Source organism: Cryptomeria japonica, chromosome 5, assembly GCF_030272615.1.
Source record: "Cryptomeria japonica chromosome 5, Sugi_1.0, whole genome shotgun sequence".
Taxonomy (NCBI): domain Eukaryota; kingdom Viridiplantae; phylum Streptophyta; class Pinopsida; order Cupressales; family Cupressaceae; genus Cryptomeria; species Cryptomeria japonica.
In genome coordinates, this window is record NC_081409.1 from 831,977,440 (window position 1) to 832,049,528 (window position 72,089).

General features: G+C 36.1%; 2 protein-coding genes across 4 annotated transcripts; both read right to left on the reverse strand.

Annotated features, from left to right (window-relative positions):
* Positions 1-12,668: 12,668 nt before the first annotated feature.
* On the reverse strand, positions 12,669-19,088 carry LOC131075496 (uncharacterized). Its single transcript, XM_058012338.2, has 3 exons — positions 18,597-19,088; positions 13,345-13,715; positions 12,669-13,223 (listed from the first exon to the last, which is right to left on the reverse strand). The coding sequence occupies exons 1-3, from the start codon at positions 18,636-18,638 to the stop codon at positions 13,034-13,036; spliced, it is 603 nt and encodes a 200-aa protein (XP_057868321.2). The 5' UTR covers positions 18,639-19,088; the 3' UTR covers positions 12,669-13,033.
* Positions 19,089-22,722: 3,634 nt separating this feature from the next.
* On the reverse strand, positions 22,723-48,379 carry LOC131075507 (putative clathrin assembly protein At5g35200). 3 transcript variants are annotated; one of them, XM_058012353.2, is made up of 16 exons: positions 47,935-48,379; positions 45,312-45,419; positions 45,030-45,099; positions 44,680-44,777; positions 43,819-43,960; positions 43,627-43,727; positions 34,019-34,102; positions 33,793-33,843; positions 33,566-33,631; positions 33,408-33,473; positions 32,976-33,056; positions 32,754-32,831; positions 32,442-32,603; positions 32,133-32,211; positions 31,927-32,048; positions 22,723-23,558 (listed from the first exon to the last, which is right to left on the reverse strand). In XM_058012353.2, the coding sequence occupies exons 2-16, from the start codon at positions 45,408-45,410 to the stop codon at positions 23,199-23,201; spliced, it is 1,659 nt and encodes a 552-aa protein (XP_057868336.1). In that variant the 5' UTR covers positions 45,411-45,419; positions 47,935-48,379; the 3' UTR covers positions 22,723-23,198. The 3 variants fall into 3 exon arrangements, with proteins under 3 accessions (XP_057868336.1, XP_057868335.1, XP_057868334.1); XM_058012352.2 differs by lacking the exon at positions 47,935-48,379 and adding an exon at positions 47,273-47,748 and having other exon boundaries at positions 32,442-32,600; XM_058012351.2 differs by lacking the exon at positions 47,935-48,379 and adding an exon at positions 47,273-47,735.
* Between the last annotated feature and the right edge of the window lie 23,710 nt (positions 48,380-72,089).

The window sequence follows — 72,089 nt, forward strand, 5'->3', positions numbered from 1 at the left end:
ACAGATAGGCACTTCCATGGTCAACAAAAGAAGAGCATATTTTCTTCCTTGCCTTTCTCATGTGGAGGGTTCACATTTGAGAGAAAAGCATTCAATGTGGCACATGATTTTTTGACAGTTTTTAACTTTGGTGATGAGGATCTCTGGCAGTATGATCCAATCGATGTAGTTCAAGCAAGGCTTAAGAAAATGGGAACTCTTCAGCGTTATGTCAACATGAAAGTAAACCATTGCTAGAAAAGCTTAGAAACATGGACTCCTGGGATGAGGTTAAAAAAGAGATGGAGAAAATTGCAGCTGACAATAACATTTCAACAGAAGAAATTCGATCACAAATTATGGCATTGCACACATAGAGGACAACAGAGGAGGGCCAGGGCATCCAAAATAGGAGGTCCTACAATTTCTACCTAAAATATGCTAATCCATCTAAGAAATCTATTCCCAAATCAATTCTGCAAGAATGTAAAGAGATTTTTTGGACTCAAACCAAAATAAATGATTTTTGGACTATGAGGAAGAATCTTGGTGAACCAAAGACAAGTGCAGAATTTGAGATCATCGACGAGGATGAAGAGTTTAGCAAATTGTGGAATATGGAGCATCCCACAATAACACATGACGAGAGTGAAGTGTTGAAATGTGGTGACTAATTAGAAAAGTACTGTACACTTAGCATGTATCCTCGCCGGGGTCAAGGGTCGAGTTGGGTCTCGGGCAGGGGTTCGGGGGCGGTAGCCCCCGAGAAATTTTTTTTTGTCATTTTTCGTTGATGAAAACCATCATTGTTATAAAACCCTAAAAAAGCCGACTTTGTTTGTTGCCCTAAAAATGCTTGTTATAAGCGGCTGGGATGCTTAAGGCATTGTAAGGTTGATGTACTATTTTTGCTGGATAATAAGAAAGATTGGACGGCTGTGTATGGTGGACGCAACCCATTCTGGGTGAACCACGTTAAATCTCTGTGTTATCTGTGTCTTATTTTATTTCTTTATCTTTTTGTATTTAAATCTGCATATAATTGTTAGTTCATATTTGCTTTGGATCTGCTTGAAACCCTAACAATTGGTATCAGAGCGAGGTTTTCTGTAAATTGGCAAGACTTTCAGATTTGAGTGGGAGCAATGGAGGATTCCAAATTCAAGGTCAAAAAGTTTAACGGCCAGTATTATCAGTTATGGAAAATGCAGATGGAGGATTACCTGTATCAAAAGGATTTGTGGCTGCCATTGGAAGGAAAGGCAAAGAAACTGACCACAATATCAGATGAAAAGTGGGACATTTTAGATAGAAAGGCATTGGGATCCATTCGATTGTGCCTTGCGTCGTCTGTAGCATTCAATATAATAGAAGCAAAAACGACTGTAGATTTGATGGCAACATTGGCTAAGTTGTATGAGAAACCCTCGGCTTCGAATAAGGTATTTCTTATGAAGCGTTTGTTTAATTTGAAAATGAGTGAGGGAGGATCTGTAGCGGAGCACTTAAATGAATTTAATACAATTACCAGTCAATTGTCTTCGGTAAAAATTACCTTTGCAGAAGAGGCTAGGGCTCTCTTGATTTTATGTTCTTTGCCAGAAAGCTGGAATAGCTTGGTTATGGCTGTAAGTAACTCTGTCTCTGGTAAAAATACTTTGGTATTTGATGATATTGTTGGTGTTATCCTGAGCGAGGAAATGCGAAGGAAAAGCACAGGTGAGACTTCAACATCATCGGGTAGTGTTTTGAATGTGGAGAACAGAGGAAGATCAAAGGAAAGAGGAAAAGGCCTTGGGAATTCTAAGTCACGAGGGAAGTCAAAGAAAGGACGCTCTCAATCTAGAGGAAAGAAAGATTGCTGGTACTGCGGAAAGCCTGGTCATCTAAAGAAAGACTGTTGGTCTCAGAAAAACAAAGAAGGAGACAAAAATGAAAATGACAGTAAGGAAACTAATATTGCAAGTAATACTTTACAAAATGCTTTAATCTTATGTTTGGATAATGTTAATGATTCCTGGGTAATAGATTCTAGGGCTTCATTTCATGCCACACCCCATAGAAAATATTTTCTAGATTATGTTCAAGGTGATTTTGGACAGGTATATTTGGGTGATGATGAGCCCTGTCAAATTATTGGAAAAGGAAAGATAAAGATCAAGTTGCAGAATGGTAATGACTGGTTTCTGCAGGAGGTAAGACATGTTCCTAATTTAAGAAGAAATTTAATTTCTGCAAGGCAACTAGGTAGTGAAGGTTGCATAGTTACCTTCTCAGACAATATGTGGAAGGTCACTAAAGGATCATTAGTAGTAGCTAAAGGTGCGAAGGTAGGCACATTATATCTGTGTACTGGTAACACTTACTCTACCTTAGTTGCTACAGATAAAGTTACTGTAGGGACAACAACAATAAATGTTGCAAGAACAGATTCGATAATGTCGCACCATAGGCTTGGGCACATGAGTGAGAAAGGGATGAAAATCCTTCACTCCAAAAATCTATTGCCAGGACTAAAGAAGATTGATTTAGAGTTCTGTGAAAACTATGTTTATGGTAAACAGAAAAGAGTCAGATTTCTCAAGGTTGGGAAAGAGAAGAAGAGTGAGAAGTTAGAGCTTGTACATTCAGATGTATGGGGACCGACTCAGGTATCATCTCTTGGTGGCTCTTGTTATTATGTTATTTTTATTGATGACTCAACCAGAAAAACATGGGTATATTTCCTAAAACAAAAATCAGATGTTTTTGAAACTTTTAAGAAATGGAAAGCTTTGGTTGAGAATGAGACAGGAAAAAAGTTGAAGTGTCTCAGATCGGATAATGGAGGTGACTATTGCAGTAAAGCATTTGAAGATACTGTTCCTTAAATGGGATTCGAAAGCAGAAGATAGTTCCAGGAACTCCACAGGAAAATGGTGTGTCAGAGAGAATGAATAGGACCATCATGGAACGTGCGAGGAGCATGAGATTGCATGCTAGATTGCCCTTACATTTTTGGGCAGATGTTGTACATACTATTGTCTATTTGATAAATAGAGGACCTTCAACCCCTTTGGATGGTGGTATTCCAGAGGAGGTATGGACTGGTAAAAAGGTAAATTATTCTTTTCTAAAAACTTTTGGTTGCGAAGTTTTTGTCCATGTTGATAAAGAAAACAGAACCAAGCTTGATGCTAAATCTCAGAAATGTACCTTCATTGGATATGGGATAGATGAATATGACTATCGGTTATGGGATTTTGAAAATAAGAAAATAATTAGAATTAGAGATGTTATATTTAATGAGAAGGTTATGTATAAAGAACAGATGCAGGAAAAGAAGCATGAACAGGACAAACAAGAATATGTGGTGTTGGATGAGATTCCTGAAAATGAAATGTCACAGGTACCTGATGCTCAGCAACAACAGATTGTCCCACAAACTCCTGCAAGTGTTAGACGTTCTACGAGGACAAGTAGACCCCCTGAAAGATTTTCTCCTTCTTTGTATTCTATTTTATTAACGGATTCTAGTGAACCAAAAGAATATGAAGAAGCAATGCAGGTAGATGCCAAACAACAGTGGGAGCTAGGCATGAAAGAGGAGATGGACTCCTTGATGAAAAATAAGACTTGGGACTTAGTCCTTTTACCTGCAAAAAAATGAGCCTTGCCTAACAAATGGGTTTATCGACTGAAGGAGGAGGAAGGAGGTCAGAAAAGATATAAGGCTAGACTTGTGGTAAAAGGTTTTGCACAGAAAAAGGGTATAGATTATGATGAAATATTTTCTCTAGTTGTAAAAATGACTTCAATTAGAATTGTACTTAGTCTTGTGGTTGCAGATGATTTACATCTTGAACAATTAGATGTCAAAACAGCTTTTCTCCATGGAGATTTGGAGGAGGAAATTTACATGTTGCAACCCAGGGATATGAGGTCAAAGGTAAGGAGAACTTGGTGTGCAGGTTGAAGAAAAGTTTGTATGGCCTAAAGCAAGCACCCCGACAATGGTATTTAAAATTTAATAGTTTCATGGTTGAACACGGTTATCATAGATGTCATTCTGATCATTGTGTATATTTTAAGAGATTTGATAATGGCAGTTATATTATCCTGTTGCTTTATGTTGATGGCATGCTTGTTGCTGGGTCTAACATGCAACATATAAATGATCTTAAACAGAAATTAGCCAGGTCATTTGCTATGAAGGATTTGGGTGCAGCTAAGCAAATTCTCGGTATGAGGATTACACGGGACAGGCAAAATAGAACCTTGAATTTGTCCCAAAGTGAGTATATAAAGAAGGTGTTGAAAAGATTTAACATGCAGGATGCAAAAGCAGTTAGTACACCTTTGGCTATTCATTTCAAATTGACTAAGGAGATGTGCCCAAAGGCACAGGAAGAGGTTAATAAAATGTCTAACATCTCGTATTCATCAGTTGTTGGCAGTCTGATGTATGCAATGGTATGCACAAGGCCATATATTGCACATGCAGTGGGAGTTGTGAGCAGGTTTATGAGTAATCCAGGTATGGAACATTGGAATGCTGTGAAATGGATTCTTCGGTATTTGAAAGGAACTACTACGAAGGCATTATGTTTCAAAGGATCTAATGCTGCTCTAAGTGGATTTGTTGACTTTGATCTGGCGGGTGATATTGATTCACGGAGGAGTACTGCAGGGTATGTTTTTACTATAGGGGGAACTGCAGTCAGTTGGATTTCTAGGCTGCAAAAGGTTGTTGCATTTTCAACCACTGAAGCTGAGTATGTTGCTGCTACAGAAGCCAACAAGGAGATGATTTAGTTGCAATGTTTTCTAAAGGAATTGGGTCAGACACAAGAGGATAGCCCATTGTATACTGATAGCCAGAGTGCCATTCATCTTGCGAAGAACTCTACTTTTCATTCAAGGACAAAGCACATTCAGCTCAAGTACCACTTCATCCAGACTGTTTTGGAGGATCGTCAGTTAGGGCTTGAGAAGATTCACACAAGTGAGAATCCTGTCGATATGTTCACGAAGGCAGTTCCACAAGAGAAGTTGATTTCTTCATCAATTTCTGTTGGTCTTCTTGATTGATAATTGTGGAATTTATACCAGTCAAGTCCTAGTGTTTTATCCAGCGAATGTTGCATGTACAGTGGTGTCGTATCAGTCTCCAAGTGGGAGATTGTTCGGTGTGGAGCCTGATCAGTCTCCAAGTGGGAGATTGTTGAAATGTGGTGACTGATCAGCAAAGTACTATACACTCAACACGTATCCTCGCTGGGGTCCAGGGTCGGGCCGGGCCCTGGGCAGGGGTTCGGGGGCGGCAGCCCCCAAGAAAAAAAAATTTGTCGTTTTTCGTTGATGAAAACCGACATTGTTATAAAACCCTAAAAAAGTCGACTTTGTTTGTTGCCCTAAAAATGCATGTTATAAGCGGCTGGGATGCTTAAGGCATTGTAAGGTTGATGTACTATTTTTGCTGGATAATAAGAAAGATTAGACGGTTGTGTATGGTGGACGTAACCCATTTTGGGTGAACCACGTTAAATCTCTGTGTTATCTGTGTCTTGTTTTATTTCTTTATCTTTTTGTATTTAAATCTGCATATAATTGTTAGTTCATATTTGCTTCGGATCTGCTTGAAACCCTAACATGAAGATGATGATGAGTATGAGGTTGAGCCCACTCCAACAACTACTATAGTCCCTAAAATATTAGGTGCAGTCCCTGAGTCCATGAAAGAAAAATATAGCAAAGGGGCAAGCATTGTAGAAAAAATGGGTTTTGAAGGTGGTGGTCTAGGTGTCAGAGGAGAGGGCATTTGGTATCCACTTTAGGTACAACTTCCATCAAGGTCAAAATCAAAATCTCTTGTTAAACCAGTCATTGGACTTGATTCTCCATATTCATCACAGATAGATACTACTCATTACCCTCAGGGTCCACCTACATTTGTTCCATGTTCAAATCCACAACCACCACCACATCATGGTATTCCCATTGGTGGTGAATCAATTTCCACTACCACAAGTGGGGAATCTGGGGATAGTATTCCTATTATTGTTCAGTCAAGTGACGTTGTGATCGGTGGCCATGGTGGGGTTGGCATGGGTACTACTAGTACTACTGATACTAGTTGTCTAGTTGTTGGACAAGGGCTACAACAAAATATCTCTCACAAGAGGCCACTAGTGGTAGATACTAATACTATTTGGAATCCTATATCAAGTGCCACTGACACTACAAAACAATCATTTGCAGCTTCATATCACACGCCTAAAAAGATTATGAAAACTACACATGAAAGTGTCATCGGGAGTGGGACAGTATCAGAAATTGTTGTTGGTAATCCTAGTCAAGCATTAGTTAAAACCACAGGAATAAGTGGAATTGGAGCCTCTGGTATTCCTATGTCACCTTTCAAACATTCAATTCCTTCAACAAGCCCAGATTTTCAATATCGTGATTACTATGAAAAATATGAACACAACAAAAGCAAATAAAGAAAAAAAGAAAGCATTTCATAGGGTTTCCCTAACTGAAGTTTTAAACGAAGAGCCTGCAAGGAACGGGGTATTTCCAACATATGACCCACAGAAAGATATGATGGAGTTCGTGGTTGTTATGCCCCCGGCCCCAACTAAAGATAAAAATCCACCACACAGTCAGATAGATCCCTCTGAATTTCAAGTTAGCACCCTCCAAATGGATTTTTCCAAAGTACATAATGTGGACAAAATTAGTGTGTCAAAAGGACTAACGAAGTGGTCTACACTTCACTACTAAAGGTGGAGAGAGAAAAAAATAAACTGGAGAAACAAATAGAAAAGTTACAGGCAAACCTGGCAAACAAAAAATCAAGGAGGAAAGCAGCAGATAGCAAGTGCAATGATTTGCAGAAAAGGATAAAAAATTCGGGCTCTGCAATAGAAATTGCAGAGCAGGAGAAGATGGATGCAGGATTGAAGGACCTAACAAAAAAACTGGCTAAAAGCAGTAAAAAAATTGATGAGGAAAAAACTAGTTTTCAAAAAACATACAAAAGTTATGAGTTTGCTGCTGCCGAAATGAGAAAATTACAGGACCTCTTGGATCATGGGAAGGAAAAAGAAAAATGTTTGCAAGAGGAAGTAGAGGAAGAAAGAAAAAAATGTGCACAATTGAAAGAAGACCTGCACAATGCAAATGATAAAATAAAAACTTTGGAGGGTAGATTGAAAGATAATATGAAAAATACAACGAAGTATATACAAGAAAACATTTGGCAGAAAATAATGTAGAGGAGTGACAAGTTGTGAGAATGGTTTGAATTGAATGAAATTATGAGAGTAATTTATATGAAAATCAAAGGGCACTTTGAGAAGAGCACATATGTTTATTCAAAAGAGGATATGGCAAAAAAGATTTTGTAAGTAGTCTACAGTTCCAGTGACAGCTACTTGGCATCCAAGGGAATTAAGAGTCACATTGATGTCACAATTAAGACATCATCTATCATTCAAAAATACCAAAAACTAAGGGAAACATCAGAAGTTATGGAAAATTGTGGAAAAAAGATATTGAAGCTGCAAGAAAAGAAAAATAATTTGATTAATCTTGGTTTGCCTAAGACCGTTGACCCATCAAATAAATTCATTGGAAAAGAAGCTTACAAAAAAAACATGGAGATAAAAATGAAGTCTGATTTAGACTTGCTTCTTAAGGACACAACTCCCCAAAGCTTTCTGGAATTCATCCAACCATTTACAACTCTAAATTTGGTATTGGATGAAATAGTGATGTCAAGTCAATCTTTTAAATATGGAATGTTGATGAAGTTGCAATTGACTTTCCATAGTTTACAGAATATTGACCTTCCATCAGATGAAGAGTGGAGCACCCTACAAAAACTGGCACAGAAATCTTAAGAATCATAGTATGTATTGCACAATTTTCTTCATTTACTCTTAATTTCAAGGTTTTATGTTTTTCTGTTTGGAATTTGGCATCCCTTGAAATAACTCTATTTTGTGAATAGGAAAAAACCAACACTCGCACAACTATGATGCACAGTGCAAAACTTCAGCCAATAAATTTGTATTCTCAAATTCTCCCTTGCTTCAACATTTATGCATTTCTCTATTTCTGATTACAAGGTTTTAGGCACTGCTATTATCTATATTTAATTTGTCATGGTGTGAATTAATATTTAATTTTGAACTCTATTTTTTGAACAAGAGACATCAGACATGTAGCAGATGTTAAATTGCTAATACGGCCTATGATGGCTACAAATCTATGTTGAGTTTGTGATTTTGATGTTGAGTCTTCACATGTTGCAAACTTGCAATTCGACCTGAAGCTGTTGTTGCTCCCTTGTTTCTATAAAAGGGAATCCAGGGTCATTTGCAAAGGGTTCTGAAACTTTGTATTCACTTTTGCATGGACATTGGAGAATCACACAGGAGCTGTTGTTTCTCTCTTGTTTCTATAAAAGGGAATTCAGGGTCATTTGCAAAGGGTTCTGAAACTTTGTATTCACTTTTGCAATTTGCATGGAGAATCGCACAGATTGGTGTATTACTATTGAATGAATTGTATCATATGGCTAAATTTTGAAAGAATTAATAAAAATCTAAGTTCTCGGCATGTGTATTACTATTGAATGAATTGTATCATATGGTTCTGAAATGTATCACATAGATTTGAGACTCAAACATGTCTAAATAAACAATAAACATCTCTGTATCAATAAACACATTATGGTCTTTTTTATGTTATTTTAAATCTATAAAATTGGAAATAGAAAGTTGAAAAATACAATTACAAATCAATATTAAATTCTAATTGCAAAAAGTAATATGTTTTTGTAATATGAATGATGAGATATAGTAATAAGATTAATAAATACCAATCTCTTACAGTTTCCATTCATCCTCATCAAATTCAGAGCTTTCTTGATTCTTGTCTGTGGTTTCTTCACTCTGAGTCTGCATACCTTTACTGAACTGCATCACAATGCTACCAGTAGGTTCATTACATGAGTCAGGAGTGTCTCTAAATTACTTAACCTCTGAAGGTTAGGAAATTTTGGTTGATCTGATTCATCACGAGCTGTGTGAAATAGTCCAATCAAGGATGGATATTCTGAAAAACACTTGATGCATTGGACCATCCAAAGATATCCATTTGGTATCATTATCCTTGAGAAGCTTGTTCCCATCAGTTATTCCATCAGCAAAGTGTTGAAATTCCATAAATCACTTGGGACTTCGACAGAAGTGTGAGTAGAGCTCTCTGATTAAAATTTCAATTTTTTTAACCGAAGGAAACTTGCTCACAATTCCAAAAGCTAGATTCATTCTGTGAGCCATGCAGTGAATTGCAGTAATGTACGGTGCAAATGAAGTTTCAATCTTTGTACAAAGATCGTTCTTGTGACCTTGCATTACTGAAGCTCCATCTGCTCCAACACAAACCAATTTTTTGGCTATCGTCATGTCATCCATACCTCCATATTCAATTAAACTTCTCTTTACTAGTTGAAATAAATTTTCCATTATCGCACTCTCCTTCATTTTAGCAAAAGATAGTAGATGAGGTTGGCGGGTATGATTCTCTACAGTATAAACATGCATGCATAACCATGAAGTATTGTCTACTGTCGTAACTTCATCTAAAGAAAATGCAATAAAGTTTGACTCTCTTATTTTTTCCTTTACATCTTCTTTTTCAACCTCAGCAAGACAACTTGCCCATTCCCATCCACTATTTACTAACCAGTGTCTATTAGGATAGTTAGGAACTTTCAAAAAGTGTAATAAACCACTAATTGATGGGAAATCTGTCATAGAACGCCCTCTACTCAAAATATAAAAAACAACGTTTAACTAAACAACTTTTCCCAATTGTTCTATTTGCATTGCTTTTCCAAAAGTAGCTTCAATAGAACCTTTAACTTCAATAGGCTTCGTCTGTATTTTCTCATGAAAATTATACTCTTCGGCATTCCTCACATGCTTACATTCCTCCTTTGTTTTCCATCTTATCACTAATTTTTCAACCCCGTTAATCATTTGTTTTTCATAAACTTTACCCATATGCTTTTCTATGGTGTCAAATTTTAGTTGCAACCTAATTTCCTTGTTATGTTTCCAAGTGCAAATCTTACACTTGCATTCTATTGGAGGCTCACCTTCAATTGGATTCTCTACTAGTTCAATGAATGGATACTTTGATGCCCAATTAATTTGAAAATTCCTCACTGACATATCCCACTCCTGATCCTTTTTCGATTGTGGTTCACCCTTTTTTGATCTGGCCTTTCTTTTCCCCTTCTGTGCATTATCATCAATGGCATTATCACCCAAGTCAATTATATCATTCCGGCTAACTTAGGCATCTACCAGATAATCTTCTTCAAGATCACCCTGATCTGAGATATTAGGTTCGCTGTCGTCTTCAACATGCGGTGTAGGTGGCGAATTTTGTACTAGTACTTGTGATGATGTATCTTCCTGATTTTCACCACAATCTTTTCCAATGCCAAAGTACGAAGACAACGTTTTGCTTTTTGTTGGCCTCTCATGGCCTTCCCCACATTCATGTTTCCTACCCCTCTTCCTGTTCGACATCTCCAATGAAATAAAGGCTGGCAAAAAAATATCAATTTGTTGAAGAAGCAATAATAGAGTATAATGTATAATATATGTTTCATTGTCCCTACGACCTACAATCTAGATGTCTGAGGTCTGAATGTCCCCCCTGAGTCTTGACTACTTGGCACTGACAGGTCGCCACTGAATAAAAATGGACTCAACAATGCAAACAAATATAGATAAATTTAGAATAATATTATAACACTTCAAAAATATGATCGCTCACCTTTAGGTCACTAGTAGTCGCCAATGCAGTCAACAACAATGATTTTTCTTGGTCTGAAACTTCGCTATTGATTAGAATTCAGAGCCTAGAACCCACCAGATTGTGTTGAGATAGATCTGATCTTTGCATGTATTTATACCAATCCTTATATGGTGAATTCCGCAGGTATTTTATATAGTATACAAATATTTGGCAAATCTCGCATAACTATAACATGACTTCTATAATTTTTGAGGCGGTTATAGGTCGTCCAAATATGACTTATGTAATTTTCGAGGCGATTATAGGTTGTCCAAATAATTGGCAAATACAATATAGTTGGTGAAAGTTGGGGTGAATGGAGACACGCGTTGACAAAATGTCGGGCGAATTGGGTCCTCCTGGCTAACAAATCTTCACATGCCTATAGGCGAATTATGGTTGTCTATTAAGGCAACCTCGAAGAGTGTAGGCAAAAAAATTAAATTTACCATGTGTCCACCATATATTGTATTGGCGAAATCATCGCATAGAAACATTTAATTGCTTAAAACATATGGCGATCGAGCCATGACTTTGACGAAATTGATAATGTTCTGGTGACATGGCCATTCCCAGTTGATACAAAATATTCGCCATTTCCTAGGTTGCTGACGTGAAAAAATCGTCATTGGTGAATATTTGCCACTAAAGTAATCTCTGTTGTTTATGTTCGGAACAAATCCTATGGGAAAACGTATTTTTCATATGACCTCTTTTATAGCATTGCTTTGTTGCTCTGTTAATAACCAAGAAAGGGTACTTATTTTAATTCGGTCTCCATCATTCTTTAATTGAATGACATTTTTTATTGCATGATTGGATTCCTAAATATCACTACAAATTTTGACAATTTTTTTCTTTGCCACACCTTCCATCCAATATTTTCTATAACATTTCTGTTATATTCTTTCCAATATGCATATTATCAAAAAAATGCACAATTTATAGCTCCTCATAATAGGGCGACCTACTAAATTATCTAGGATAAATTTTTAGTCTCTTTGGAAGGTGGTAATTAATGCCTTGACGACCTTCATGAAGCATATAAGTTAAAAAAGTTAACAACAACAATCATCGTCAATTACAACATGAGTAAATAAAACACTATAAAAATCTAAATTCTAAACATATCATATATGATAGATAAACAATTAGATTGAATGATATTACCTTGACGATTAATTCTATTATATTTCAACTTCCATAAGCGAGGTGGCATTCTTCGTGGTTTTAATGTAGTCTCTACTTTCCCATTGAAAATATGTTTTTCAGTAGTTCGATGCTTATGATTTTTGTGGAGGAAGTACCTATACTCATCAAACACCTACTTTCCTAAACTTGTTGAATGACGAGATTTCATCTTTGAACCACAAAATAGACATGCAAATTTTCCCTTTGTTTGAAGACCCGCAAGATCATGTATAATTGGATTAAATATGTTAATTTTAATAATTATATATATTGAATGAATTTTTTTTTAAAAAGACATGATTTACTTTAAAGAATTAAACATTATTAAAGTGCGCAAGTTGAACATTATAACATACCACAAAAATGTGTTAGCCCTAGGGCACCATGAATTGTCCATACAAGCATTGCATGGAATTGAAATTGTCTTTGTCCTATTGGTCTAGAGACGTCATACATAGTGACACTATTCCATAACTCCAACAACTCGTCGAAAAGAGGCTCAATATATATATTCATATCTTTAACTTGGTACTTACCTAGTTGAATGAACAAAAACATTACATAATTATTATAACCATTTTACTGCAATATATATAATTTAATGTACATGACTATAAAATGAAAAAATACCTGGAACAATTATTGCCAACATTATGTGCTCCCTCTTTATTGACATCCATGGAGGAATGTTATTGTTGATAACAAAAACAAGCCACACCGAGTAAATAGATCTCATCTCTCCAAATGGATTGACACTATCCACTGCCAATGAAAGCCTGAGATTACAAGGTTCTTCTTTATAGTGTAGTCATTTTTCCTCTATGTCCATAAATACAGAACCATCCACAGGCATTCAAAGAATGTCATCTCGACTTATATTATGTGCATGGTAATCCATAAATTGTGCCAAGCTTTCGCACCTAAATAATCGTTGCAAACGTGGAAAAAAGGGAATATAACGAAGAACCTTGCAAGGCACCTTTTTTGTTAGTTGATCTGTTCAATATCTACTGATATGACATTCAGGGCATTCTGTTGCAAATTCATGTTGTTTATGATATATAATATGATTATTGGGACATGCATCTATTGCTTGATACTCCATTCCAATATCTTTCATAATGGCAGATAATTCTCGATATGAACGAGGTAGAATATTTGATGGTGGTAACAAAAAATCACCTATCAATCTAGAACAAAAATAATAATTTGTTAATATAAATAATATTAATGGTACATATTTCACCTTTTATTTACTAGTGATGAAATAACAACAAAAATAGATGAAAAAAGGTGACATATATGACATACCTTAACATATGTGAGATTGCTATGTTGGATAAACCATTCATAACCTTCAAGTTCACCATCAACAACACAACAAAGAGAAGAGTTGTTTGGGAGCCTTTGTAAAGAGGCTCATATGCCTTCTCAAGTACAAGTAAATCATGAACAACATCAAAGTCATCTTGATCATCATGATCAGTTGCACCAGTACTAAATGTGTCATGAATCAATGTATTTGTACCATCATCTTCAACTGTGTTTTCTGGCGCATGATCATCTTCTTCCAGAGGATCATTATCTTCAACTTCGATATTCACAGCTCGATGTTTTTCCACTTGGAAACCCATATTCTCTGGGTCATGGTAGTCCATATCATGTGCCCTAGGGAACCCCACCTGTATAAAAATGATCAACATAAATAAACCATGATCATGATCTCATTAACAAGTGATTTTTTATGTATATAAATTGTTAAAATGATATAAACATTTACAAATGCAATCAATATAAACACATGTAATGAACAACTTACCAATGGACGATAATCATGCCCCCCTTCAATGTGACCATGTTGCCTACAATGTTTCTCAACTATTGTGATTGAAAGTCTTCTAGCCTTTAAGCCCTTACAATTTTTGTAGGGACAATAACATTTCCCATCACCTTTTATTTTCAAGCTAGACCACAATCTAGCAATTGTCTCCTTATTTTGTTCTTCGCTGATATTATCTGACATGATTTTTCTTCACAGGCAAAAAAAATGAGCTATGGAAAATTCAGTCTATAACCTTCACAAACCAAGCAAAACGATGTCGCAAGTACGGAGAACACTGTCCGCGCAATTTTTTATATTATTTACTTGACTAACCCTAAGGGTTTTTTTTTTTTACTTTTTCACTTTTCTATTTTTTCGTCAGAATTCCGACAAACTTTGGGCAACATTTTGACGATAATTAATTTCGTCGAAATTCCAACGAACATCAGGCAAGATTAAAAAAAACAAATTTGACACAAATGGCCTCTTAAGATCTGACAAAACGAAAGAAATCCCATAGTTCATCAAAAAATGCACCGAAATGAGTTAGTGTCTAGACTTGTGACACTGGAGAAATCCTTCCATTTCCAACTAAAACTGATTGAGACTCATCCAACTCCACATAGTTTCTAATATTTTTTCCCCTCATCTAAATGGAGTCCTTAAAAGGTGCTAGTATCCATTAGCTTGTCTATGTGAAGAGTGCCCATCAAATATGTCCCATAAAAGGTGCCTGAGTAGAAGGTTTCTACTATTCAAAATAAAATTCCAAATTCTAGGGCCTCTTGGAGGATTTGGGGATCTGAATATTTCTTCTCTGTCGTTTGGATAAAGATACTTTGATTGTAAGACCTTAACCCACTTTAGATGAGGGTGAGTGATTAGTTTCCATGTTAGCTTCACTCCAAGAGCCCGATTCGGCCAAAGCAAGTTCCTGATCCTTGCACCTCCATCTTGCCTATCTCTGCAGATCTTGTCCCAAGATATCATTGTTATTTTCTTCTTGTCTGCCACTCATTTCCAATAAAAATTCCTTATAATCTAATTAATTTTCTTGTTGGCCCCGACATACAGGGATAGACATGAAAGTAGATAGATTGACATGGTCGATAACATTGTCTGGATCATAACCAATCTTCCTGCCCAGGATAACCATTTACCCTTCCACGAAGATCGCCTCTTTTCCATTTTTCTCTCAGAGGGTCCCATAATTTTGATTTCTTAATTCCTCTATCAATAGGTATATCCAGGTAAGTGCAGGGGAGCTTGCCAAGTTTGAAACGCAACCTATTTTCTATATAATTCTCCTTTCCAAGTTCCATATTAAAGAAGATCTCAGATTTTTCATTGCTCACAACCTGCCCTGAAGCTTTCTCATACAACTTTAAGATACTCCTGAACTCCACCACCTCTTTCTTCCTACTATTGCCTAACAACAGGGTATCATCTGCAAACTATTGGTGAGTGCTAGCCTCTACTCTATTGGTTATCTAGATCCCCTCTATTTTGCCCAACCTTGTGGCAACACTAATGCCCCTCCCTAAAGCCTCTGTCATAATTATGAATAAGAAGGGGGACATAAGATCCCCTTGTCTCAACCCTCGAGATACTTCAAAGAAGCCTTTCGGGGAGCCATTCACCAAAACCGATAACCGAGGGCTAGAGATGCAAAATTACATTCAATTGATCCACTTCTTGTTGCAACCAAAGTCTTCCAAGAACTTACATAAGAAGTGCCAGTCTGCTCTATCATATGCTTTCTTAATATCCAATTTGATGCTCATGTTGGCTGATTTCTAGCTCTAGATAGAATGTATAGCATCTTGGGCAATGATGACACCATCAAGAATTGATCGGTTTGGGACAAAGCCAATTTGTTCATCTCAAATAAGGAGGGATAGGAGTAATTTGAGTTTGTTTGCCATGATTTTGGCTAGTAACTTATACAACACATTATAGAGGGAGATGGGCAGAAATCTTCCCACTTTGTAGCCTTTTCTTTCTTTGGGATCAAAGCTATATAAGTTTTGTTTATCTATCTGAGGAATCTTCTAGCTTGTTGTGTCAACACCAAGGCTTCTGTCACATTATCTCCAACAATATCCCAACATTTCCGAAGAAAAAAAAACTTGTTGGATATCCATCTGGTCTAGGAGCCTTATCAGGCTAGAATTGGGCTAGGGAACCTTCCACTTCTGATCTTGTTATTTTAGCTTTGATCATTTGATTGTGCTCATCATTGACCAACTCAGGGATATTTTGTAGAAGGCTATTCTGACTGAACAAATTTGACCCTTCCAAGTTATTCAACACCCCTTTGAAATACTCCACAGCATTTTTCAACGATTGCACCTGGTTCTTCTAAGACAGAGCCATCCTCTCTGCAGATTCTATTTATTTTGTTTATTACCCTACGTTGATTGAATTGTGGAAGAATTTGGAGGTTTTGTCCCCTTCATCTAGTCAGGTTTCCTTGGACTTCTGCCTCTAGAAGACTTCTTCCTTAGCTAATATGTCAGCATATACTTGAAGAAGCTTTTATCCAAGATGAAACTATCCTTATCCATCCCCTGTCCGAGAACCTGCTCATTCAAGGTTGTCATCTTTGCTTCAATCCTGATTTTTTCTGCAAAGATATCTTTGAACTGTTCCTTGTTGCAATCTAGCAGTTTTTTTTCCGTTGCTTTTAAATTGGAGACCAAACAAAAAAACTTGGACTCGGAGAAATTCTCTTCTCTACACCAATGTTGGAGTAGGGGAAAGATATCTTTGTGCTTCATCCACATAAATTCAAATTTTAAAGGGCTTCTCCAGGGTTTCTTTTCATCAAAAATCTCTAGGAAAATGGGATAATGATCTGAGCCCGACCAAGGTTGAATTGAAGCTTTGAGATCAAAGGAAAGAGATGCCAAATCTCCTTTGATGAAAAATCTATCAAGTTTTTCTGCAATATAGTTGAAGCCTAGTCTTTTGTTGTTCCAAGTGAAAAAACCTCTGCCTATTTCAATCTCCAACAAGTTGTTCCTGCTTACCCAATCTTTGAAGTCAAGTTGTGATTGACTAACAAGTTGTGAACCCCCTCTTTTCTCTGATGTATGAAGAATGGCATTAAAGTCACCACCTAGGATGATGTGTGATTTCAAATTATTTGCCATTAGTTGATCAATTTCTGTCCAGGCCTCTCTCTTCCTTGGATTGGGAGTGGGGTCATAAACATTGATGAGAATAAACTGGAGGTTACTGCTCAAGGATTTCACCAAGCCCCCTTGCCAGTTTCTTCTAACAATCAAAGAATCAAAGCTTACCACACTCTTTTTTCACAATATGGCAAGACCCTCTGAAGCTCCTTCTGCCTAGACCACTTTTGCTTACCAATATCCAAGCTTCTTTGCAAAAAACACCATTTCATCTGTGGTCAATTTGGTTTCTTCCAATAAGAGGATGTCAGCCTAAATAGAAATACACCTACACTTGACCAAGTGTAGCTTATTAGGGGCACCTAGTCCCCTAACATTCCAAGAGAATTTTTAGTGCTCCTAAGGAAGGGGGTTCCCCTTCCCCTATGAGAGCATGGATGTGATCTTCATTTGACCCTCTGCTTCCCCGTCCTTCGCCCGAAGTTCTTAAAAAGACTTCCTCTCTTGTTTGTTGAGCTCTTTCCACAATCCAGAGTCTTCTTGGATGACCCATCTTGATGAATACCTAGTTCAGAATCATAGCCATCATCATCATCCTCTGACACTTCATTCCCAGCATGGGCACCAGCCCAATCTTTGCTCATACAAACCAATTCCTCGATCTTTCTGATTAAAAACTGACTTTTTGCCTCCTCTGCCTCAATGATGTTGCTTGAAACCTTGTCCCCAGACAAAGGGTGGTTGCCAACATCTTCTAATAAGGGTGTGTCTTTGCAAATATTGTCAATGTATGGCATAAGGGAAATGGACTACTCTTCCCTATAGATGGTGTTCTCCAATCCAATTATGTTGCCCATCGGGTGCTCTTTTGTTCCCTCGCCTTGATTCTAAAGGCCTGAACCCTCAAATTCTCGTAGATTTCATCTTGTAGTTTGTTTGTTTTGGCTTCCAGTTGATTGAGATGCTTTTGTAGATCGGACTTGTCATCTATATTGTCTCGGCCCTTAAGGAAGTCATTGTTAATTTCCATGCCTAGGGTGTAGGAGAGTGGAGGCAGATTGTCGCCAAAGTCACTCTCAATATTGATATTAGGGTTCATATTTATCTCTGGGCTGAAGGGGAGATCTATCCCTTTCCCCTTGCATAGTGGGTTATGTGAAGCAAATCTTTGACCAATGATGCATCTTCCTCCTCTATTACTCAAATCAACCATTACTTTTTGTTTGCAAAGTCCATTTCCGTTTATGATATCTAGATTATCTAGGGTTTGGAAATCCAAATCTAAATCAATTAAGACCCTAGGGGTTTCAGATCTTCCAAAGAAAATTTCTTCTTTGATACCAATGAGCGAACCTGAAGTCTCTCTAATATATTCCAAAAACTCTTTGTTCCAGTATTCAGATGGGAGTTCAACAAATTCTAGCCAGTATGGATATCTTTTTGGTTTGTGTAGCCTAGGGTTAAAGTTTGGTTACCAATCTATTCTATAAAAGAAAAAACCTTCAAAGAAAATGGGTTCTCCAAATTAACAGAATGGACTGCTTTGTATTTATATCTACACAATCCAAAAGGAAGAAATTATTGGGAAGACCTCTGATACTTACTCGGCCATGATAATTGTTCATCCACCATTGAATAATCTTCATTTTGTTAGCTTATTTACTCGTCCATTTGACGAAAAGACCACAATCTTTATATTGACTGAAGATCGAAACTGTGATGTTCAATTAAATGACCATCGATCTCCTTCTTTGATCAGGAGGGCAATAGGATTTTCCATTTGTTTCATAGTTGGCCTTTCGCCATGTTTGATCCCTTTGATCTTTTTGTTGGGGATCTAGTCTGTCTCTTGATAGGGTAGGGCCACGTGCTTTGAGTTGCGCCTCAAATCGATCCTTCTGTCGATTTCGTTCCTCTCTGTCAACCTCTTTCTGGAAGATGTCCAGTTGGCGGATTGGCCTTGACTCCGTATTGCTCCTTCAAACCTGTAGTGTTGACTCCTCCCACTAGGATAGCATTTACTCTCGAAGGGATGACTTTCCTGTTCCTCAAATTGAAATTCTTCCTTTGGGCCTGCCTTCTGCTGCCAAGTTTGCCATGTCTAAATCCCACCTTCTGCTAGCCAGCCACAGTGTTCTTACCAACGAAGGCCTTTCGCTCCATCTCAAAAATTTGCAGATTTAATTATAAGTTGAAATTTATTTTATTATCTAAATAAAAATAGATTATTCTGCAGTAAATAAAAATTTAATAAGACAAAATTATAAATTTAATTAATTCTAATATCTTTTACTTATTATATGTAATTTCATAAGAAGACAAATAATTAAAATAGAATTCTCATTTTTCTTAAAATAATAAGAAAAAGATTACATCAAATCAAAAAACAATATATAATATCCAATAAAAGAGGATAACATTAAACGATATTCTAATCAAAAGAAGATAGTAATAAAAGATAAATTTTTAACTTAAAATATAATTATTGTACACTAATTAAAATTTTAATAAAAGAAATAATTCTAATTTAACTTTTAATTATTAATTGTAATTTCATATAAAGACTTAAATAATTAAAATAAATTTTAAATTTAATAAAAATTGATCTTAAAAATAAAGCTAAATCTTTCTTTTTTAATTATTTTTCATTTTTGAAACTTTAAAAAATAGAATTAAGAAGATAATAGAAAAAGATATATATATATATATTTCTAAGTAATAATATTTAAAACATAAAAAACTTTTTAAATTAATGTAAATGTAAACATAGGGTTGAGATTAATTTCGTTGCCTTCTCAATTCTAAATCATTGACTTCAAAATGTAGGTATTTCATTTAGGAATGACTTTGCGCAATAATCATTAGTGTGAAAATGGGCACTTCTTTTAATGACTAAATGAAAAATATTTAAATTTATCATAAAAAGATTTTTATTTTTTTTGGTATATATAAAAAAAATTATGATTTTTATAAAATATCAAAACATGGAATGATTTTAAAAACTATACAAAACTATAATTATAAAGAATATATACAATAAATAAGTTTTTTTAACATAAATATTTAGTGTATGTAGAGGTGGGAATTTGTTACCTCTAAGATGATGAATCTCAAAGAACAAACTATCCACCGCTACCTCACTTAAATTGACGCTAAGGGTGAGCCAGAGGATACAAACAACAAAACTAAATGATCATGCCATAGAGAAGACCTTTGAACGATATTGTGAAGCCTTTGTCTTCGGGACGAACGCACAGAGCTGGGACACCAACGCAACGCGCTATCGTCTTGTACGGACATAGTGCAAATACCATACAACGGACGCAAGTGCAATAATATAACTAAATTAACAATGCTCTGATAAATAAAATAAAAGGGATAGAATGTTAACAATTGAGAGAAGGTAAAGGGGAAGTTAGAGGAAGCTTACAACTAGTCCTTGATTGAAGCCTCCAGCCAGATAAATCTTCTCTAATGCAACCTGCGCACAAGCCAAAAAAGAAATATGTTTGGGGCTACTTGGGGACTTGCCTCAATCAAATCCCTGTTTTGATGTTTCCACCTCCACAGACAGTCAAATAGATTGATAGAATAAAAGATAAATGCAAGATAAGATAAATGATAAGTGATAGAAGAGGGATGTGATAAATCCCAAGATGCTCAAAGACAAAATAGATAGACTAACAAAAAGCTATTACCAAAGGGGCTTGAGAAAGCCAAGAGAGTTGCAAAAGATTATTGTGAAAGCTTGAGTGTTGTAGCAAACTAAAGATTGTTGTAGCAAGAGCGAGAGAGTCGGAGAAAGTTGTGAGAGCCCAAAGAATAAGAGAGATTGTGTCCCGAATCTAGAGGGCTTGAAAGAAGAAAAAGATGGATTTAAAATGAGAGAAGAGGAGGGAAATAGAGGGTTGCGAGCCGTTTCAGAAGATTCCAAGTTGTTTCCACCAACTAAGATAGGTGACAAGTGTCGAAATGCACAGAACCAACATTTGAACATCAAGATATCGTGGGACGAATGTGCGGCACGCAGACGTCTACGTAGCGCGCTAGTCTCCAGACAAATCATGCTTAGAAAGACAAGTGATGAGAAACACGCGACTAACAAGAAACAGGAAACAGGAAACAAAAGATAAAGGATAACTATTGAAAAGTGAGCCTAATGCAAGGGCTAAAATGAGCCTCCTCAAGTGCTAGGTGAATGGACACCAAAGTGGTTACAAAAGATGTAGTTCGAATTACAAAAAAGTACGCAATTTTCGACACTACAATGTAATGTAAATTTTAATTTAATTTAATGTAATGTAAATTTTAATTTAATTTAATGTAATTTAATTTAAATAGAGTGAATCAACTCTCTAATTGATTTTATTATCCATATTTTGACAAATTAAAAAATTATTAAAATTTATATATCCATATTAAAAAACACTTTACACACAATATTGTAATTAAAAAATGAAAACAAATTATTTAAAATAAATAAAAAAATCCAAAAATACCTTAAATATTTATTATTCCTAAAAATGTGTTCTTTTTATGACCACATTTTGTAAACAAATCATAATATACAATATATTAAACTTAAAAATATAAATCTCAACTTTATAAAAATCAAGTTTATTTTGAAAACAAATATAATAATCAGCATTAAAAAAATTGATTAATGGACTAATATAATAATATTTTGAACGATATTTTTTTTCCGCGTACCTTACTATGCGTATATGGATCACAGTTTCAATTTCTGTGGTAGTGTTCCTTGCAATAGATAGCTGTTATGGGATCTTGTTCGGTAAAATTTGTACAAAATCCTTTGGAGAATAGAACTGAGCACATTAACGAAAAACAGAAATCGGATGAATTTTGAGAAGCGTGCATACAATAATTACAACCATCGGGTAATTACAATACCTCGAGTTTACCATACCAATACACGATCTGTAAGTAAAAAATGCTACTTCGTGCAGAAAAAGTTGCATAAATAACATGTAACGGTTCCATTATGTTGTGTCGTCGTCAATAATTATTTGCCCTACTTTGATTTTCTATACCCCGCACTGTAAGGGCAACAGAGCTAGGAGCTCCCCACTAAAACTACACTATCAATACAAACAGTTGCAGCATGGAATAATAATAATAACATTTCATACCAGGGATAATTATGTCGGAATGTAAAGATTGATGTTTTATTTCAAATGCAGCGTTCAATTACACAATAAATAGTAGAGGGAGAGCCTCAAACCATTTGAAACAGGCATGCATTTATTCAATGCTCTGTCATTTTCTCTTGCATTTGACACAACTTGACAAGTTGGATGCATATTTCGCAGAATATCAAATTATATCGTTTTATCAAGGATTCACCTGTATAGGTTTTTCAGTCAAACTCATTGACACAAAAACTTGTTTATTATTTATGTTTAATGTTGTTCATCTTTAAAATGAATGTATGTGCATTTCAATATCTGTAATAGTGTTCATTGCATTGATGCCTGAGTTGGGATCATTTTTGTAAAATTTGTACCTCTAACGAATATAATTTAGTCCACACCAATGAAATACATAAATCATCCCTTATCAAGGTGAATTTAGGTAAGAGTTTATACAATAAATACAACCATCTGGAAATTACAATATCTGGACTACACTATACCCACGTGCGATCTGTAATTACAAAATAGTACAGAAAAAGTGATATAAATGATATGTACCGGAAACAAAGAAAAAAAATTGAGACAAAGCATTGAATTTGCTTCAGCTAATATTACCCCAAAAGGAGGAATTCGTACAAAGGCTTGAGTTCTGATTGTCTCTAATATGATGAACCGTTACAGAAGACATTTAATACAGATCTCAAGTTCTAAATCTCTCGATAGCAATCTCATATTTTACTATAAAAGCATACTACACTAACTGGAATATGATACATTTCTTAAATAAATTCAGCAGTAATCACTGCACAATGACTCACTAGTCACAAAACAAATCTTACTTCTCCCAAACTCATTCCCTCTCCAACCATGACTAAAAATTATGAAGGATGCTGAATGAAACAATGACAGACTACAAATTGACATATGCTTACATAATCAAGGTCGATATACGACAAAGCGAAAAAAAACTGTCCAATGATCCAAATGGCAACAATATGTAACATTTGTGATCCAACAGTCTTTATTCTTCAAAGAATCAAGTTACTAATACACCTACATCATGTAACCTGCATTCCCATATGGATTTTGGGCCTGATACGGAGGACCAGCAGCATAAGGATGTGTAGTTTGATATGGATTGCCAAAAGGGTTGGGAGCAACTTGTTGCCCCATCATTTGCTGCTGTGCCAAAAAAGCTTGTTGTTGATATGCCATAGAGGCCATTTGTACGGCTGATGGAGGAGCTATTTTATTTGAAGCATAGAAGGGATCTTGACCTGGTTGCAACATTGGAGTAGCCTCAAAGGGATTTGGTGCCACTTGACCCATATGGTAGTTACTAGATGGATTTGTTTGTCTTCTCATTGCATCATCGTATAGACTATCCAGTGTAAGCTTATCAAGTCCACCAGCCTGACACCAAAGGCATGCCAAATAAGTTATATATTTATCCACTACTTAATGCAATTTCATAAAAGCAGTTGTATAGGAAACACCAAGCCAAACACTACAAAACATTTCCCTGGATAAAAATGTAAAACCCGTTACACCAATTGGGCAATTGAATTCTTCACAAAATATAATTGCACCTCTTGATATAGCTGTGATACGAATGAAACTATTAATAGCCTGGTTCTTGCTTGTAATATGAAAATAGAAGAAATTACCATATGATAATAATTAAAAAGAAAAACTATAATTTAACTAACCTAAAGTACCAGTCAACAACATTTCTCTGAATTAAAAAATTACTTCTACCTCAACATAGGACATCTAATGCAAAAGAGAGAAGCACCAATTACACTTGACACACTAAAATATAGTAAACATTGTTGGAAGATAAGGTATAAAGGCTACAATAAGTTGTTGAATCTGCACCATGGCATCATGTTCCTAAGGAATATAAACTACAGTAAACTCAAATGACGTGTAGATTGTATCCACAAATACCTTTTATTAAAATGGTTGTGGTTCCAAGAAAAAGTAAACTATGTTCAAGGATATTCAATTCAATCAACATACAGAACTGTTTCAAGTAAATATTCTGAACATTTAGTCCAAATAACACTATGGCATCCATGTTCCTAAGGAATACAAGCTACAGTAAACTGTTACATGTGTAGTTTGTATCATAGCATCCACGTTCCTTTTAGAAAAATAGTTGTGGTTCCAACAAAAAGTAAACTATGTTGAAACATATTCAATCAACATATAGAACTGTTTTCAAGGATATTTTCTGGACATATAGTCCAAATAACTCTATTCATACAAAATGAGTATACCATATGACAAATTGTACTCAAGAATGCAAGGTCAATTTGGTTCTCAGAACTTGCGAAGAAGCTGGCCTTCTGAATCAAGGTCCAACATCTTGCATTCGTACAGAGGAGAAGCTGGAGGAGTACGAAAAAATTTGTGTTTGAAAAATTTAAATTTTTGGCAATATAAGTCAAAGAATGTCATATAAGGTCAAACAATGAATAAGTCAAAGTTGACCAACATATTTACAGAGAATTGCTGCCTACTGACCTGAAAGCCAAAATTAAAAATTAAAAAAACATTTTGTTTTTACTTTGATATTAATAAGTTCCTATTTATATGTCATGTTTAAAGGAGACAAAGACAAATGACTCCACCTTTAGAACAGAATTCCCTACTCTAATATCCAAATTGCTGTATCAAAAATAATTTATTTAAAGTTAATATGCATCTGAAAGCAAAGGTTAAACATTGACCATGGCTCAGGCGTTCAGCACCAAGCAACCTTGGGCTTAGAAACAAAACTTCAAAGCCAAACTAGAAAGCCGTATACTTTTTGAGGAAAACTATCTCCTAATCCACAATGTCCATCTTAAGATTAACATCGTCATTCTCTTATGCCCCTCCATTTGCTGTTTATTTTGCATTGATCTCTTTTGTTCCATTTCTCCATCTGCAGCATCACTGTTTCCCTACTCCAATATTTCAATTTTCTACTATACTACACTCCACATCTCTATTGCCTGTGTAATTTTTCTTGTCAAATTGCCTGCCCATGCTGTAAACTGCATCCCTCTCTATGTTTTACTTCACTAACCTTAGATTTCTGTTGTCAATTGCTCTCTTACAATTCTCTATTCATCCTTGCATTTCTCTAGTGACCCACAGTCTGAAGACATCTTTCTTGCTCCACTTCCAAAACATTCAATTATCATCACCATACATTTCCACACCACTTGCAACATTCTGTTAAGGCATTGTGCTCTATTTACCCACAGCCTCAATCATCTTCCATATTCCATTGCCAAAACTTCCAATTACCATCATGGTCTACATTTCCACATAACTGTGATCCTCCTAATGGCTCATGCAGTTGATCTCTTTCTATAGACAAGTATACATACACACATGCACACTGTCACATTCTGTTTGCCTAATTTTTCTTCCACTTCACTCGTGTTCCTTCTAGATTGTGTCTATAAACTTCTATGCAGTTGTCGTCTCTGTTTATATTTCCACCTACCTGCAATTCTATTAAAGCTTCATACAGTTAATTATTTTCTACAGATAAGTTTACATACATACATGCACACTGCTGCATTTCCTTACATCATCTTTCACATCTATACTGCCTAGTGTAATTTGTCTTGCAGAACTGTCTGCCATACTGTAAAATTTAAATTGCATCAAATGCTATATTTTCCTTCACTAACCTAAGATTTCTGTGTAAATTACTCCAGAACAATACTCTATCCTTCCTTGCACTTCTCTAGTCACCCAGAGCCTGCAATCATCTTTCATGCTCCACTGCCAAAACTTCCAATTTTCATCACTGGTAAAATTTCTGCCTGTCCGCAATACCCTTAACTTTAAGGTCTCCCCACTCTAATTGCCCACAGTTAGCTATCATCTTTTTCTACAGCCAAAACTTCCAATTATCAAAACCATTTATATTTCCACCCTCCTGCAATCCTCTTAAAGGCCTCACAGTCTGTTTCCTTCTATAGAAAAGTATGCATACACACATGCACACCAGCATTCTATTGGTCTACTCCACCTGCATTGCGCACTTTTCTTCGACTGCACTCATTTTTCTTTGACATTGTGCCCTTTATATCTATGCTACTGTAATCACCATTTTTATTTCCACCTGCCTGCAATCCTCTTAACGCTTTACACAGTTGATTCCTTTCTAGAGATAGTAAACATGCACACTGTTCCACTCTATTTCTCTACTCCATCCACCTATCATCCAGTTGGAGAGATGGGGAGAGTGATATGTGATGGATAATGTGTATAGTAAAAATGCACACTGTTCCACTCTGTTTCTCTACTCCATCCACCTACCATCCAGTCAGATAGAAGGGGAGAGTGATGTGTGATGGATAATGTGTAGCTTGACCGACTACCAACTACATTGCCCACTTTTTCTTAAACTGCACCCATTTTTCTTCTATGTATTGCCTCTTTTCTTCTATGCAGCATAAACATCAACAGTCACGTGAATTTCCCAGAACTAGCATAGCACCTACAAATGCACTATGCTGACTGGGATTGTAGAAAGACATGTAAGAATAATTAAATTATAAAAAATATAAGGGAAAGCTCCACTGATTGCTTTTATAAAGGCCATTAACATTATATAAAGTCTAAAGACAAAGAGAAAACTCCACTGTATACTATTTTTAGGTTGCAATGCCACAAATAAAGTTGAAATCCTCTATAACTGAAATGGAAAGGAAAATAGCCTAGTTCTATTCACTACTTCTAATCACAGTATTTTGATCTCAAGCAGATTCAAATATACACCAAATTTATAGATCGCTAGTGAATCTTCTCTCTCTCCTCCATAACCACAATAAAGAACGCAGGCAGAATACAAATGCTAATAAAAGATACTAACTAAATATGAATTTCCAAAATAAGCCAATTTTATTCATTTAAAAGGTAATTTCCTTAGGTGAAATCCATTCCCTGCATACATACAAGAAAATATTAATCCTTTGGGCTGATGTGGAATAGGAAAAGTTTATTTCTGTTCACTACATTTTAAGTGCATATTTTGATCTCAACAACAGAAGCAGAATATGCACCAATTCTATAAATGACTTCTACAAATCTCAAACAAACATTAAACTAATGACCAGCTAGCTTTCCCACCCTCCATAAGCATGGACAAAAACACTTGCTGAACAAAAATGCTAATAAAAAATACTGAACTTGCATTGCCAAATAAATGCAACCATTATTTGTTTAACATGCAGCTTCACTTAAGCAAAAGCCACACATACAAGTTGAAGTCAGCTACATGCATGCAAGTTGAATTAAACTAGATGCGTGCAAAAGCTGAAGAGGAATTGAACAAACATAAAAAAGCTATGGAAAGCATTCCAAAGAAGTCAATTTAGTGGCAAACAATATTTTGACATCTAATTAGCTTACTTTGAAATTGGCAAATTCTATTGCACTGGTGGTCACAAAATTACTGTTTTTGTTTTTATTTATACTGGTAGATTTCTAGGTGTAAACTACTGAATCCATTAATATAGTGTCTATAGAAGTAACTAAAATTAACTCTCTCTTTCAAAATAGTTTTAATGTAATAGTAGAAAGGAATAATTTCCTGAAAGGATTGGAACCACTGCCCTCTATCCATTAAGAAACACAGTTGGTTAATGTTCATTTGGAGAACCTTCAACTGGATGGGTCAAGTAGTTCTAGCAACAAGGAGTTTGCCGCGGTATTTGGAAAGGATTTGGATGATTAGACCATTGAGGCATTGTCATGACCCCAATCTGACATCAGATAAACAGCAAAACCATAATATGAAATTGTCTTACAAACATAAGACTTCACGATTTCAGTGATCGTGAATCTTGCAAAAGGCCAAATTATACAGCAGGGCATATGCAAGGGAAATTACTAAGTATTAAACAAACATATATTATATTGGATCATCCCTAAAAAGCAGCGATCCCACCTAATAATTGGTTAGCAAAGCAAAATAACTTGTTAAGTAAACTAATTAATCCAAGATAAGAAAGGGTGTGGTTATGAAGAGACATCACTAAGCAAACAAAGAGACGCCTCTACTTCTAACAGTTGTGTCCATAGAAATAGATCATAACCATCCACCACCAAAGGAGAGATATAAAAGGCAAATCCAGCAGACCAAGGATAGGCAATGAACAAGAAGAGATCTGATACAAGGCAACCAGATTTAGGCATACAATCATTAAGAGTATCACACTCGTGATTTGGTGGTAGGCAATATGATCTGATTCTATATATATCTATTCACATATGAATAATATGGATGCAATACTGTGATTCTATATATTATTATATGATTCCTTATATATGGAATGTAGACAATAATGTGTAATTCTTCATATGTCTGTTTCAATGCTGGAGCAACCTGTCATGCCCCCCGATCTGACATTATATAAACAGTGACCCAGTCGTATGAAATTGTATTACAGCATGTAAGACTTCACAATTTCTACAATCGAAAATCTGCTGAAGCAATATCACTAAGGGATGTCCCCTATAAGACACCTGTATGATAACATTAAGGGCAACAATCTCACATAATAATCCCAACAATTTACATACCGATTTATGTTCCAGACAAATAGATTAATTAACACCAAAGGAGTGTGGTTCCTCACAAGGTTCCCGCGGTTATGAAAAGTCAACATTAGGGCTGTAACTTTATGAATAGACAAGACTCCTCACCCACGGTTGAGGAAAGGACATTACCCCTCATCCCAATAGAGAGATATTTATACAACAAACTGACCACTCCAAGAAGGATTGAAGAGATTGAGATTGGATATTAATAACAGACTCAGGCATACAGCAGTTTGATAATATATCTGTGATTTGGTATGGATTCTTATGATATGTATAGTGTAATAAATCTGTTTATGTTTGCTCACTGCTGATTAATGTGCATACAGTTTAGAAATATGATATTTGTTTATGATTGCTTATATATATAATATATATAGAATACATGCCATTATGTAGGATTCTTTATTTGTTTTGCTTAAATGTTATAATCAGACATGATAGGGGTTTTAAGGGCTTACAAGGAGGGGAAACAGCATTGGGATCCTCTTCTATGTACGCCACCTCATGGTGGTGACCAGGGGTCTCATGAGGTCAAGGGGGTACAAGGAGTGCTGCCCTTGGGCTTAAAAGGGAAGGATTTCCGGGACACCCTATTGTAAGTGCACCCCAACCCTCTATCATGGTGGATCACTACGCTAAGGAATCCCAATTCCTTGCGTAGTGATCCTATGATTAAGTTGATGTTCCTAACCCTAGTAGGATTTTAAGGCAAAAACTAGGGCATTTAAAAAGGAGGCATTACACAACCATGATAGAGATAATGAGGGAATACAAGGAGGGGAAACGGTTATGAGGTCCTCTTTTAGGCACACCACCTCATGGTGGTGATTGATAGTCACATGAGGCCATGAGGGTGCAAGGAGTGCCCCACCCTTGGGCTTAGAAGGGAAGGATGTTCTAGACACCCTATTGTAGTTTCGCCTCAAAACCTCTATCATGGTTGACCATTGGATTAAGGAGCCCAATCATAAGGAGGAGAATAAGGATGGTATGATGAAGGGGAATGGTTATAGGATTCCTCACCAGGTACACCACCTCATATGAGATGACGGAAGGCCACATGAGGCCAAGAGGATTGGTATATCCTCTCTTGGGCCTAGGGTAGATGATCTCTTGGGCATGCACCCTATCACGTCTCCTTATCCATACTCCATTATGGTTGAACCCTAATAACAAATTAGATATATTATACGACTTAAATTATTTACTCTTAAACCCTAGTAATGATTGATCTTATGAATTGCATCTTCAATATTTGTCTAACATGATTGCAGGATCTCAGCAAGGAGTTATTTTGTTTTACATCTTTTTGGATAAAGTTATATCTCTAACTATATTATGTTCCATGTTTATTTGGATTTGTGAATCTAGGGTAAATATTAGGGAGGTAATCCCAAAAGGGGACATTACAGACATTGACCCATTATACTTCAATGTAATCATCATTATTGTAATTTTGAATATGTATTATAGATTGATATTCTGTGTTTAGTAGTTTATAGTTTGCTATTTCAGTTTCTTATACATTTTTTTAAACAAAATTTTCAAGTACTATAATATATTTGCACTGCCCCCCTCCCCCTCTTTCCAAAACTCTATGGAACATTGAGGAGAATTGTCTTCTTTAGGAATTTCCGTCGAAAAAGATGTTTTGGAATGTCAGGGTGGGGCATTGCTTCTATGGGGAAGGTGTTGGTTATGAACAAATCAAAGAAGTGTAGGGGATAAAGTTAGAAGTTGAAAAACTTCAGATGGAACCTCAGGAACTATTGATCAAAGCTCTCAATGTATAACGTGAGGAACTTCAAATGCAAAATTCGAGAGTGATTGATAGTACTCTTTGGACAATCAAGAGACTCCTTTCCCAAAGGAGTGAAATGGTTTCTGCGAATGCTTGAGGTTGTTTCTTAAAGGTGGTTTTGAGGTTTTTAGCATTAGCTTTTTTAGGTGTTCTGCTTTGTTGGATCTGTTTATGTGTTATTTAATGTTATCTTTGAAAGTGTAGCTTTTCTAGTGTTGGTTGTATTTCCGTTTTTATCTTATTTGAGTTATTTGCGATTTTGTGACCAGTGGTACCTGTAGTTGGTTTGTCTGTTTGCTCTCTGTTATGAGCAAGGGCCTTATAGATCCCTCTAAATTGATAAATAAGCATCCTAAGCCAATGAGCAATCTTGCTTCAACGTAAACTATTTGCTTTATGTTTGTTTATCTTTTGCAGATTTTTTGTGTGTTGTCATCAGGATTTTGCCACAATCACATTCTCTTACTGCAATTCTATAGTAAAATAGTAACCTAGGCGTACTTTACTGCAGTTACAACCAATCATCATGGCAACTTCACCATAGAAACCTTACATGAGTCATAAAAGTGTCCACATGTCTAATTTTGTATTTAATGCATTATTGCAAATTGTAGTTAGTTACACATTGTTAAAGAAGGCCTAAAGTATTGTGTGACATATATTTGAACTTCACACCAAAGTACAAGGTCACCAATTTAATTAGAGAGATTTGTGTATGGAATAGCATCAAATTTTGAGGTCCAAATCTCACAATACATCCAGACGAGGTCATTTACACATTTCATGAAGGTGCATCCAATCATTGAATAATGAATCCATGATCCTTCTCTTATTTGCCAAGAGGATTGTACTATGGTTTTGGTTGGTGCTACCTTAATACATTAACCTCCATCATATAAAGGTGGCCAATCAATTGAGAAGCCAGTGGAGAGTTAGCCTAAATGTGAGAATGGTTAGCCATGGTGGTAGAGGAATTATTGCAGAAGTTTGCTTCAGTTAGAAGTACAAGATCTGAATTGTAATCCTTGAGAGCATTGTAAGTCAAAGGCTTATGACTGATTTATGTTGAAAGTTTCTAAGGCCGTAAATGTAACTTTGTTTTACAGAATAAAGATTAGTTTTCACTTTTCATTAAGCCATCTCTTGTTTTCCACTGTATGAATTTGCTGAGCATTGATTAGCTGCATAGATAGATGGTTCTTCATTGACATCATTAGTTATCCAAAAAAAACATAGGCTTCTTGTTTTGCAAAAACAAGACAAAAGCAATCAGATCAAAAGTGCATATAGTAGTTAACTGTTAGAATAATTCCTATCTCCATCCAAGAAATTAACAAAACCAGTAATAAGGAAAACTGACATTACCAGTTTACTTTCTACTTGGACACTCGAACTAGAAGTTGAAGTGGTAACCAGAGCTAATTCCCAACCAGTGGCCCCATTTGACAAATCTAAAGCATTATTTAAATTTCCATTCGAAGCAGTGTCTGCAATTTAAAGAAGCTCAAATGTCAAAATACCCTAATAGAAATACCTTGGTATGTTTAATATGAACAATATGAACAGCTTACCTGTAGCAGGAACGATAGCAAGGGCTAGTGCATTCCTTTCCTCAAGTGCTGAAGGATCAGGACTAATATCATCCAAGCCCTAGTATGCCAGACATTAAGGGTTATATGACAGTTAGTTAAGCATTGGTCAGACCTACAGATAACATAAAAGTATAAAACCATTATATGCAATCTCACTAAGTTAAAATATAGAGTGCAAGTTGCCTTCCAGTATACCATCCTCTTCCTATATAAGTTCTTTGTTGTAATGAAATCTATTACAAGGAAAAAAATATTGTAGTGCCCAATGCTGTAGTTCCAAAGATTTACCAAAAGGTCAGGTGTTGCATGCTGTACAGGTGCAGCCTCCTCCTTAACAGGTTCAGATGGAGGGGGGGGAGGTGGTGATGGTGATGGTGATATGTCATCCTCAGGTTCTGACTTTTTCTTGTACTCCAGAGCTAAAACCTTTGGAATGGATTCAGTTTTCTGCTGAAAGAAACATAACATATAAAAAAAAATTGTCAGAAATTTAATCATGTATTTAATACTATCATTTGAAAGTAAATACCAAATTAAAGCATAAGTTAACAGTATCTGCAATAAACTATGTATTTTCTTTCACACATGATCACTACATACCAGCTCCCTACGAGCTGAAGAAGCTCTTGGTGCATCTCTAACATACTCTTCCATTGCATTAATGAATGATGCCGGAGGCTGATCAGCAATTTGATTGACAGCAAACCATAAGAGTGAGGAACCTTGCACTTGCCTTTAATCTAGTATCTTATAATATGTTGATTAGATCGAAAATTACATTGAAAATTAAAACAAACAAGATAGAAAACATGCCATAATTACCTGTTCAAGGGGAGGAAATTTTGGCCCACGTCCAAGGTCAACGCCTTTGCAAACTTCATAAAATTCTGACAGTCTCTCAGTCTACATTGCCAGTTGAAAAAATTGTTAAACTATATCTCAATTAAAAGCTTGAATTCAACATGTTAAAAGCAACTTTTGGAAAACGGAGAGCTCAACTTGGATTTATTGGAAACTATTTTGTATCTCAAGACAATCCATTAGAGAGACATTGCTTGAATCTTCTTTTTCAGAAAGAATAACTCCTCAGGAAAAGAAAACAAAATAGAAGCTATAGGTCTATACAGCATCTGATAAAACAAATGATGCTAAACAATTTAACACATACAGTGGAAGAATCATTTTAGTATCTTTCTTATAGGAAGCTAAAGACAACCGTGAACATACAAGACATATGAAGTGATGAAGTTAAACCTGTTTTCCAGCTCGCCTGTATATCTCCAGAGCTTTAAGAGCATCATTACGTTGCATTTCAAAGAACTGCAAACACATGAAATATTAGCATGGATCATTAAAATAGCATAAAAAAATAAATCAAAATAATATATATATAAAACCACAAGACTTCTGACCTTGTCGACAAGGTTGATCGTCCCATCATTAATTGCATTGTAAAGCTTAATACTTTCTCTTGAAACCTGCAATATTAATCAACTTAAAAAAGACGATCCTAAACTCCTAATGTCCAAATACAAAAGAATTGCCAACATTAGGCATTGAGTAGACAAAATAATACCAATTGTGTCAAATGAAAGCAGAAAAAACTTTGCTGGAAAAAGAATGAAAAGTTGCTACAAACCAATGACACAGCATACTGGATCACATAATTGGAAATAGCTGCCCCTTCTGGCTGCACATATTTATGTTATCAAATGAGGTTAATTGTACCCAAATCATTCTTTAGTATTTTAATACCAGAAAGCCCTTGGAAATTTTGTATAACCAAAACAACCTATCAATACAAGTGACCAAAAAAATGTGGTAGTTAATAAATGAAATTTGATAAGTGAACTTTGATATAATACTTGGCATCCTATTAGGCGGAAAAGAAATTGCTGCAACGCTGGCAACTGTTCTAGTAAATCAACAGTGTCAAGCTCCCGGGTTCTCTGCAACAGAGATAAGCAAAATTCTATTTAAAAAAAAGTTTGAATAGCTAATCTAAATAGTGTGACTAGCAAGGAACGGGTTAAAAATAAGTTTCAATATAATCAAAGAAGAAAAAATGATGCTAGTCAACAGCTAAGGACAAAACATAGTAGTCAAACATCTGAAATTATGCAAGATATGATTACTTATGAAAAGGAATTATTTCCATTTCAAACCTATACATTGTTCTGTTAAGTTACTAAAAGCACTTCCAATGTGTTAGTGCCTATTTACAGTGCATAAATGCAGACTAAAAAGTTAAATCTTTGAGCTTGAAATGAGATTTTAACCTGGTATGATTTCCAAATACAAATAAGCATCGCATACCAAAAAAATTCCCATAGTCTCCATTATCAATAGTATCCTTTTATGAATGTAAGGGGGGATTTGTGCAGATTGCTTCTAGGAAAAGAAAAGGCACTCATAGCTGTTGAGAATAAAATAACCAAAATATAGTTCAGCATTGTCATTCTTGCAGCAATATTTCAAGATAAAAAAGATCAGAACAAAAAATCAAACTTGAAATAATAAAAGGTGAAAAATAAAAATCAACTCGGGCAGAAATAACTGACACTATCATTTCTTCTGAGATTGCTTAAAAGTTAATCATTAAACATTTAAATCCTACTCATAGCAAAATACAAGGAATATACTAGAATAGATATTTTAAATACATCTATCTAAAAGACACCAAGAGATATCAGTTCTAGGCACCTATATTTAAATTTTTACTGAGAAAGATTAGGGCCTTGTTGACGTGTATTTTGTACACAATCATACACAGAATAAAATACCCAAAGGCATCTTATCCTCTCTTGAATAAAGTCGCTAACTGCTGAAGATTTCGCAAGAAGGATCAGTTAGGATGACTCCAATGTTCTTTTTAGTAGGGTCTCTACGTGTGGATAAGCACCAGTGGTCGTTGTGATTGCTGTGTCATCAAGGGGCCTTACGTTGCCGAAGATTTTGCTAAACTGAACAAGCTTTTCAAAAAATATCAAAAGGATAGGGTTTGCAAGAGGTCTAATCTAGTCTAACCCTAAGAATGACTTGATGTGGACTAGACTTGGTGAGATTCTACCAACTTCAATATTGCCATAAATTAACAACTCAATTGAAATTGATGCGATCTTCTAAGGTAACAAATGATTTTTCAATACATCAAAGACCAAGGACACTACCACGAAGGTACATATCCAAGATACAACAATGATTGAAGGTTTAAACGATTCAAATATCTCCAGTCGACCACGCAAGGCGTTCCTACAATCAGCAAGAAGCTAGTGGTTTGGAAAACGAATCCTACCAAAGATCAAGTCCAACACTTTGTCCTTTGAATTAACACACTACTTCGATTGAGAATGATTCGAGGAAAATGAACAACCATGAAGATAACCGAAAGAATTGCAACAAAACACCATAACTTCAATATTTCATTGATCTCAAAGCCATCATGTACAACAATTGCTTGAATTCCTTTCTCAAAGCTCAATCTTGCTACAAAAGTAAATTGCTTCTAAACTCTAATCTCTCTAATACATCAATAATTTCTAACTCTCTCTAATTTTCTCATTATGCAAAATGAAAATAAATGAGGGTATATATAGCATCCTCAATTACAATGTACAGTCCAGATCGAAAAGAAGATCAATGGTCAAGATCATGACACCTAAACCCTAATTAGGGTTTTATTACAAAAGTTCCCCTTTTATTGCACAACATTAAATGCATAGCCAATTATTAAAATTTGGCACGAAAATCTAGGAGACATAAACCAATGACAATTAAGGTGCCATGTCATCTATAACAATCTCTCATCTAGAATCTTATTCCCTTTCCAATGCTCCTTTTTAGCATATGCAATGAATCTAGACACGATTCCTTCGATTTCAGCAATTGGAATCTCGAGAAGATTCTTCATTCTTTCTTCCAAGTGGATGACCTGATCAAATGCCTCAAGAAGAGTAGCGTCCCCTTCAGGTTCAAGTTCCTTAGTTTTCTCAATCAGGAGCATGGTAGCAAACATCTGGTCCCGTTGCTCATCTGTGATAACATTTGCATCTTTGCAAAAGATGACCTTGATTCTATCCTCCAATTCCTGCAAATCCACATCTGTTTCAACTTCGATCCTCCTGCCAAGAATGGTACGTAGTACCTCAAATACTCTGTCCCGGATCGGGTTGATAACCTCCTCAACATGGCTACATCTAGTACTGATGTCCTCGAAGAGAACTTCCTTCATCTGGAGTAAGGTTGACCACTGAAGTAAACTGTGAGGTCCTCCATCCATAATCTTTTCCTGCACTAAGACCTTCTTCGATGTTTGTCTGATTACTCGCAGGACAGGAATGATAACCTCTTTGGTATGAGCAAAAGCAGCTACTGTTATCATCAAGTTGTGGATAATCTCAAGAACCTGGATAGCCCTATGAATAGTCTTCATCATCCTTGTTGTAAATTCTACGGCAACTGTATGAGATTTGTCCATCCAAGTACTCATACGCTGGACCATACTCCTGAATCTCTCTGCTTCGCCAATTGATTGAAGGGGAAGTGCCTGTATGGGTGATCTTGTTGGATCCTGACGTCCTAAAGGCTGATTGAGATGGCTGAAATATGTTCTCCATGCACCGACCTCTCTCTCAAGCTTCCTATTCTTCTCCATTTCTTCCCTAAGCTTGTCTTTCAAGGCCTCAAATGAATCAGTGGCATCATCTAGTGTCTACTCGGCTGTGGATGGACCTAGCTCAAATGTCTCTATATCATATTCCTCTGCTAGGATCTCACCTTCATACTTGTCCACTGCCGGTGTAGCTATCTGCAACTTTCTGGATCCAGTCTCATCTCTAATCATCTTGGACATCTTGGTAGCCTTCCTCTTTTCTGTCACTTCCTGGGAATGTCCGACAAGGCTCTCCAAATCAATTACATTGTCTTCGTCCTCAATCACGATCACCCTAGTTAATCTTTCCTTCAACCAATCTGGGATAGCAGATCTTGTCTCTTTAACCTGTATTTCCTTGAGCAATTCTTCTTCTCTGGGAGGAGATGTTACTTCATTATCTTCCCCATCTTCATGCAACTCATTGTCTTGAAGAGATCCACCTGGTGCCTGTCCTTCTTTATCATTCTATACCATTGACTCCATAGAATCCTCTACTTCAAGTGTCCTCTTCTCTTGTCGAGAAGATGTGCCGGATGAGCGATCTCGGTTGGCCCCTTGCTTCTTCTTGGAAGATTCTTTCTTCTCAGGTCTCTCTTTTCTCTTCGAGCCTCTTGGATGGAGATCGCCTTCACTTGCACTTCGAAGGTTGCCTTCACTTGCATTTCTGGGATTAGGATTACCTTCGCTTACACTAGCTCCACCTTCGGCTGGTTTCTCTTCCAAAGTGAAAGTCATAGCTATGCCTTGCTCTCTCAACTTCTGATGCTGCACATCAATCCATCTGCGAGTACAAGACAAGACTGGAGCCATCAAAGCATCTAGATCCACGACCTCGGGCTCATTCCAATCTAACCTTACTGATTTGCTTTCTCGGTCATAGGATGACTGGAGATGTCTGCCACTGTCCTGAGCTTGGTCGGCCACTCTGTAAATCTTGCATTTCCTGATGAAATCCAAAGGCAATCTAGAATGCATCTTTCTTTTCACTTCAAGATCGTCTAGGAGATTCATCATAAAATCTTCTATCTGAAATTCATGCTTAAACTTCCTACCGACTGTCTCCTCTATATATCCATGTGGATCAAAGCTTTCCCTCAAAGCAAAGAATGAAAAAGAATACAAAGCTAACTCCTTCTCTGCGTCATCCATGGCTAAAGCATTAGGACATACCTCAACTGAATTGCGTAAGATGATAGGTACAGGAACTCCATTTCCATGTCTGTGTCTGAACGCCTTCGCATAAGCTGCCAACTGTCTTGTTACCTCAAGTAACACTATTCTGTCTGTCGGATATCTCGGCAACATGTATGGAGGTGAAGGACATCCATGAACCCTGATATAAGTAAATTTCGGAAATTGGATAAACCAAGCACCGTACCTCTTTACTAGTTCCTGTGCATCCTGTGATAGCCTATTGTGAATCCCACCTTGCAACGTCCTGGTGATGTTCATCGTGAAGGTATCATTAACTAACTTGTAGTTACTTCCTGGCGGATGATGCAAGTGGACATAGGAATCACAAACCCTGACCTCGCCGGGTCCTCTTCCAATCACTCCTCTGTGAGGTAGTCCTGCGTACTCAAAGCTCCTGATTAAGGCATATATGACGTATGAACTCATGTGGAAGGACTTGGTAGCCTTGAGTCTCCTCAACTGTACGTCCAAGCAATGGCTAATTATTCTAGCCCAATGAATTGTTCCTTTTCCCTGAACTATCACCTGGATAAAGTAGAACATCCACCTCTCAAAGTAGAAGGCTTGAGGAGCTCCTGTGACTCGGTTGAGCATTGTAATCAAATCTCTGTACTCCTCCTGGAAATCGATCCTATGTGGTGTGTTCGGGATCTTGCTCAGGCGAGGACGACTCTTTAGTAACCAGTTCTTGTTGATGATGCTTAGGCAAGCATCTGGATCATCTTCGTACATGGACCTGGCTCCTTCTATGCTCTTGTAGACCATATCTCTGTGCTCTGGAAGATGGAAAGCCTCACTTATAGCTTCCTCTGAAAGATAAGCTAAAGTGTTTCCTTCCTTGGACACGATCGTTCTGGACTGAGGATCATAATGACGAGCACACTCGATCATCAACTCATGGCACTATACTGCTGGAGGGAAGCCGACCGCCTTAATGATGCCACTTTCAATTATCCTCCTGGCGACAGGTGATGGCTTGCCAATGTAAGGGACCTCTCGAAACTTCTTCGTACTGAAGTTGCCCAAGTTGGTATCTCCAATGTTGCTCCACTTAGACACGATCTTGGTCTCCAGTTCTTCGTTCTTTTGATCTTCCTTCATGAGAGCTGGACGACTGGTGGATGCTCCCGCCTTCGGGGTCGCCATACCTACACAACATTTCATAATAAGAAACTAGATTTTGCAATGTATAACATAGATTAGATATTAATTTTAGGAAACTTCATGATAAGTCCTTGAGTTATCATTTCCTAAAAAACGATTGAGCCACTGAAATTCAAAATTTCAAAATTCAAAATTTAAGGCAAAGACAATCAAAATTCAAAACAAGAGAAGACTTCGCCATACCTCACTTGAGAGCTAACTCTAAAAAGCAAAACAAGGAAATTCGCCTAGGCAAAATCAAAATTTGAAGCTTTCCCACGTGATCTCTCTTCAAATGAACGTCCACCTTAACAACTTCGCCACCTTTGGAGTCTTTGAAGTAGTCTTTGACAAGTTCGCTTAACTCAAACTTGCACCACTTCCTTTGCTAAATTCGCTCCTTGCTTGGAATGGAAATCCACTCCACTTTGAACACAATTCGCACCTCTCCAAATCGCATGTGAAGGATGTTTGAATAATGATTTGAAAATGAAATAAACACCCCCCTTTATAGGCGCTTACCTCATGCATTACCTTAGGCCGACTTGGTAATTAAAAGATAATTAAAAACAATTTTAATAAAAAACCAATGGCCGACTTTGTAAGAATACTTTGTAAGAATTTAAATCCAAGCGCTTAATTTGATTTTTTACTTGAATTAATAATTAATTAATTAATGCCTTCGTTTTTTATTAATTCGATTTTTTTTTTAGGCAAAAAAATTAATTAATAAATATCATGCGTTATTTTTAAATGCTATTGAATTTTTTAAATTTATCGATTTTTAGCATTTAATAAAATCCCAAAAATGTTTTAGCGCCAAAATTTGAAGTTGAGAAATACGAACCATATCGCTCTGATCCCTGGGAGAGGGACAAGAGCGAATTGTCATTTTAACCTGGATTCTCACCTTCGACGTTCAAAATCACCATCTCCACGTTGAAACTGGCATTTTCGCTAGGAACCTCAAGCTTGATCGACTTGATTTTGTGGATGAGTGCCTCCTAAAGCTGATATCGCCCTGGTCCCTTGGTGAGGGACAGGGGCGAACCTTATATTTTCTCCTTGACCTTAGCTTCTTCGATCACCAATCTTTATCATGAGGCAAGCAACAACGCCATTCCTCAATTCCACGTTTGCTTCATTCGTCCTTAACAAGGCATTTTGATGTTTAAATGGTTTTCGCCCTAGTCCCTTGGTGAGGGACAGGAGCGAACCTGGTGCTCTAGTCTAAATTTGCTGTCTTTCAACCTTTGCTTCATGTTCATTGCCTTCCAAATGATATCTTCGACCTAATACAATCTTGCTTTGACATGATCCTCGAAGGAAAATGAGTGTTTTAATGAAAATCGCCCTGGTCCTTGCCTGAAGGACAGGAGCGATTTAGCTTCTTGGCTCAATTTGATCACCTTTTGACGTTTAACTTCCTCGCATATCATCTTCTTAAGAACACTTTGACCCTGTGCAACCTTGTACGTCCTTGACTTAGCGTGATTTTTGAAAGAACTGGCCAATATGGTGAATATCGCCTTGGTCCTTCACTGAAGGACAGGAGCGAACTTTGGTGTCTTGGGCGCATCCTTGTTCTTATCAACTTGCAATTGCCTTCACAATGTAAAACGAGGTCCTTTGATCCTTATTGGATACTTGAAACGTGATCAATATTCAAAATTTAAGCCTTTATGAAGATTTCGCTCTGGTCCCTGACTGAGGGACAGGAGCGAACTTAAGCATATAGTGCAATTCCTTCATCTTTGGCGGTCTTTGATACTTCGTTCTTCGTCGAGACACCTCAAAATGTCCTTGCCACCTTATACTTTGACTTGGAATGACTTGAATTTGGGTGGAAGGCAAGATAGCTACCATTTCGCCCTGGTCCCTGGCTGAGGGACAGGAGCGAATTTTCACTTATAGGCTCCATCACACTTTGCTAACTTCCAAAATTATCTTCAATGGTCTTGTAGTACCCCCTTTCATTCATCTTTGCCTTGGAGTTCATTCTAACTTGGTGAGAAATTGACCTAAGGCAAAAATCGCTCTGGTCCCTTACTGAGGGACAGGAGCGCCTAGGCCAATATGGAGTTCACTTTGGTGTCTTGCATTCTTCAATTTGTCTTCAACAGGTTCGTTACGCCTTCTTTGTTTGCCTCAAACTCAAAACTTGCTTGATCTTTGCCCAAAACATGCCTCATGAGGAAATTCGCTCTAGTCCCTGGGAGAGGGACGAGAGCTACTACTGAATTTCGCCCTGGTCCCTGGCTGAGGGACAGGAGCGATTTAGCTTCAAAGTCATGTTTTCCTCATGTTTGTGCTTTCAAATTATATTCAACTGATAAAATGCACCTCCTTGGATCTTCTCAAATCGTCAAATTGCTCAAATCCTGCAAGGACAAGGCAATGTTTGATTTTGAGCTCCGGTCCTCCACTGAGGGACAGGAGCGATTTTTGCTCCTAGCACATTTCCATGCTTGTGAAATTCTTCAAATTATATTCAACGGAAAGATCATGCCTCCCTTTATCATTTCCAGTCAAAAATTTGTCTTGATCCTGCAGAGACAATAAAATCTTGAGAAACAAGCTCCGGTCCTTCACTAAGGGACAGGAGCGATTTTGCTCCTACAGGCCAAAATATCAAGATTACGGGAGTTTAATCACTTCACAAGGCAAAAACAAGTCATTTCCAATGCCCGGGATCAATTATCAAAATTTTCAAAATTTGGTCAAAACTACTCAATTGGACGAAAATCAAAATCTCATCATCAACACTTAGACAAATTTTCAGAGTTGCACTCAAAATTCCAATTGAAACTAGACCAACTTACTTAGCCTCTGGCGAATTCACTTTATTTCCAAAATTGCATCCCTCGGGAGGAAGCTCTCAAATTCAAAATTGGACTGGACTCTGGCCTGAAAACGTCAAAATGGAAACCCTAAGGCTTGACCCTGGTCCAGACAACTAACAAACTAAACCAAAACCCTAAAAAGCAAAGCGAAAGGTGAGCAAAAACGAGCAAAAAGAGGGGGTCCCCATTTTAATGGGGCGATGTGTGAAATGGTCACAACAGGCCTCTAGACTGACATCTCTTGGCATCTTTTCGATAGATGTATTTAAGATATCTATGCTAGTATTTATTTAGATACATATTATATATCTATTCTTAGTGTATTTAATATCTTCATATATTTAATAGTATGGATAATAAAATATTATTAAGTTATTCAAATTTATTAAATAGTCAAAAAATTAAATTATCAAAAATACGTTTAACCTAAAGCAATAAAATGAAGACCATATTTATAATAAAATTTCGAAAGTGAAAATTGATTTTTTTTAAGTGGGTGAAAACTTGTTCACCTATCATGCATAAAGTAGTAATAAATTTCACCTTTATTTGTTATAATTTACGCTCGACTGAAAATGAAAACATTTGTTAAGAGATGATCAATTTAATTTTTTTGCTACTATATAAGTTTTTAATATTAATGTTGTATTTGTCAAGTAACTTTTTTTTATGATTATTATTTTTTATGCATAGAGAACAACTCCTCATTTTTTATCTTTTGATTATTTCTTCTTAATTTTTTCTATGGCTTGTTTTTTGTTTGAAATTTATGTGTCTTTTAATTATTAGTATTTACTATTTCAGTTATATATTTTTATATATTACTTTGTCAGCTATTTAATATTTTTTTAGATTGTTTTTCTTACCAATTAACATGCTCACACCATTACACTCCACCTCATGCTGCCACTATAGTTACAACTCTTGGCATAATGATAGTCTTCATTGCTATAGTAAAGAAAACTGTAAATACATTAATTTATAGGCAAAACAGGAATATCAGGAATCTAGGACAGAATTTGTTGTAGGTAATTCAAATTTCATCTTCACGTGTCCTTTAGGCAATCATATGCATATTGCCCACAGACTAATTGTCAAATTCTCTAACCTTGTTGCATCCCTTCCTGTGTTCCCAATCCAACCACCTCACTTGAGCTTGTGCTTTCACTCAGATAGTACATCAGTGAAATGCTTATATTAAAGCTCAACCAAATATCCTAACTTCTAATGGTAAATGGACACTTTTAATATTTTTCTAAAATCTGAAATTGTTTCAAGATGTCCATGTTGTTCGAACACTTCTGGTTAAAACTGCGTATAATAACTTTTTGCATTCAATGTTTTAACCAGAAGCATTCAAACAATCTCATGGACTGAAAATTTGATGTCTTTAATAGATGTCCATTTTGTTGAAACTGGCCAAACTAGAACCTGCTACTCAATTTGAAGCATCCCCACTTTTGTGTCCCTTCTATTAAATCTGAGCACCCAGTTCCATACATATAAAACTCAATGAGTAAAGCAGAAAATACAAGATCTATTATGGTGGTGAAAACTTCACACAGTTCCTTGCTACAACACTGTTCATGAGATCGAACTTTTAATAGATGCAAAATCCAAGCTGCTAAGGGCTACTCACCAAGCGCTCTGTTTCAATATCATATTTGAGTACACGATAGCATTCCAATCGCTCTTCAAGAAACAATGCATAAGCACGCACCCAAGCCGAATAGTCCCAAGCTGAACAAAATACAACAAATTTGTTTCAAGTTGTTGCCAATCCTATACAAAAATTGATTAAAATATTGGGCCAAGGAACAACAAAAATTACCATTTGGACTAGAATCATCCTTGAAGTGGGATAAATTAAGCATGTGACCCCTGGACCTGCTATAATTGATCAGTTCCTCCCGAAATGTGGGATCAACCTCTCTCAAAGCACGATGAATAACAATTAAGGTTTTCAATGCAACCTGAGACATGAAACCAACATGGCAATAGAAATTAGTAAGATAGACCAAAAGTTTACTCAGGCAAGCATGAAAGGTGTTTTTCAATAAAAACCCAGTATATATGGCAAGGACTATAACAAACTACCACTCAGAATCACAATATTCCTTACAGAATATTAGAGTTCAAACAGAGAGAAAACTAGAACAAAACCAAATAATCTTACCTATTTTGCTGAAATTGAAAGAAAAGGAGTAAAAGACAAGAACGCAACTGCCTAAGTAGCATAAGGCCTCTAAAACAAACCATTTGATTTGAGTTTAATCAGCTGCTTGCTGCATACTCTTGTGAATGTAAAAATGAAATGAATGGTCAAGACTTCAAATCATGTTCACTCAATAATAATTGAAGCTCCTACTAGAAAGACCAAACCCAATTTGCTTGGCAATTGTCATTCAATAACAGGCGAAATAGCCAAATATATATGTAGAAGATTGTAGAACAACTTCAGCACAAAGAAACTCAATCTAGAAACAAACCAAGCCACCATAAAATTGCCAAACCTAAAGGATGAACCATCCATTTGAATTCATGGAAGATACAAAATTTATATTTATTTATATCTATCTGTTCAATACCAGGAAAGAAGGAGATGAAATGCCATCACTGAAATGTGTGTATCCTTCTATTCTAATGGATAAACTCACTATTCTTCAATGCTATAGTAAAGATTACACATTACCGCCCAGTTGTGTGTCTTGGCAAGACGTCTTGCAAGAGCATGAATGCAATAAGCTACATCTGCCCGAGGTCTTGCAGCTGAGGTTGCAGCAAAAATAACTGACAGGAAAAAAAGATTGTAAGATTATATACCCATGGATTTTGCTCAGAGACCTATTCTATATTTGCTCCAATTCACTTACAATCAAACCAATGTGCAGATTGGATATTTCTGTTCAAGATAAGACAACTAAATCACCTACTGATGTATCCATTTGTGCCACAACCTAGTGAACTTGATGTATTTAGAAAATTAAAAGTGCACGAAAAAAGCAATAAGATTCAAATGTAAAATAGAATGCATTCACCCACTTTGGATATGTTTTTCTTTTGCTGGCCGCTCCACATGATTTGTAGCCTTAACAATAGCAATATCCAGATCCTGCCAGCTTGTAAATGAAAGAATTAGAATTGTGAAAAGGTTAAACAAATAAGAGTGGATCTCAGGAAATCCGATGACTTGCATCTGGAGATGCCATAGTTCATTAGAATTTTAAACAATACATTTAGTCTTTTAGACTATGGAAATGAGTGTCATTGATGCTCAACACTCCATGCAGTAGCATCATATGTTGTGGGTATTGAAAGAAATACCTTGTACTCACTGTTCACTTTGGCAAGTCCAACCTTGGTTGTGTCTTTCAATGCACCCAAAGCCTTCCTCAAGCTCTGTTGTGTACCACCCCCTGACATTTTACTGCACTGAAATGGCAAACCAAGATCACTTTCAACAAATGGTCAAGATTAAAATAGGTAAGTAACCAATCATAAATTAATTTAAATTTTGAAATGGCATATGTGCAATGTCAACGTTTGCTCCATTTCCAATAAAACTCACCACAATGTCAACAATTCTCATCATAAAATGGAAGCTAATGCCCTCAAATTGGCTGAATTTTTTGACATTCTAAGGATTTTCTAGTTTCTCCCCAAACGAGTAAATGAAACTAAATCTATTTGACTCAGCTCAAATACAAATTTAGCAAATTACACATTTATTCTTCATTAAAGCATACACATAAAAATTACAAATGTCCTACAGCATCCCATCTTAGCCTGTAAAAGATTTGGCTTTGATCTATTATTTTCTCTCGTATAATTTATTAACCAAAACAATTCTAAATTTATTCATAATACCAAGCTTTGCTTTTGACCATAATACAAGCCCCATATTTATAATCACAAACTTCCAGATTTGCTATTGAATGTAAAGGCTCGAGAGCAGCGTGAATAAAATTTGCACAAAAGGGGGCAACAACCTTGAAAAACATGTCACTTGAGAAAGACCTTTTTTTATTTCCTTGGTATTAACTTTTTGACAATCATTTCATATCCAACAAACTTTATAGACAAACACCTAAGTGCCCATTTTGGCTAAAAGTGCTTCATTTCTTGTAAACAAGACGCTAATTTGTTTACATTATCACTTAGCAGAACTAATTTTAGTTTGCCACATTGTTAATTTTTGTTAATTTTGTATATTCTATCAAATATCTAACTCAGTCGATTTTGTAGAAGATGACCCAAACTTTGCTATATCCTGCAACCCAACTCTATCTTTATCAACCGCATACCAAATAAAAAACTTTGTTGACATTCTTCAAAATAGTCCCCAAATGCTATGCAATTCCTCTATACTGAATCTGATTTTGCTTTGTCTGCCAACCAATATCATATTGTTTGGTCCATTCAAAGAGGACCTAATTTCGAATGAAGTTGGTTATATGTTCTTGCTTCTCTTCATGTTAATCCATACTGCATCAAACTTTGATAAATTTACTTATTACCATAACCAATTTAATGGAGTATTGATTAAATCAAACTTGTTTTCCTTGCAAGTTTGATACAAGTCAAAAATTCCTAATTGTATGCAAAACAAACATGAATTTTCCAGCTTTCTTGACTGGTCTCATAATTTGAATGGTCTCTGTAAACTTTGATAGATATAAATTAGAGCCCAATTATGTCTTTCTAGTGAGTTTTCTCTGAATTCTGTATTGATACTTAACTTTGTACCACATAAATCATGTACCTACACAATTTGCATACCCCATAGTCTCCACATTGTCCTAGTCCTTTTTCTTCATAGATCTAGCACTGGCATTCCTGATTCCACCTCATAGTAAGTAGTCAAGGGCTTCACACATCCATCCTTGTTACCGTACACCAACACATCTCTGACTGCTCATTACTTGTAAATTGCCCCTCTGCCTTAAATTTAAACGGATGATTTACTTAATGACACAATATCTCCGGCTTCCTTTTTTCATAGGAGATTTTCAACAAGATGAAGATCTCATATTACAAGTGGATGTGATCTTTTTATGTTTTAAACGAAAATCTAGATTTTGGCACTTTTCTCAAAATGCAAAACAACATACACACAATGATTTCTGATCCAATCAACAATTACTTTTGACAGCTTGTCCACAATTGACCACAAAAGTCCTCATCCTTTTAGAGATAGCGCCTGATTATGTAAACTAGATCCTAAATGCATAACTTCTTAGCAAAACATGGTTAGTCAATCTAGGCAAATTACACCTTAAATTTACCATATTCAATCTGCGGTTTGCTGACCATAGAAACAGATCCTAAACATAATCTGAGAAACAAAATGGAATAGAATCTTCTCGCTTTAAGAGTGGTTTGTTCACAACAAATAACATTAGTAGGAGCTTCTGAATCTGCCTCTATGTAGAGGTTGAAATCTAGCGTTGCTGCCTATGCACTGGACCCTGAATACAGAGTTTGAAATCCAACGTTTAAAGCCTCCCTGCTGGACCCATAATATAAAGTTTGAATATATTCTTGTTGATCTTATGCACATACAGCTTATTTCTATAGTACCGCTGCAGATTAGTTTCAAACACCTCCATTCCAACCACAGTCTAACAGATTCTTATCAAAATTCACCTCATGTCTGCCAATTTGGTATTAAAAGCAGCCAATTTGGTATGCAAATCACAAGCTTAAATTTCACAATATACCGACAAATTACACCTAGCTACACCGTAGTTTCCCGAATTTCTGCCCTATTCTACCAAAATCTCGTCCATGTCACCAAAATTTTGCCTATCTTGCTAAAAACTCTACCTATTTTATCCAACCCCCTACAAAACCCGATTTCATTTCACAAATGTGCATAAAACACTAAATTGTTCGGAACAAAAAGCAAAAAAGAAGAAGATAAAAAGTAGGGCTTCTCGCTGCTCACCTTCGTACTCCAAAGAAAAGAAAAAGCCTGACTGCTCTGCTCAGGCGAATATCAGATCCGCACAAAGGAACGTCAGGACCCCGGAATATATATACCACAGGTATATTCCCTGTTTAGAGAGTGCGAGTTTATGTAGTACGGTATACAATGTAAATATCCCCTGCTTAAAGATCGCGAGGTTGTCTAATACGAGATCGTCCAGGCCACAATAATGCAGCAAAACGGGGGTTTTCAGGGTATTACAGAAAAAAGAAAAACAAAAATGTATGATAATAAAAATAATAATTAAATATTTGGCCCAAAAAGTCGTACTAGAAAGCAGAAAGCAAAGAGAGAAAGATCAATGGACAACATTAAAAACTCATGCCAGCTTTTGTCCAACCCAAGCTGTGTTCAACACGAACCTAACTGAACTAGTCAAATACATCAAAAGAATATTAAAAATCTCATTTGATTATTACTAATCATGTTTTCATATTATAATCTGGTATACAAAACAGATGTACATATAATTTAATTATTTCATAAAAAAAAAATATATATATATATATATAAAAACATTATAATTATTAAAGATTGTGGGCCCTAAGAGCATGTTAAAAGTCTTATATATATGTATGTGTTGTATGACAATATTATATGTGGGCCTTAGGATTTGAATTTGAGATATCAAGGCTAGCGAGGTGGAAATCATTGTCCTTTAAACGTGGTGATGATAAGATTTGAATTGAATATTTCCAATGGCATTTAAATAATGTTGTTTGAATCATGTGGGAAAACATAGGTGCCCTTGTAAAACCCATTACAAGATCTATGTATATGTGCATTGAATCAATGCATACAATGACAAATGCCCATCATTTTCTTTTTGGTCAAAAAGAGTGTGTTTGAAAGAGAATTTTGTTTAGATTAATTTTCAAATTGATGAATGGAATAATTTGACCAAAATAAATGGAATAAAATTGTTATTATATTTAATGAGAATATAAAATAGATTAGTTGGAAAAAATAATATATTATGAATAGTAATCATAAGAGAGGTACGTTTTCAAATTTTCTTCCATCTTTCTAGATTAATCATTATATAATTTTTAGTTATAAATCATTTAAATATCAAAAATAATAAATTAGGATTTTTAGCGAGAATTAAACAGATCATATTTAATAGTAATTTGTCTTTCTTGGAAGTGTAAATGAGTGGTTGAATAAGGAAACTTGTTAGAAAACTATAAATGTTTGTTGGAGCTATTTATTTTGAGACCTTCATTTATCAAGATTGTAACATGTCTCAAGCTATCATTGACATGGTTCAAGATGTTCTCTAGATCATTTAACCCTCCTTTAGAATAGTTTTGCACTAGATGAGGGAATTGTATTGATTTGATTCCTAGTGAACCGCATGCCTAAGTGATGTAAAAACTACCTTACATACACCTCTCGATATAGTGGGATGTATTGATTCTTTAAATCTTTTGAACAATTTATTAATGATGTGATCGACAAGAACTAGAATAGTGGTGCTAGCAATTAATTTTATGCTTTTCAATTGCTCGATGACATCTAATGTGTTCCTAGTGAACCACATGCCTTGATGTGAAGACTACCCTACCTACACCTCTCTATATAGTGGGATGTATTGATTCTTTAAATCTTTGAACAATTTATTAATGATGTGATCGACAAGAACTAGAATAGCGGTGTTAGCAATTAATTTTATGCTTTTCAATTGCTCAATGACATCTAATGTGTTCCTAGTGAACCACACACCTTGATGTGAAAACTACCCTACCTACACCTCTCGATATAGTGGGATGTATTGATTCTTTAAATCTTTGAACAATTTATTAAAAATGTGATCGACAAGAACTAGAATAGTGGTGTTAACAATTAATTTTATGCTTTTCAATTGCTCAATGACATCTAATGTGTCTAACTATGGTAAAGAATATAGTTAAGCGATTCCACATTAAATCACAAGTTGGTGATTTGTTCAAGGTTCAATATTTCTAAGAAGTTTATTAAAGAACTCACTCAAAACCTTCAAGATTTATCATTGAGTTCAAAAGAAATGTTGGAGAAATGGAAGAATGCATAGAAATAGGTACTTAACCAACATTACCAAATATCTTCTAAAAGTGAGATGCAACAAACATAATTGTTATAGTATCAAAATATAATGAATACAACATGATAAAATAATTAAAAAATAATAAGATGACATTGTTATAGAGGTAAGAATTAAATCCCATATGAAACCCGAAGTCAAAAGTTAAGATCATGATTATTGTCTTAAGCCTATGATATGAGACACAAAACATAAATGACCAAAGTAAGCATAAGTAATAAGGTGTGAATAAGTCCTAAAGTGGAACTAGTTAGATAATATACCCTATTCACACCAACAACACCACCACCCCACCCCCCCCTTCCCTCACTTAAGTGTGACATTAAAGATGTTAAAATGGGTCCTACCTGCTTAGGTACCCATGTCCAAATAATACCTCACAAATAAATTATTTACCCACCAAGGATTGCTTCCACCATAAAGATAGAATAGGTGTCCTTCCCTAAGAGAAAAAACATGTGAAGGGCTAAGAAGCATCTAAAATTTGTTCCAATGAGAGTAAGAATATGAATAAGAACATAAAAATCTTCATTAAAATATGGAGAAGGTACAAAAAATTGTATTGGGGGAAATTTGGAATTAGGGTTTCAATTAAGATAATAAAACCACTAACAAGCCAAATTAGCCAACACATTGAAAGAGGGGTGAGCCTAATAGATCTGGCCACAATCCAAATATGGAAAGGGCTAAAATTATAATAAAAACACTAACAAGCCAAATTAGCCAACACATTGAAAGATGGGTGAACCTAATAGATCTAGCCACAATCCAAATATGGAAAGAGCTAAAATTCTAATTAGATTCATTGGCTATTTGTTTGTTACCCTCTTTATTAGTTTAATTTGGAAGGTAATTGTGAAATTAGGGTAGAACAATGAATAATTGAAGTAAACGGTCGAAAACGGGCTATCACAAATATCCTATGGAGCTACAAACTAAGATCTAGGTAAAAGAAGATGTTAAGAACCAGTTCCCAAAAGTTCATCTTGATTTTTGGGCCCGAGTAGTACAGATTCGACTTGTTTCACTCCGTTGAAAGTTGGACATTCATTGTTGTCGACTTTGTCGAAACCCTTGAGTGCAACTCCTAAACTTATTTCCTGTACACACACAGAGAGATGATGTGGATAGGGGCTTGCCTTAGGTTAAACCCCAATTTAAGAATTGTGAAGGGGAAAAATGATTCCACAGGGTTTCCACCCAAATAATGAAAACCACTAGAGAATATTTTTCACTTGGGGCCTTTACATTCAAAAGAGGATGGGGAATTCACTAGATCTAGTCATGAATCAGATCAAGACTAAATGATAGGTGAATTTGGATTGAAGGGAATTTCCTCTTTTATGAGTTGAAGTGCTAAAATTAGGTGATATGTTGAAAAATGAAGGTAAAAGCATGAAAACGGTGAGCTACAAATGTAGGAATTTTGTGTTGGCAATTGACACTCATTGGATTCATTTTTTTGTCATTGATGGCAACAAGACTTGATGGAATCATTTATCGGTATTATGAGTCATTCACCGGTAGACACCGGCTTTGGATTATTCAGGGCTACACCGGTAATGGCACCAGCACCGACATCAAACACTTCAAGAAGCCGACATCAAGGAAGATTTATTTAGAAAATCATTTTGTAATTATTGTATAAAGTCGACATTGTATATCTTTTGTAATGCATTGTAAGCTGACATAAGGCATATTGTTTGTAATGGGTATATAGGTCAGTGTGTTAGGATATTATGACATGGAATATGACTGTGAAATAGGAAATCATTAAGGTTTATGCGAGGATAGAACTTGTGGATAAGGATAGTGAATGCAAAGATCATTTGTATATGAATGATGTATCATGCAATGATCTGTAAATGTTTTGTAAGACATTCTTGGAGGGAAGGTGATACCAGTAGTAGTGTTCAGGGTTTATAAACGGGTATAGAGCATAGCTAAAATCGGAACTCTATTTGGCATAGCAGATGCATTTTATGAGTTTACTTTCATTGTTTTTCTTCAGCAAAAGCTTATAGTCAGTGAGGCTCTTTAGTGATGAGCAGTGTGCTCTAGACAATGTGCCTTCCTACATGTGTAGGCCCCATTATATGTAATATCTTTCATATGGCTAGTGAATTGATATTGTGGGTCAGAAATCCCACCGTGGTTTTTCCTCATTGAGGTTTTCCACATATAAATTTTGTTTATTATGGTGTTCATTCATGTGGATGGTTCATTTGCTTCTAGTTATATGTTTATTCATTTACCAGTTTATATGTGTTTGGTATAAAAACATAAAATCTTATGTTACCAACAAAACACTGATTCACCCCCCCTCTCAATGTTCTTGGATCCCAACATTTTGCACACACCTGGATCTGAGTAATGTAAGCTGAATCGGACCTGCTCCTCGAAACTACTCAAAAATTGTCAGGATCATGGTGCATCACAATGGTCCTCCAAACTTTTCACACACCAAAGGGAGATGATTTGTCATTGTGAATGAAGCCTAGTCTGAGGAGTACAACTTTGTACCTATTTCCTGCACATAGAAAGAAAGGGAAATGTGTTGTGAATAGGGGTTTGCCTTAGGTCAAACCCTGGTTTTGGACTTAACCATGAAATTGAAATAAATGTAATTGCAATGACAGAAAGGAATGGATCTCTTTTTGAGGGAGATGTTGAATTAAGACTGAAAATTAAATTATGATACCCCCTTGTGAATTTTGCTTGCCTCCACATGGAATTAGGGTTTAGGAAGTCTTCGACAAATAGGATGAATAATGTCTCCTTCAATGTTTGAGACTTTACTGTTGCTCCTAAGTTGAAAGAAGACTAATTGTTTCTCAAATGCTTGAATGCTTGATCTCATGTATGCTCTTGATGCTCATGTGTTTGATAGATGTTCAAATGAGAGGGGAAATCCTCTTTATATACTTGCCCATCGATGAAATTGACTAATTTTCTAACATGAGCTGACGGAGAGAAGGAAATCCCACTCAATTTTGAAATGGGATCAAATTGGGCCCAAACTAGGGAGGGCCATGGCGTGGCGCCATGGTCCCAGTGAGGATCATGGCATGGCGACATGATCCTACCCTATTTTGGGGCAGGCATAAGGTGCTATGTGAGGTGTCAGTTGAGTTAGGATGACATTTGTGATGTGCAAGAGCATAATTAGGTCTTCAATCAGGCAGAGGGGCGCAAACACTAAGGTGAAGAAGTAAATTTGGTTGAAATTGCAAAGGGTGCAATTTTAGGACATTACAATAATTAAACTTGAAATTGAAATAGGAATGGAATTGGAAATTACTACAAAATGATTTCCTTTTAAGGGAAAGGCCAGATCTTAAGTAAAAACGCTTGTAATTTAAATATACCTTGATGAAGTTTTGTTTGATCCTCATGCAAGGGTTTTAGGATGTCTTGTAGAATGCATTCAAATAAAGTTGATCATGGATGCCATCTTGAATGCATAAACTTCACTTCACTTCTTCTCCAATGCTTGATGAATGCCTAATTGCTTACTCACTTTAATTGAATTAGGATCTAGATTTTGCCTCTTGGAAAATTTAGATCTTTAAATGAGAGGGGTAGACCTCCTTTTATACTTGACTGCCAGAAATTGATTAAATTTCTAGAGTAGACTGACACGGGATCAGATTTCTTGCTCATTTCAAATGACTGTTGTGAGGACCAAAAATGGATCCTAATTGAGAGGACTAGGGTGTTGGGTGCCCTGGTCCTAAGCTAGAATCAAGGCACCCCGCTAGGACTAGGGTTCTCAGCGCCTTGGTCTTGTCAATCAGGACTCGAACTTGGAGGAAAGGCAAAGAAGGAGATAAAAATGCAAGATTGTGGATGGTGTGAGAAGAAGAATAAGCATCAGGCATCGAAATCTGAAGCACCAAGGTGAGGTCTAAGTGAGGAAAAATTGTATTTAGATATAATTTATGACGCTACATTTAGCCCCCACTTTAGTGTGAGTACGAGACTAAACATACGGTAAAGTACAAAGTTGCATTACAAATATTTCACCAAGATATCAAAAAGACAAGACACACAAATCCCCCAGAGACTTTAGGATCTTGCTACTCTAATATCAAGATAAAAGGGACAACACATGAAAGAGAAAGAGAACATGACTGCATTGGCCTAGTAAGATTTAGTTCTTACTATGAGTCATGAAAAAATAAAAATACCAAATTATAAAGTAAAAGGCTCAGTTTGCAAAGTAACTTGAGTATCAAAAACATGTCATGGTGGGTGCATAAAGTGTAAAATTGAGCATAGTGTATGCCCCCATGTTAAAGTGATTGCATATGCCTCATCAAGAGCAATTGCTTTAGGGTAGCATGCATCCAAAAAGACAAGCACGTTAGCACAATGAGGTGCTCCCAAAAAAGGACAAATCAAAGGATAATGGTCACAAAACATATAAAAAAAGCACATAAGAGATCCACTAACTCTAGGGTCGGTATGCTCTTATGATAAATAATGTATATCAAGAACATTTATATTTAATTGACCTCATCTACCAAAGGTCGTAGAACTACGAACACAATGGAACAAGAGCACAAGAGATAACAAATGTTTTTTTGAGTCAACATGGAAGAGACCAAAAAGAGATCTCAATGCTTTGCATCGTCCCCAAGTAGACAACACAAGGCACACAGTTGCAACATATAAAAGAATTAAGATACAAATAGAAGAATGCCATAATAGATTCAACCTCTTTAATACCTTGCACCAACGGAGTAACAAGGGTCATCCAAAGAGAACCTAACATAACACAAAAATATATCAAGCAACACATCACGGGCGGAGCACATTACAAACAAGTAAACACACAAAATAGAATCTATAACATGAATGAAGGTATTCAAGCAAATCAGTGGTCTCCCAATCTTGATTAACATCATCTAGGGATGGTGGAAAAGATGCAAGAGGACCCACTTTGAGCATAGTAGATGGATCCACTACAAGTTCCAAACAAGAACCACGCTCTTATGATGAGTCACTTTGTCTGTCACTAGGAGCTAGGGTTAATGCTTTTGAAAAATGTGAAGATAATTAATGATTAATCTCAACAAGCTCATGTACTTGTTATTGGAACCGTTAGAATAAACATTGTTAGCATGCACAACAGTATTATAATTCATATCATCATCTAGATTAATAAAAATAGGTTCTCTAACATGAAATGAAGTTGGACCGTCATTTTTCTAAAAGCATTTTTAATTTAGGTGATTTGATTTGAACTTCCTCCTTAGGGTCAAGCGAAGGTTGGACAAATGGGACCAAGTCAACATTTGGTGTCATTAGGGAGGAAATGGTTTGGGAAGCAAGCTCACAAACCTTAGCACAATGTCTTCATCAGTGTTCTGTCGCACAAAGATTCCTTTTAGTTTTAGTTGAGACTTGCGAAGGTTGAGGATCAATGGACATAGGATTCTTTTCTTCCCTTATAGGAGGAGAAACATAAGAAACCCCAATAATTTGATGGAGACTTGATGCCAAGCACTTTCCTTTATAAGAAGGAGGAGGTGGAACTAAAGCATATATAGGAGGAATAGGAGTAGGAAGATGTAAAGTAGAAAATTGGATCCTAGTGGTAACACCACCTAGGAGAGAGAAAGGAAACCACTAGGATGATTTTCACTTGGGAGGAACTTTACATTCAAATGAGGGGCTTGAATCCACTAGATCCAAATCCAAGGAGAATAAGGACATGAATACCAAGTGGATTGCAAGGGTTGGAATGTGATTTACCCTCTTTTGCAAATAGATGTGTTGACTTGTTGACTATGTAGAAAAGGGAGACAAAATGGATGAAATAAGGAGCTACCAATTTAGGATCACGTTGTAATTTCGGATCTAAGATATTTAGACTGATACGGATCTACCCTACAAATTTAGAGAAAAGTCATTGGGACCAAGTTGAAAGTGTACTTGGTCCTTCAAAAAATTCGCGCGTCGAAAAGGGTTTTTTTGTCTTTGCAAATAAAGTCCAAACCTACAATTACAACTACACACATGCAACCTACACACAAAAAAGAAGGGAAGAAGGGTTGTGGATAGGGGTTTGCCTCAGTCAAACCCTGATTGAGGAATCAACCTTGAAAGAAAGGAATTGCAAATGCTTAAATGTAAATAATAGAAATGTATACCTTGTAGATCTGTAATTGATTGATGATTGTTTCTTTTCTTCTTGAATGTAATCATAAATGTTGTATGAATGGCACGTAACATGAAAAAACCCTAACACACACATGCTTACAAATGAGTGTTGTAATGTTACTCCAATAGATGAATGAAGAAGACACATGAAGAAGAGAACTTGAATGCTTGATGACAATAATGGAGACCTTCCACTCGAATTTGGCTTATTCTCTTGTATGCTTGTATATTTTCACTTTTGCAAATGAGAGAACTAGATCCCCTTTTATACTAGCCTAGGAAAATTATTTTCATCTTACTGAAGATCGCCATTGGAGGATTTAAGTCCCCAAGAAGCAAATTAGGTTCAAGGGTTGGATGGACTCATCTTAGGGCCACCTCAAGAGGGAGGACAGGGGTGCCATACCCCTGTCCTGCCCTATCTTGGGGCTTGGACAGGGTCCTGAGGTGTCATCAGGGCTGAGATGGGAGAAGACTCAGGATGAAGGTGCAGAGAGGAGTCTCAAATGAGTAGAGAGATGCAATCGCATAGGTGAGGGCCTAAGATGTGGTCGAAATTGCGAGAGTTGCAATTTTATGATGCTACAGAAGAATATCAGGTGCATTATGAGGAGTAGGTATATCCATGGGTGTAGGGTCTCTAGGTGTACTCAGATACATGATCATATCATTTTTCTATTTTCGATAAGATAAGAAAAGGATGTCATTTCAATGCTTAAGAGGCTTAGGTTATTTAGGCCAAAAGTAATCAAGAGTGAAATTTCTAGGCTTTATCATGGGTTGGTAAAGGATATGATTAATTGTTATAATTGTGCCATTATGAGGGAATTTCAAGCATTTATGAATGGTAGAAGGGATAGCTTTCATGGAAGAGAGTCAAGGGTGTCCCAACTTCATACGAAATTGATCTGATGTAGAAATAATGGCAAAGGTGACATCTAAGCACTTAGTACCAACCTTAACGGGAAGAGTAATAGAACATTTATGCTTGGAAGTGTAGTAGACCTGCAAGAGAGACACAAACCACTCAAACACACTAATGAAACATTATGTTATAGGTTAGAACAATAAACAAGGAAATGAAATCAAAACCCTTAAGCACGTCTCATTGTCCTCTATCTCCAAGGATCCCTTTTTATTCAAGGTGGCTCTCAGCTTGGAAGAGAACTTGATCTTGGGATGACTACTCAAAGAATGAGAGATAGTGTATGTTTCTAAGATCTAAATGAATGCAACTAAGATCCTAGTGATGAGATGATGATATGGATATGAAACTATGATATGGTGCAAAATGATAAGATTAGTGTGAGATTAAGCTAGCATGAACATGATATGAAGTTGATATTAAGATGATATGTATCTAACATGATATGAGATTAACATGATATTGTAGACACCTAAATCTGGCACAACTAATTAAATGGATTTTATTCATTTAATCATCATTAATTCTTCCTATTAATTAAATTAAGATTTAATTAATATCCCTATTCCTCTAATCACCTATTAATTAAATTAAGATTTAATTAATATACCCTTCTTCTATCTAAGGCATTTAATTAAATTCACATTTAATTAAATACCCCCCCACCCTTTAGCCATTTTAATTAAATTCGCATTTAATTAAAAATATCAATTTATTCCCTTTCCCATCTTAATTAAATCTACATTTAATTAAAATCTCCTTTGCATCTAAATAAATCAAAATTTATTGTAAATCCCCCCCCCCCCCACACTTACAAAATCCATCAAATGCAAGTTGCATCCTCTTTTGGCTAAATTAAATCTTTTTAAATTACTAAAAATCCTATTTTCCCTCACCCACTTGCCAAATCCTACATTTCCCACTTCCCTCCTAATTTCTTCTAGAATCCCTCTAATCCTTCATTAATTATCCTAATTATCCTCATCATGTCCAATCCCTAAATTTGGGGATTCACTTCCCCAAATTTGGAGAAACTCTTCAAAATGCATTTAAGACCACCTCCTTTCAACAAGGTAACTTGTTGAATACCCCGAATTTGCAAGGCTCTTACAAAGTTGTCCCCTAGACCACTAGTGGTTTTCCTCTTGAAGCAAGTTAGCCTCCAAAGTTCAAAAGGTATTTAATGCCTCTTACAAGCCCACACCCCTAACCCATGATGGTTGTCCACTTGACCATCCTTTATCCTTGCACAAGAGTTTACCTCTTGGACAATAGCTCGCTTCCTTGGATAAAAGCATTATCCAATGATGTCACCCCTTGAAGCCTTCCCTAATGCTCAATTAGCATCTAAATGCTTGCTTAGCATCTCTCAAGCCCTCTCAAGGTGACATTTGTCAACTTGGGATTGGATTGAATCCCTCACATGGATTGATAACTTTCAATCCTACCCCTTGTTGAGATTACTCAATATCAACCATCCATTTCTCTATTTTCTCTATAAATAGAGCCCATTTCTTCAATCTAAGGATCAAGTTTTCTATTGCATCCAATCTATAGTCTAATTGTGTTGTGGAGGTTATCAAGGAGCTCAATCCCCATCACCAAGTATTTAGGCCATTTTAATTGCATTATAGCTTAGTTTTTACATGTTTAGAATATCTTGCTAGCTTAATCTCTATCATTTCCATAGCATTCTCATATCTCATACTCATATTAGCTTAATTAGTTTATTTAATCTTTCAATTTGGAACTCATTTCATATCTCCATCTTGCATCTTGAATCATTATCTATCATCTTATCTTAGCTAGGATCTTGGTTGTAGTCATTTGGATCCTAGAATCATCATTCATAACTCTTTCTCTAGGTTTTCATCTTGAGGATAAAGTGCTCTTCCAAGTGAGGGCCACCTTGAATCTTAGAGATCTTTAGAGATAGAGGAGCATGGGATGGGCTTAGCAATCTTGAGATTGCTTGGGCTAACAATTAGATTAGTTTGCATTTTCAATCTCTTGATTTCAGTAACATAATGTCTCATGTCTGTGTGTGATTTGTGTTTTCTTGCAGGTGCAGGAATCCCCCACATTTTAACCACACATTAATTGGCACCCATTGTGGAGATAGACCCCTAAAATCCATATTTTTCTAACAATTTTTTCCACAGGATTCACGCAAGCTCGTACGAGTGTTTATGTTCTATCATATGGGAACCTACTATGTGTCGTTTGGGCCTGTGAAGAAACTCGTATGAGTTTATGGTGAAGACAAAGAGTTGTTTTATGTGTTATTTTATCCTTTGTCTCTTTTCTAAGCTATGTCTCCTTTCAACAACTCCATTTTGTTGTGGGATTCTAGGAGCAGATAACTGTCTTCTAATTCCATGCTTCTCATAGAATGAGTCAAACTCACGAGAACAAAATTCTCCTCCTCTATTTGATCTCTGTCATTTCATCTTTAGTCCTATCTCAATCTCAACCTTTGCTTTGAATATATTGAATTTTTCCAATGCTTCTGATTTCTCCCTCAGAAAGGCAATCCACATCTTCCTAGAATAATCATCAATCAGTAACATGAAATATATGTCAACTTGCACACTTCTTATTGTAGTAGGTCCACATAGGTCAGTATGCACAAGATCTAGCAATCCATCAGATGTATACTACTTACTTTTGAAAAAAAAAATTGTTTGCTTTCCCATTTGACATTCCTTACATACTGGATTAGCATGCTTAACAATTTTAGTCAAATCTCTAACAACTTGAGTAGAATTGATCTTAATCATTGAGTCAAAATTAACATGACACATTCTCCTATGTCATAACCAACTTTCATCAATCTGAGCAATCAAACAACTTTTCTCACCAGCATTCAAATGAAAAATATTACCTTCAGTCTTAATTCTTGATGCAATCTCTATACCAGGGGCATTTAGGATCTTGCATTTTCCATTCTTGAATTGGAAATCACAACCTTTGTCAACCATCTGTCCAACACTCAAAAGATTATGCTTCAAACCTTCAACATACAAGACATCATCAATGTTATGCTTACCATCAAAGGAAATAGAACCTCTACCATAGATCACATGGGCTTTGTCATCTCCGAATCTTACTATTCCACCATCCTACTTTTCCATACTCACAAATCTGCTTTTATCATTGGTCATATGATGTGAACAACCACTGTCAATCACCCATTCATATTTATCTTCAACTTTAGTAGCTAAAGCTTTATCCTCAATAGTGTAGCTTGTGGAATCAATATGTACTGGTCCATCTTTTTTAATAGCAATAAACAATATTTCATTTCCTTCAGACTCTTCATCTGCAACACCTTCATCAGTAGCATAATAACAATTCTTCTGATGTTTAAACTTTTGGTTGGGCTTGTAAGGCTTATCATGATTTTTATGCTTCTCATATCTATCATTCCTATCATGCTTATCATATTTATCATGCCTATCATATTTAGACATTCTCTCTGGACACTAGAAGAAAAATGTCCTATCTTATTGCAAGAGAAACATTTTAGAGGCAAATTTCCATCATACTTACTAGCTCCTTTAGGCAATCTCTAGGCAATCAATGCTTCAAGCTCATCCAATTCTCTTTCTTGCTCTTCTCTCTCTCTCTCTCTCTCTCTCTCTCTCTCTCTCTCTCTCTCTCTCTCTCTCTCTCTCTCTCTCTCATATCTCAGTACTTTGCTTTCTTCTAGATCATACTTCTACTTTCTGGATACAGATTCTCTAAATGTTGTTTCAAACTTTCCATGTAATTCACCAAATTTGCTTAGTTCAAATGCAGCAATCTTCCCAACCAACGTATCTCTTGTCACTATAGTCACACTCTAGATCTCATTAAAAGTAGCTACCTTATGTTTGTAAGCAGGAGGCAATGATCTTAGAACATTAGCAACAATTTCATCTTTTTCAAGGGTTCCACCGACACATCTGATACCTAGGACAAGGTCATTCACCTTAGCCATGAAGGTTGATATGTTCTCATCTTCTCTCATCTTAAGCATCTCATACTTCCCTTTCAAACTTTACAACTTAACAACTTTGACTTGTTTATCTCCTTCATACAAAGTCTCAAGCTCCTCCTAGATTTCATGTGCAGTCTAAAGTCCCATCACATTAGTCATCTCAGAATTAGTCAGGGCACTCAACAATGCTTCCTTAGCTCTAATGTTATTTTCAACATCCTTAATCTCAGCAATAATAACCAATCCATTCTGATGAACAAAATAGGCATCCTTTGTAATCTTCTAGTAATCCTCTCTAAGAAATTTCAAGTGCACCTCCATCTAGTTCTTCCATATAGCATAGTTACTTCCATCAAATCTTAGACTCTCCTTCTTAAAGAAAATAGCTCCAGTTGCCATCTCAGATCTCCTCAAGCGATCAGGATTCTTCCAGAGGATCTACCTCTGATACCAATTTTTGGCCACAACAATGAAGGAAAACCACAATAAGATGATACTCCACAATAGTATGTGTAAATATTACAATGGGGAATGCACATGCATTCAGACTCACTGCCCAGAGCTCATTGCTCAAGATATAATAACCCATAAGGCTAAAACCCTCAGGGAAGGTTCACTACCTTACAAGGAAGTCTCACTGACGTACAAAATATTTGGACAACAATCCAAAATCAAATGAACTGAAAGAATAGCATTTGCAAATGACCGATGACAATTTTAGTTAAGCATATTTATTTACTCTGCAACACTTCAATCTCTTCTCAATCACAATGTCGAAGGATGTATTCTCTTGATCGCACCTTTACCATTCTCTGATAATGCAGACACTACATCAACACTCAAATTTCATGACTAAATCATCTATATATATTGATCATCAACCTTGGTAATAAGGTTGGCTAAACCCTCATCTCACAATTACAAAATTATATCACACAATACAAAGATCGACCACTAGACCAATATAATGATATACATGACATAACATGGACCTAAACCAAATCTCCAAACACACATCACCGCCATAAATCTCGCCAAGATCAACCGCAACACGCTACACCACTAAGAATACCGCATACCATGAAGAATATCACCGGATCAACAAAATCACCAAGAATGTGCACAAGAATCAATGCGGACCACCAAAACAAATAGAAAAAAATAGGAAACACCAACAAGCACATTAGAACCATCCGCAATAGCTGCACCAACACCACTTATCAAATCTTCATCGTTCAACACCTAAAACTCAAGAACACTCAAACAACAACAACTCGGACTAGAAAGATAACTTGCGGAGCACCAAATCATGAACCATATGAAATTTAGATACACATGAACATCCAAAAAATTCTCCCAAAATTGCAGCACAAGATCTTATCACAGCAGAATATACCAGAGGAAATACCGAACTTTGCAAAGCACTGATAAAAAAACCAAACTGCAAACCGGATCATATGATATGATCAATTAAGCTTCTGGATCACTAAAACCAATATAGAAGGATATGATGATACTAGGATTACTCCATATATTGAACCATGATCTCAATAAACCAATTTGCAACCATCAGAGCAATAAATCATAGGAATATGTTGACATCAATGACAACAACATATCCTAGTAGCAGTAATGTCCAACAAAGGTATACCTCAAATTTGCAATGACTGATACTGATGCTTTTCTTCTTGAATGTAATCACATATGTTGTATGAAATTGCATGAAGATGAAAAAACCCTAATCACACACACATGCTTGCATATGAATGTTGTGATTTTCTCTACAATGGTTGAAAGAAGAATATCCATCCTTGAAGATTTCTGAAAATGCTTGATGATGAACACTTCAATGCTTGAATGCTTTAGGTCAAATGCTTGGAGTATTAGGATTCAAATGAATTGATTAATGTCTTTATATATGAGGATCTAGGTCAATTTACCGATTAGGCTGACCTCCAACAATCATATTGAGCCACTGATTTATTTTTTCACCGGAGAAGTAGGTCTTACCCTCTCCTTGAAAATTGGGCCCCAAAGAGGGGGACCAAGGCATTGGGAGCTCTAGTCTAGGACTAGGGCGATAGTGCTCTAGTACTCCTCAATTAGGGACTAGATTTTGGGCCAAGGGAGGAGGGCACCTCTCTGGGGAATCATTTGGTAGGTGTATTAAACATACAAATTAGAGTCAGACACTGAACAAGCCTAGATAGGAGGTGAGGGGGAGACGTGCTAAAGTAGGAGCACAAGCATGCGGTGTAAATTGTCCTAGTGACAATTTATGATGCTATAGTAATATATAATAGTATGAAGGCATGACCAGATTTAAGAAACATCATTGGTAAAGTATACAATGGTCAAAGCGTCGTGGATTATGTTATTTTCTCGAAAGATTACACCTCGAGGATAAAGGAGATAGAGATAGGATAATGCCCAATAAGGATAAAATTAGATCATAATCCTATATATTTAAAACTATCCATTCATATACATATGTAGTAAGGGGGATGAATCCATTTCATTTAAAAAAGAAAGCATCTTTAGAAGGTAGAATTCTCATGAATCAAGAAAGTCATAAAATATTCAAGGGCACCCTTAAATAGATTATTAGGGAATATGAGATTAATTCAAATTATACAAAACATCATCTTGTAAGCAAGGATACACTAGTTCCCTTCATTCACAAGATTTTATATGAGTGTAAGAGAAATAGACCCAAAAGAGAGGCAAAAAATACCTTCCCAACAAATCCTTGGTTTGATGATGAGTGCAAGTTAGCAAAAAGAAATATGTGAGAAGGTGGTATGGGCAAGGAAAGAAAGAAAGAATACTATGTGAATATAAGAAGGGTGGAGTTGATTACCCTTGAAAAATAAATTCCCAAAAGCTTTTGGAAAGAGTTGCAATAAAACAAAAAACAAATAGAAAATATTATCGTGGGGTCTCAATATTTTGAATATGTAACTATGTTATATGAATGTGGGAAAAATATACATAAACCCCCAATAATCAATACCACTATTAATTTTTTTACCATTGAAGATATCAATTGAGGCATAAAGAGGTTGGTAGGGGAAAAGTGTAAGATATAGATGGGCTGCAAGTAAAGCACTTAAAATGGGGCACTAAGGTCCTTGCACCTAATATCAATCATATCTTCAACAATGTCAATCAAGATGACTTCCCAGAAAATTTATGACCAATGTTGTGATTCCCCTTCACAGAAGTGGAGATATAAACAAACCTTCAAACTATCACACTATTATTGTTAACCACCTCTTTGGGAAACTTTTTCGAAGTATGGTTGAACACATAAATAGTAGTTGGGTAGAAATAGAAGGAAAAAGAACTAAAGGATAGATTGGTTTTCAACCAAAGCATTTCACTATTGACCATGGTGTTACCCTTAAGTAGATTTAAAAAAAGCATTTGACATAGTACAACATGACAAAATTTGGAATAAAATGGAGGAACTAAGAGTTCCAAATGGGCTTAGAGAAACAACTTATATGCTTTATGAGTAGGTCAAGGCTAAAATCAAAACCACAAATGGGATGTTAGAGTGTTTTGGCAGTGATATTGGTATTAAACAAGGTTCTTTGCTTTCCCCAACTTTTTTAGGATATACATTGATAAGTTAGAAGAATTGTTGAACAAGATTAGTGGAGGAGTATAATTGGTTATATATGTAATACAATCACTTCTATATGCAAATGACCTTATTTTAATTGATAAAACAAAGATTATGGTTTGAGGTAACACTTGAAACCTTTTTTCAAGAGGTTGGGATGCAAGTGAATGTTAGGAAAACCGAAGTGATGATTTTATCTTTGAAAAGAAATAAAATGACACAAAATTACTTTCTTTTTGAAGGAAATATGTTAGAACTTGTGAATGAGTACAAGTACCTTGGGATCAATTTTCACAAAAAACTCAATTGGGAAATGTGCAGAGAAAAAATAAATTAAGGATGATGGAAGCTGCTATATTCCTTACAAAATAGATGTAGGAATGATAGGTTATGATATTGAAAAACTAAGAGAATCCTTTTTGGTTTGTTGGTCAATTTGGTGCTTTGCTATAGATGTGAAATTTGGGGTAGTAGCATGTCAAGTCAAAATTGGAGGTAAGTAGAAAGAATTCCAAATCATCTAATCACAAGCAATATCAACATTAAAACCATTTTCCTTGTTAGTGTAGGTTTTTTTATTTCCTTATGTTAGGGGATATTTATTTTTCCTACACATATTTTTTTAAGATTTCTTAGGTTACTAGGAGTGGTTAATATGAGGACACATGGCGAAATATTTTAGCTACATGTGTAACTCTCCACCTCACATGGGTATTTGAGTTACACACCCTCTTTTGGCTTGTTGTGCCACCTCTCATAACCACTATTTTGTCATTTCCTAAGTGGGTTATGGGGTAGTTGGGTTTCTCACCCTCTTTTGGTCTTATGTGCCAACTTTCTAAACTCCTTTCTTATCTTCATGTAAGGAGGTTATGCCACATATTTCAACATTTACCAAGAAGGTAAAACCTCCCACTTTTAATGGGGAATATGAGTTAATGCACCCCTTGGATGTATATGCTATTATTTTTCTATATAATAAGCAATATACTCTCACATTCACTAGTTCAGTGATTGTTCGGTGAGAGTCTTCTCCAAAATTCTTCTTTGTCTCTATTTTTCTCTCATATCAGAATTATCTTTATTCAGATATTTTGATCTTTGATCATTTGTTGCTTGGGGAGTTACATGTGATCTATGATAGACATCAGATCCTGGCTCGGTTCTCACTTCTCACAAAATCTAACATGGTATCAAAATTGTGTTGTCTAGTATAGATCATTATTTTATTTATTTATTTGAGAGATTTGAGACTATTAGATAGATAATATTTTCCTTAAAAACCAACTATGCTCTTCTCCTGCATTCTCGTGTGACCCGGAGAATCAAAACAGTTTAAAGGAAAATAGCTTCTAGATTAATTTGGTTTATTATATATATGTGTTCCTTGAGATCTGGGTGAATGCAACATTTTGATAATATTGGAGGCTTCTTAAGAATTTCTAGAGTGTCCAGAAGACTTGAGAAAGTCAAAAGTGACTTTTATTTCACCAAAATCAGAGTTTGGAGGACAAGTAAAAAACTCAAAGTGAAATATTTTTACTGGAGTTGTTTTCATTTAGGTTTTAGTGTACTAGCTTTCGTTCATTTTTTAGGAAAAATGATTTCTGGGTTTTCTTCTTAACATCGAAAAAAGTTAGGGTTCCTGATGGTGTTCCCAGAAAATTTATATTTTTTTGTAGAAATCGAGTTTGAATAGGGACCGAGCCATTTTTCTAACAGGCAAATTCAACAACCTTTCTTAAAAATTGCATAACTTTTGCCTCCGGTGTCGAATTTTTACAAACTAGTACTTGAAGGAAAGCTAGAAATGAGCAATTTCCATCCACATAAGTTTCATTTAAAAATTCTACCTTTTTTCATTAGATATTTTAGGTCGAATCAACTACATTACTTTCCTAGAATAGGTCATATCTTTCACCTCACAACTCTATTTTAAAAAAATGAATAGTTGCTGGAAAAGTATTGAAGAATATTATGTAGCTGTACTTTTTGTTTTTGGCCATTAGAGCCTTGGAAAGCATTGTAATATGATAAAAGGCCTTATAAACACACTAATTATAAAGTGCCAACCTTGTAATATTTGGGGGGGTGATTTTTGAGACTAGTGGAAAAGGGCGGTGTCTCTTGTGTCTTCTTTCTTGCATTTTTTCTAATTCTTTTCAATCTTCTTTTTTGCTGCCATGGATGCATCTACAGTTCCACTTTTAACACCATATAATTACTTTGAATGGAAATCTAAGATGATAATATATTTGAAAAGACATGGATATCATCTTATTACTATGGGACTTGAAACTGAACCTCAGGATGATGCAGAAAAGATTAAATGGTTTAATAAATGTGATGAAGCTTTTGGTACTCTATGTATATCAATCTCTCCTGACCTTTTTTTCACATTGAATCTACCACTACACCAAACGTAGTGTGGACCACTTTGGAAAACGTCTTTGGTAAGAAGGATGAGCTAAGAGGTCATCAATTGGAGAATGAACTCTTAGGGTTGAATCCAACCAATTTTGATACTATACAAGACTTCTTCAATAAACTTAAGTCTATAAGATTGCAGTTGGAACAGTGTGGAACTAAGAAAGATGATAAGAAATTGATCTTGAGTATTCTTTCTAAGCTTGATCCTAACTATTTAGTGTTTGTTTCTACATTCTATGCTACAAAATGTGTCCTCGGTACCACATTCAAAATGCCTTCTCTAGATGATTTTGCTGCAGAAGTCACTAGGAAACCAGACAAATTGATTCAAATGGGTACAATAAAACCCTCTAAGTCACATGCCTTAGTTGTAAATCAAGGCACAAAAGAATAGAAAGGGTCTATTAAGCAAGATAAGAAACAAAATAACCAAGGAGAGAAGAAGAAAGATAAAAAATATGCTACTTCAAAAGAAGATAATCAGACCTCTTCATCAAAAGGTGAACAACCTAATAAGGAGAAGGTCTAGTGTTCTTATTGTAAGAGGCTTGGTTATGATGAATATAAGTGTTTAAAGAAACAAATTGATCACCTTTCACATCTTCTTGAAAACAATAATATCAAGGTACTTGATTCAGTCAAACAGAGCTCATCAAAAGGATCTTCAAAGGACACAGATACAAGTAAGGGGAAAGGAAAGGATAAGGCCCTAGTTGTTGTTGCTTCACAACCCAATTCTTGGATAATTGACTCAGGTGCTTCACACCACACGACTTCTTCAAAACATGATTTCACCTCTTTAGAGCCATGTTCTATGCCTATCATACTAATGGGTGATGACACTCCTATTGAAGTGCATGGGAGAGGGTCTATTGATGTGGGTGAAGGAACATCCCAAGATGTCCTTTGTGTTCCATCTTTATCAACTAATCTCCTATATGTTTATTAGATCACTCACACTGGTTTTGGTAAGAGAGTTGAGTTCACACCAAATACAGTGGTAATTAATGAAATGCATAATGGGTCTACTGTTAATGTGGGAAAAGAAGATCACCATTCTAGATTATATCAGTTTTCTCACTTTGTTCCCGACTCTCCTTCGACATTTTTACTCACTCATGCAGATGAGGTGAGTTGTTTGTGGCATCAACAATTTGGCCACTTGAACTATTGTTACTTGTAATAGCTCACTCAGTAGGACATGGTTTCAGGGTTGCCTTATATTCTATTTTCTGATGGAGTTTGCTAGGGATGTATTCTTGGTAAGCATCCTGAGGAGAAGTATGATAAAGGAAAAGGATGGAGAGCTACACAGCTATTGGAGTCGGTACATAGCGACTTGGTAGGACCATTTACACACCCATCTTTTAGTAGGGCTAGATATGTCTTGACATTTAATGATGACTTTTCTAGATATACATGGGTTTACTTTCTCAAACATAGGTCCAAAGTCTTTGAGAGTTTTCTAGATTTCAAATCTTTTGCAGAGAAACAATTTGGAAATTTCATCAAGATTCTGCATATAGATAATGGGGTTGAATATGTGAATAATTAGGTTGAATAGTTTTGTTCTTTAGAAGGTATCAACATGCAACACACAGTTCCATACAGTCCTCAACAGAATGGTGTCGTAGAATGCAAGAATAGGTCTTTGAAGGAGATGGCCAATTGTATGATTCACTCTAATTATTTGGCACCTCAATATTGGGTAGAGGCTATCAACTGTGTGTGTTACATCTAGAACCGAGTTACTCACAAAGTTGTGAAGGGCGTAACTCCTTTTCAAGCTTGGACTAGTCAAAAACCTATAGTTAAGCACTTCAGAGTGTTTGGTTCTCTTGCATGGGCCCACATTCTAGCAGAGAAATGCAAGGTTATGGATCCACAAAGAAAGCCTTGCATATTTTTGGGGTATCTAGATGATGTCAAAGGGTATAGACTTCTCCATCCCTCTACTCGCGAGTTCTTCATTGAGAGGAGTGTTTGTTTTGAGGAGAGTTCTTCTAGTTCTTCTCATACGACTTCTCCAACTACTATCACATTGGAGACATTGCATCATGATGACATTTCTTCAAAGGATCTTAATACTCCTAATATTGATGAGGAATATTCTTCCTCCACTTTAGATGGTGACAGTGATGACGAGGATTCACACTCTTCTCATAGTCATCATTCAGAGGTTGATGATTCTCCCCCAAACTCTCCATCCTCAGTTCCTCTTTGGGCTTGATAGACATTTGAGTCACCAGGAGATTGGCTTGGTGATCCATCAGATACTAGAAGAATAAGGTCACAATTTTAGTAGGCTCCACATCTTGTCATTGCTTCAGCTTCTAATCCACAATCTTTTCGAGAAGCTTCAGGTGTTCCCGAGTGGGATGCTGCAATGCAAGAAGAGTTTAATTCCTTGGAAATGAATCACACATGGGATTTAGTTCCTCTTCCTAAGGTAAGGAAACTTGTTCGATGCAAATGGATCTATCAAACAAAATTTGTAGTAGATGGGTCGGTTGATAAGTATAAGGCTCACTTGGTAGCAAAAGATTTTTCCCAAGTTTCGAGGGTTGATTACTTTGAGACTTTTGCTCCAGTTGCTAAGATGAATTCCATCTGACTTATCCTTTCTATAGCTGCAACCCATAATTGGGAAGTTCATCAGATCAATGTGAAGAGCGCATTTCTTCATGGTGACCTTTAGGAGGAAATCTACATGGAGCAGCCACAGGAGTTTGTTCAGGATCCTTCACTTGTGTGTCGACTTCGAAAGTCTCTCCATGGCCTCAAACAGGCTCCTCGAGATTGGTATTCCAAGATGGATTCATTCCTTCTAACAGTTGGTTTCACTCGATGCCATTATGATCCGAATATATACATTTTGCAGTAGGATGAAACTCACATTTCTACTTCTCTATGTTGATGACTTGTTGATCACAGGGAGTCACTCATCCACCATCAAGACAATAAAAACTTCTCTACATATATTTTTGATGTCAGACTTGGGTCTTTTTCATTACTGGGGATTGAGATCACTTAGTCTTCTTCAGGTATTTTCCTTGGACAACCCAAGTATGCACTTGATATGCTCTCCATATTTCACAAGGCTGATTGTAAGCCTGCACCTACTCCATTTTTGTTAGGGGTCAAACTTGAGGCTAAGTTCTCTTCACCCTTGGTTGATGACACTTTATACTGACAACTTGTTGGGAGCCTCATCTACTTGACTCATAAGAGACTTGACATTTCATATGTTGTGGGCATGGTCTCTATATTCATGCAAGAGCCACATGAGTTGCATTGGAAAGCAGCTAAGAAGATTCTCCACTACATTCAGGGTACTAACAATTATGGAATTCAGTATGTAGCAGGCATGGATATTGATTTGGTGGGATATACAGATTCAGATTGGGCATGTGATTCTCACGATTGCAAGTCCACTTCAGGGTATTGCTTCTCACTTGGTTCTAGTCCAATTTGTTGGTCGAGCAAGAAGCAGTTTGCCATTTCTCTTTCATCAACAGAGGCTGAGTATTGAGGGGCAATCAATGCCACCACTGAGGCTATTTGGCTTCAAAATATTCTCACTGAGTTTGGTATTCCCATCATAAATCCTACCATCATCTTTTGTGATAATCAGAGTGCTATACAGATCTCAAGAAATCCAATTCATCACCAGAGGACGAAACACATTGAGATACATATGCACTACATTCGTAAGTTGATTCAGGAAGGCATCATTGATCATAAGTATTGTGCTACATTAGAACAGACTATAGACATCTTCACCAAACCCTTCATTGAAAGTAAGTTCCTTCATTTGCGAGCTTTGCTTGGGATACGACAGGTGTCTACTTTAGGAGGGGCTTCTTAGTCCTCCATTCTTTCTCTCTCTATTTAAGGGGGGAGTTATTCCTCTTATGGGGGGTTTCTTCTTTTGGGGGATATTTATGTACATGGGTACCTAACATGGCCTCATTTGTCGGGACCCATCTTTTTACCCACCTAAGCTACGCTTAAGGGGGGTTGTCAGTGTAGGTTTTTTTTATTTCCTTATGTTAGTGGATTTTTTTTTTCTTACATATTTTTAAAGCTTGCTTAGGTTATTAGGAGTGGTTAATATGAGGACACATGGTGAAATAATTTAGCTACATGTGTAATTCTCCACCTCACATGGGTAGTTGAGTTACACACCCTCTTTTGGCTTGTTGTGCCACCTCTCATAACCACTATTTTGTCATTTCTTAAGTGGCTTATGGGGTAGCTGGGTTTCTCACCCTCTTTTGGCCTTATGTGCCAACTTTCTCAACTCCTTTCCTGTCTTCATGTATGGAGGTTATGCCACATGTTTTGGCATTTACCAAGAAGGTAAAACCTTCCACTTTTTATGGGGAAAAAGAGTTAATGCACCCCTTGAATGTATATGCTATTATTTATCTATATAATAAGCACTATACTCTCACCTTCACTAGTTCAGTTATTTCTCGGTGAGAGTCTTCTCCAAAATTCTTCTATGTCTCTATTTTTCTCTCATATTAGAATTATCTTCATTAAGCTATTTTGATCTTCAATCATCTGTTTCTTGGGGAGTTGCATGTGATCTATGACCAACATCAGATCTTGGCTCGATTCTCGCTTCTCACAGAATCTAACATTCCCGTATGATATTTTATTGGCTAAAATTGGCACCTTTCCTTTGGAAGCATTGGCGGTGGTTCGTTTGTTAAGTTAGCTAAAGAAGACTCAAAATATGGAAAAACATTGTTGGCCTAAGATGATTTTGGAGGAAAAGCTAGATAGAAGGAAGAACACATGGATGAAACAAATTGAAAAATGGACGAAGAAATGGGATGTTCATATTTAGTAATGTCTAGACACTAATGCAGATATAAACAAGTTTGAG

Coding starts and splice junctions, on each gene's coding strand:
- LOC131075507 (XM_058012351.2), bottom strand. Junction 45,100..45,311: donor AAGTGAACAGTGAGTACAAG/GTATTTCTTTCA, acceptor ACAAGCTGGCAG/GATCTGGATATTGCTATTGT. Junction 23,559..31,926: donor TCCAAGTAGAAAGTAAACTG/GTAATGTCAGTT, acceptor CTTTGGTGTCAG/GCTGGTGGACTTGATAAGCT.
- LOC131075496 (XM_058012338.2), bottom strand. CDS start 18,638: ATGAAGATTATTCAATGGTGGATGAACAATTATCATGGCCGA. Junction 13,716..18,596: donor TGAACAATTATCATGGCCGA/GTAAGTATCAGA, acceptor ATTTTTATACAG/GTGGGGTTCCCTAGGGCACA. Junction 13,224..13,344: donor GCAATCTCACATATGTTAAG/GTATGTCATATA, acceptor TTTTTGTTCTAG/ATTGATAGGTGATTTTTTGT.